Genomic DNA, 60948 nt, shown 5'->3' with positions numbered 1-60948 from the left:
AATATTAACAACATGGAAGGAGAAACTTCAGAAGTAATGTGTTGTAATATATTTGAGTAGTGCTGTAAATTAGATCTGGATACTTAAAAACTCCAAGGAGCTGTTAGAAAATAAAGAAAAACCCACAAAATGTTACAAAAATGAATAACATCAAAACGTACAACTTTTCAACATACAACCATTCCCCACGATATATTAAAGTCTAGGTTTTTTTAGTTCATAGACAGCTGCTTTTTCAATATAAATGGAACTCGTAAATTTATTTACCTTATAGTTGGTCCTTTGAAAAATTTTAGAAAACATTCTGTTTTACATACAAGTACTCTGAAGTTGACATTAAAAACATGCTTGAGTTTCTGATTGGCAATATCTTGGTAGTTTTTGGAGATCAAGTCCTCCAACACTCTATCGGAATTCCAATGGGTACATGTACCAATTGCACCCCGTTATCAATAGACCTTTTTTTGTATTCATATGAAGCAGAATTTATTCAAAAATGTATACATGATGAGAAGAATGAAACACTTGCTGTGACCTTCAACTCGACATTTAGATAATTATCAATTAGCAAATGGGTATTTCTATCCATATGTCGACCCTAAATATCTTAGTGAACTTGAAATAAAATATACTACAGAGTCTGACACATCTGTTTCATATTTGGATATTTTTTCTATCATAAACTTTCCTTTATTTATGCAGCAATACAATACCATAATCACCTATACATGGAGTTTCCCGGGTATGTCTCCCATATGATTCGATACGCAAGAGTATGCTCTAAGTACGAATAATTTCTAAAATGAGGCAAACTACTGAGAAACAAGCTGATGAAACAAGGATATAAACAGTCTAGTTTAAAGTCAACATTTCGCAATATTATATTATATGGTCGATACAATGACTTTTTTAGCAAATACTATCTATTAAATCGAATGCTGACTAACTTTTTTCATACTAATTGTTAGGCCATTATTTACACACAGAATTGTCGATGGATTTTTCTGTTGCCTGATCATTCAAGGAGCACAGGTCTGACCAGTCGACAGGGAATACTTACTCCTCAATGGCACCTGATCCCATCTCTGATGTTTTGACAGGTCTGTGTTTGATCAGCTCCCAATTTGTATTATTTCAATGGACTTTTGAGCCTGATTACCGTTTGTTATATCTATATTTCATTACAGTTATTAATTATCATAGGTTAATTCAATAACAAATAATACAAATTTCCCTACAAGATCAATATTCCTGCGTAGCACCAGAATCCTTGATCCAGTGTAAATACACCCTTTCTTATGACAGCTTTGTACTCTGTCTCCTAGATACCCAAAAGCAGAGAAGATGATTTTCAAAGAATTAATGTATTTTTTCTACATAATCACTGGAGGCCAACTTTAACACCAAAACACCTGTCCTAGGGGTTATTTCAAAATTTTTGAAGAGGCATCCTTGTCCTTATGACAATGCACTTACATGTAGTTTATCTACTAAATACCCATAAGCAGAGAATATTTTTCACAGAATTAATGCATATTCACTATATCATCAATTATACATATTGTCCTACATGTAACACTAGAGCCCCTGATTAAGGGGTCATGAATTAAACATTTTTTAATAGGCATCCCTGCTCATCATAACCATGTACTTAGTTTGTCTATTGAATATACAGAGGAACAGAAGAAACATTTTTCAAGAATTAATGCATTTTTATCATATGATCAATAAAGTCTCTCCCTAAGCCCAGAACCCCTCTGCCATGAATTTCACAATTTAGATAGACGGCGCAATGCTTATTACAATCATGCTAAGAGCTTGACTGCTTTATGTCCAGGACTAAAGAAGATTCAATGATTGCATTTATTTTCATGGTTTTAATCCCACCCCTCGCGTCTTTAGGTGGTAGGGGCCAACCAGCAATATTTTGCTTTATGCAAAAATTGGTTGAAATTGGTTCAGCTGTTCCAGAGAAGAAACTGAAAATATTCAAAAGTTTGTAATAGACAAACGACGACGAACAAAACAGGTAACAATAGATCCAAAAGGGATTCAGGTGACTTAAATGTCACAAAATTGACAAATTACAAGATATTTGTTTGGTTCGAGTGGGGAGAACAGCAAGAGAATGAGGAAAAAGATTTGTGCATCAAGCTTACCCGCCTTTGAGTAATCAGAAAATACATGAAGGTAAGTTGAATGTTAAAGGAAATAAATGATGATTTTATTGTATAAATATAACTCATATTTCTTAGCTCTCCTGCCAGAAAACAGACCCACGTAGAAATGAAAAATGTCATTTATTTCAATAAATGATGAAAAGTAGTAAAACATAGTTAACAATACAAAAATGGGTGAAAGCAAAGGGGGGGGGGGGGGGCTCAAACACAGATGAAATATAATTCAAGTTGAGATTTTGTATTAGATTTAATTCTGAGCTTTTAGAAATACATGTACGAGTAAATATAAACATTGTATATGTAAATATTTATTTTCGAGGAATGTAGCAACACAACATTAACATGTCTTTTTATTCGTACAGTGAGTAAAAGAAAAATTCATTTTGCATGACAAATAAGAGATATTTTGTGTGTGTGTGTGTGTTTTTGTTTTGATTGACCTCTCTTATAAATATATAAAATGTAAAGTTAAAAAATGATCACCTATTCATCATAAACAAATTCTCTTTATAGTTTTTATGTCATGATACACTAAGTCAGTCAAGTGCTAAATATTTCAACTGCTTTCAAAACTTTAACGACACAATACTGACGAAAATCATTGATATTAATTCGTTTCAATGTTTTAAGGAAGGATAATTTAGTGCATTATAATGCTTCGTAATTTTTTATATAAAATTTATCCACAAGAGGGTTTGGAACAAAAGATCTGATGATGACTAGAAGAATATTTTACAGGATAGTTTTCCATACTCATTTCAATATATAGTGATATTGATCGACTTCATGCAAACAATACAGCATATTAATTATTTTAGGTTAAGTTTACATTTTTTGTGTAAGGAAATTATGAGTCTCCGTCAAAGCAAGCGATATTAAAGTTTAAAAAAATCGATTTTAAGCTTTTGTTACTCTTGTCTGTGTTTTTTTTCTAGTTGGGCGACGCGGATTTTTAGTACCTGGTTCTTAATTTGTGTCACTGTGTCATTACTATATTAAGTAATAATATTTCATTGATCTCAGTGACAGCTTATCTCAATGAATCTATACTATAACTAAAACTGTATTCTCACTCTTATTCCTTTGGATTTATGTACTATAGTATTAAATGTAGAGCCTTTCACTTAAATCATGAACAAGCTCCTAATACATTAGTTCATTGATTACTGAATTAGGCATAATTCTTTGGTGTTTTTGAAACCTCTAATGTTCTCACACTTTGGTACACTAGTACAACAGGATAGAAAATGAATTATAATTTTTATTTAGATTTATGTTTGTTACTTCAATGTCATACAGCTTATGGAAATTATGATTTCCAGACACATTCAACGAATGTTTTGATCGTTGTTGGTCATTTCATATTTAAGATATAAAATAATATACCTCCAACCGAGACTGGTTATACAAAGATAACTTTTCATTCTGATCGTAAATACACGTGTAACTGAATTGTGTTTGCAAATGCACACAATTGGATAAAGATTCATACTATTTGAAGACCAAATAACATAACATAAAAATTGTTCACAAAGTTAAAAAAGAAATGTAAAGATAATTACTAGTCGTCTAGCGATAAGCAGAGATTTAAGTGTAAATCTTTTGAAAACTTTATACTCTTATTAATGGGATATTAGCATGACAAATTACACGCAACAAAGCTAATGTTTCTTTTAAACGAACATGGAAACATATAAAAAGACCTTTGACTGCAATATGACTGTCTCATTTACTTGACCAAGTATTGGCAATCATGTATATGTAAGTTTTAACAAATTGTATGCTATTAACTATAACAAAATCTTTTCTTATTCCTTTAAATATCGTAGCTTTTAAGACCAGGGTTCTTGCTTAGCTCCACTTTAATAGTGTTATTGATATGCCATATTTTATAATGCTATACTATGTACTGAGATAAAAGTACACAATCCGTATAAAGTGTTTTAGAACAATTAAAATCTGTTCTGGTGATTTCCCAAAAGTTGGATTTCCTTAGATATGAATAACTTTCAAGTTTTAAAATAGGTGAGCGCAATTCTGGTAAGGCTTATTATAGCTTTCAAAGCAAAACTATTCTTGGATTATGGAATCTTAAAATTTCTTGAAATTCTTTCATGAAAATATATTCCAGATTGAGTTGAGTTTGTTTAACTCATGATAATTTTTTTTCGTCTAAAAGGAAGATAATAAAACTATTCTTAAATATCAAATTATTTTTTTATCAAAGATGTACGATGAATTCTATATGTACTGGGTATCTGATTTCACATATCTAAAGTCATTGACGCTTTAATTATGTATGACATGCAGGCTATTGAAAAACAAGTTAATGATGAGTTGATGATGAATGGGTAAATAAAAGCATTTTTAAAGTAAACATTTTCATAATCTATAGTCGATATAATGACGTATTTGCAAATTAATTCTGTCATTAGGTGAATGTTGACTGATGTCTTTCAAATAAGTTGTTAGGCCATATTTTTTTTTTACTAAAATGACTACGGATTCCTCTTTTTATCGATCATGACAAAGGGCACACGGCGTATCTTTCAAGACGACAGGGAATGCATACTTCTCCATTGCACCTGATCCCATTTCTGTTTTCGGAGGCCTGTGTTTGCCTTGACAATTGGTGTCGTTTCATTCGACTTTTGTATACTGTTCCTTATATTCATATTGATCGCATTAGGATAAGAAAATATGGTTAATATTTTTCAACTTCTTTGAATAGGATTTTCCACCCCAAGGCGGCACTTCTTGTTGTAGCTTTACTTGCTGCTGTTCGTGCAAATGGAACAATAAACGGTATCAAAAACGAAAGCATATTGAATCAGCTGTTAGGGCGTGCCACAAGAAGCCTTTATGAAGGTATTGTATGTGTTCTGCTTTGTACTGTTACACAAGCTGAAACTATCAATATTTATTTCTTCAGCATTTATTTTCACAGAACATTATTTCGTGCATGCAAGGTCATATTTTCCTTGTGAAGGTATTGTATTTGTACTGCTTACTCCCGTTACGTGGGAAAACACGCTGAAGGTCTCCATAATCATTTCTTTCGCATTTATTTTTCACAGAACATAATTTTATGCAATTAAGTTCATAAATTTATGCAATTTAACTGCCATCCTCATTGAAACTTCTGAACGTATAAACAGTGTAAATAAATTCCATATCATTATACATTCAGAGATTCACGTTCTAATCATTTCACTTTGTTTAACAGGAATGGTAGCTTTTCAAGCAAAATTAACAAAAAATCAAAGGAGTCTCTCAGGCAATTCCATTATTATTTTTACAACAACAACTCTGAACGCAGGACACGCCTATAGTCCTCTCACAGGAATATTTACAGCACCTGAAGATGGTATCTACGTCTTCTCGTGGAACGTTCTCGCACATGCTGGGAACGTTTTTCACACAGAGATTGTTCTCAATGGTAATGCTGTTGCTCAAAACCATGCTGATGGCAGGAGTGGCAGTCCGCACTATGCATCCGGATCATCGACAGCTGTGATTGGGATGAGGACGAACGATCAAGTTTGGATTAGGGCCAAAGGACACGGAGAGTCTGCTGCTGGTGACTGGTCCTCATTCTCCGGCTTCAAATTGTAATTAATGAGCCATCTAAAAATGGATGACAATCTGGAAAAATAAATCAAATTGTTATGTCCACTTGTTTTTACTTATATGTTACTTACAAACAGACAACAGAGAGTCTGTCTCAACTGTTTCATATTTAAATGTTTAACTGAAAAGAGACGTTAATGGCAAACTAACAGCTAAACTATATGACAAACGGATGACTTCAGCTTTACCATCGTCTACTTGTGTGCTTTCTCCTTATAGGCATCTGACACTACCTCTAGTGTTTTCGGTTGTTTTTGGCCTGTTCATAATTTGTTTTCTATGCTAAATGAAAAAGGTGAAGATAACAAACAGTGATCGATCTAAAAAAAAATATTTATAAACAATATAAATCTGTGAAGAGGGCATAAAACACGGATAAAACATGGACCCTTGGAAATTCAAGAGGTGAGAACAGGTGCCAAGGACTAAGCATCCCCTGTTGACAGGTCTCACCATAAATGGAATGAAACTTCGCATATCAACATAATAAATATTTTTACATATAATAATGTGCTGATCTTGAATTTCTTAGCTATAATATAACAGAGATTGACAATGTCCTCCACCTTTTCGAAGAATTTTCATGGTTTGATAATTATTTACTTTATCCACTGAGCATTTGCCATCCTTATGCAAGAATTTGTAAAAGTGGTTAAAATATCAGAATGGTGGCCTACAGAAATATTTTTATACAACTTTATAGTTTTTATTTTCATTTTCATTGGCATAAAATTATTTGATGCCAACGTGCCTTTAATTTTGAATTTCGAATATTTCAAAACTCTGTTGTTTGGTTACGATTTAACTCTACAACGCAATACGCTTGACGCAAAGGAAAGTGGATTACTAAAAATATAAAGGATTCTTTTAAGAAAACTTTTATAAATCTGGAATTTTTTCCATCTGCAAGTGTCCGTTAATTATAATTGTAATACTTTATTATCATAAACAAATATTATTTTTGTGTCTCTGTCTTTAGCTTTTATACATGGAAGGCACATAAAGGCGATTTCTATTTCCAAGTCCTTATTGAAATTTTTCAATAAAATTTGTCAAAACACATATCCGTCTAACAATTAAATGTACAACTACCTGCTAATCCATTCAAAATCTTAATCTTAAAAGCTATTTAATATCAAATCAGAACTGAATGGATAGTCTATTACTTGAATTATTGAATTATCTAATATAACAGTACTTTTGGATCAACCCTTGTAAAAAACTTTTCTTTCCATTCCTTACATTGTAAAATACGTAATGTTTCATCTAGTAAGGTTGTGGGTTTAAAAGGGCTATAGAAAGACAAAGTTTTTGTAAAAGTGCAAAATTTATGCATTTCTTCTCTGGAACATTTAGGGTTGATGCTATCTGGTACCGCTTGCAGGGATGGCTGGCAGGAGTTATCTCTCCATAAGTGCGTACGAGTTATCTCGCATTACAACGGTGATAACCATGAATTTGTACCCTTATTAAAAAGTTCCACATCAATCGTTCTCTAGAAAGATTAATGTGTATTTAATATGTAAAACGTAATAATTAAGAGAGAGAGAGAGAAATTTATGTTTTCTAATTGCTGATCTTAAGATCTTGCGAAGTTGGGGGTGGTAAGGGGGAAGGGGTGGGTCGTCACAATAATTTTAACATTAATGATTATAAAATCGTCACAATAATTTTAACATTAATGATAATAAAATGGAAACAGATGTGTTTAACACAGCTGTGACCCCCCCCCCCCCCAAACATATGCATGACGAAGTTTATTTACTTAAATATTTAATTGTTGTATTTATTTATTTATTTACAATGTATTTAATTCATAAATTTTGGCTTCTAAAGGAATTTCTCTTTGGTTTTGCCTCCAAACTTTTTAATTAATATTGCCTAGAGAGCACAACCCTGGATCAATGGAGAGCCGCGATTCCCAGACCAATAAATATCTACCCCCCCCCCCCCCCCCTCACACACACACCTCCCTACACATACAGCGAGAGAGAGAGAAACCCGCCTAATGCAAGATATGCAATTTTATGAACGGGATGCGTCTTGATATAAACAGCATTACAAAAAATGCTCATAGTTTAATGGTATAATTCTCTGTATAATATTCTTATTTTAGAATTTATGGATTTTTGCTGCTGCAAGCAAAACACTTTTCATTCTAACTGCTTAATATTTTTCAGTGAATAATTCTTCATTTCATTTCTTTTTTTAATGCTTTGGCACCATTAAACAGTATCAAATGCATATAAAAAAAAACTAGAGACATTTAGACAAAAATATCGGTTTATTTCCTATCATTCGATATATTGGTGGTAAGGAGTGCTTGTGATTACACAGATTTAGCTCATGCTTCAACTATTATTAAAGTTTATCTAAATTTGGCACTCTGAGAAATGTGGCCAAACATGAGAGGATTGTTATAAGAAATTAGGACATAGCTGAGCAATCAACCCCTCATGCATTCTATTGAAATTAAAACAAAACATTAAGATTAAACAGAAAAAAAGAATCGAGAACTGGATTATTTTGAGGGTAATTTTATTCTAAATATGCAAAAAAAAAAAAACCCACAAAAAAAGGAGAAGACATTTACACCACATGATACAAAAATAAAGCACTCTACCTCTAACAGGTACCAGATAATGATGCTATCTACCTCTAACAGGTACCAGATTACAGGACAACCTACCTCTAACAGGTACCTGATTTCAAAGCTACCTACCTCTAACAGGTACCAGATAATGATGCTACCTACCTCTAACAGGTACCATATTACAGGACAACCTACCTCTAACAGGTACCGGATTTCAAAGCTACCTACCTCTAACAGGTACCAGATTTCAAAGCTACCTACCTCTAACAGGTACCAGATTTCAAAGCTACCTACCTCTAACAGGTACCAGATTTTAAAGCTACCTACCTCTAACAGGTACCAGATTACAGGACTACCTACCTCTAGCAGGTACCAGATTTCTAAGTTACCTACCTCTAACAGGTACCAGATATCAAAACTACCTACCTCTAACAGGTACCAGATTTCTAAGTTACCTACCTCTAACAGGTACCAGATATCAAAACTACCTACCTCTAACAGGTACCAGATTTCAAAGTTACCTACCTCTAACAGGTACCAGATTTCAAAGCTACCTACCTCTAACAGGTACAAAATTACAGGACAACCTACCTCCAACAGGTACCAGATTTCTAAGTTACCTACCTCTAACAGGTACCAGATTTCAAAGCTACCTACCTCTTACAGGTACCAGATTTTAAAGCTACCTACCTCTAACAGGTACCAGATTTTAAAGCTACCTACCTCTAATAGGTACCAGATTTCAAAGCTACCTACCTGTAACAGGTACCAGATTTTGAAGCTACCTACCTCTAACAGGTACCAGATTACAAGACTTCCTACCTCTAGCAGGTACCAGATTTCTAAGTTACATACCTTTAACAGGTACCAGATATCAATACTACCTACCTCTAACAGGTACCAGATTTCAAAGTTACCTACCTCTAACAGGTACCAGATTTCAAAGCTACCTACCTCTAACAGGTACAAAATTACAGGACAACCTACCTCCAACAGGTACCAGATTTCTAAGTGACCTACCTCTAACAGGTACCAGATTTCAAAGCTACCTACCTCTAACAGGTACCAGATTTTAAAGCTACCTACCTCTAACAGGTACCAGAGTTCAAAGCTACCTACCTCTTACAGGTACCAGATTTCAAAGCTACCTACCTCTAACAGGTACAAAATTACAGGACAACCTACCTCCAACAGGTACCAGATTTCTAAGTGACCTACCTCTAACAGGTACCAGATTTCAAAGCTACCTACCTGTAACAGGTACCAGATTTTAAAGCTACCTACCTCTGACAGGTACCAGATTACAAGACTACCTACCTCTAGCAGGTACCAGATTTCTAAGTGACCTACCTCTAACAGGTACCAGATATCAAAACTACCTACCTCTAACAGGTACTAGATTTCAAAGTTACCTACCTCTAACAGGTACCAGATTTCAAAGCTACTTACCTCTAACAGGTACAAAATTACAGGACAACCTACCTCTAAAAGGTACCAGATTTCAAAGCTACCTACCTCTAACAGGTACCAGATTTCAAATACCTACCTCTAACAGGTACCAGATTTCAAAGCTACCTACCTCTAACAGGTACCAGATTTCAAAGCTACCTACCTCTAACAGGTACCAGATTTCAAAGCTACCTACCTCTAACAGGTACCAGATTTCAAAGCTACCTACCTCTAACAGGTACCAGATTTTAAAGCTACCTACCTCTAACAGGTACCAGATTACAGAACTACCTACCTCTAGCAGGTACCAGATTTCTAAGTTACCTACCTCTAACAGGTACCAGATATCAAAACTACCTACCTCTAACAGGTACCAGATTTCAAAGTTACCTACCTCTAACAGGTACCAGATTTCAAAGCTACCTACCTCTAACAGGTACAAAATTACAGGACAACCTACCTCCAACAGGTACCAGATTTCTAAGTTACCTACCTCCAACAGGTACCAGATTTCAAAGCTACCTACCTCTAACAGGTACCAGATTTCAAAGCTACCTACCTCTTACAGGTACCAGATTTCAAAGCTACCTACCTCTAACAGGTACCAGATTTCAAAGCTACCTACCTCTAACAGGTACCAGATTTTAAAGCTACCTACCTCTAACAGGTACCAGATTACAAGACTGCTTACCTCTAGCAGGTACCAGATTTCTAAGTTACCTACCTCTAACAGGTACCAGATATCAAAACTACCTACCTTTAACAGGTACCAGATTATAATGTACATACTTCTATGCAGCACTTTATTATGAAGCTACCTGAAGTTATTTATCACATACAGGTACCAGATTATGAATCACCTACCTAAGATTTATTAAATTGTGAATTACTCTTCCTGTAACAAGTTCCAGAGTTTTACTTACATGTTACTATGCCAAGAGCCATAATACAGAAAAATTGAGATCACAGGAAAAATTCAATTTTTTGAAAAGATTGATCAAGATTATAGAGTGTAATTAAAATATATATCAGCGACAGATAAGGAAATCATTTGAATCTTGTACAGCAAGCAAAAATATGGTTTTCACAGTTATAATCCAGTTCCTTTACTTGTTGCTGTTATTTGAACGTTAAAGTCTCTAGTAAAACACAATTTTAATTGATTTTAATAATAATTAAACATAACAAAGCAATTTAATTGGATGATTTTTGGTATTACAATTTAGTTCCTGAATAATTTAATTTTTTCATACTTATTTCGTTTCGCTATTATTCTGTTAATTAGTGGCTCAGATTTGACTTGAAACAACTAAATTGAAATGACTCAATGGAATTTCTTGGATATTGCATCAATAGCGTAATTATTGGACACATTTTTATATATTGAAAAATATTAACGCACGCTATCTACAGTACATCTTTCAAAATGATGTGCGAGGTGCACTTGCCATTAATTGTGCTTTTTATCATTGTGAAAAAAAAGTTTACTAACAGGTCGCCAGTCTATGTTAGGAAAAACTATGCATGAAATAAACGTAAAATGTGAAATGTTTTGTTATAACAAGCTGTACATATCCGCCGTATAAATAGTCATCTACGTGGCCATGTCTATATTTAGAGATAACTCTTCATGCTCGTGGGTATTTAAGGAGGCTCTAAATACTGCTCACTGAAGAGTTCTAAATCTATGGTAGTGTTTTATGTAGTTAGAGTGATCTGCTCTTTGATGAGCAAAGGAATACGTGGAAATCTACAGTAAATGATACGAGGTAGATTATTGTATTCTTAACATTATATTAGACCAAGATAAAGTAATTAGAAACATTATTTCCATGTATTTTCCCAGTGTAAGTAGACAACAGTAATTTCTGTTCATTTGTCCTTTATTGTCTTTGAACATTTTTTCTGGAGAAATATGACAGGTACCCTATGTTGAAAATAAACTAGATAAACTCAGTATATAAACCTTTATATAAATAATATTTCTCAAAGTCAAAAAAACTTTTTCTTTTGTGTTTAGAGCTTCCTTAAATGTCTTTCTCGATTTAGGGAATAATCGAGAGTTTCTGCAACACCCTCTTTCATTAAAATTCTCCAAGCCATCTGTGAGAATATTCTCTACTCCTTGATATTTATAATACAAACTAAGTGCATAGTTATGATAAGCAAGGGTACCTCTTCCAAAATTGTGAAATATATGGCCTCTGGATCAGGGTTTCCGGTATTAAGGTTTGGGCTCTATTGATTATTTGGTGGCTCTGTTGATTATTTAGTGGCTCTATTGATTATACATGTATAGTAAATCTCTTTCTCTGCTCCTGTGCATCTAGGGTCAAACAAAGTGCAAAGTTGTATTGAGTAACGGTGTTTTGCAAAGATCTGTGAAATTCTTGGCCACTGGGTCAAGCGTTATATAGTGCTAGACAGGGCTGTGACGGTCAGGGACGTAGCATCGTTTTTAAAAGTGGGGGGGGGGAGGGAGCAGCCAAAGAAAAAAATTCAACCAACATGAAAAAGCTTGACAAGAAAAAAAAAAAGGAAATTGACAAAACTCGAAAATCCTATTGCGGAGGGGGGGGGGGGGGAGGGGGGAAGGTTCTTTCAGTACCAAATTTTATTCATACACTACTACATTACTCTTAATTGACTTAACTACAACAAAAAGTGGGGGGAGGCAACCAGCCTTTATATGAACATTTCAATAGTAAAACGTTATGCTCGGAAAAAAGTGGGGGCCAGGCCCCCTCTGCCCCTTCCTGTTGCTACGTGCCTGGTGACGTCACAACGTCATATTGTCATTCTGTACATATTGTCGTCGGTGACAACATGTACCTACCCTCACTGGACATATTGTCGACAATCGGTACATATATACTGAGGCGACAATATGTACCGAGCCTTTTTTTCATCCTGCATAATAGACGACAAAATGTACAGTCGCGCATCGGCACATATTGTCGTCGGCGACAATATGTACTAGCTGTGTTCATTTGCACATTTTGTGGCCGATATATTGTGTTGAAGAATATTTACTAAGGTTTTGAAGAGAGAGAGAGTGAGAGAGAGAGCACCCGCGTTTACCAACTTGTGGGGAACTCACACCTGACAAAGGACCTTTCTTATGGGGAAAGTTGAGAATTAAGGGGAAAATTCCTCATTCCCCACAAATATGGTCATGGGTATTTTTGGATTCTACGTAGTCTACTGATAAAATTTAATCGATTTGTTTTCATTTTCGAAAAATTCCCCATAAGTCGGCAAAATTAACCCACATTCTGTGTTCTCACTGCACCGTAAAACGAATGTCTGGGGATGCTGGGAAATGTTCATTCGGAATGCAGCGGGGTTTAAACTGGTCCCCCTAACATCGTAAACTTTCAAAGGCTAACAAGGAGCGGAAAACCAACTTATTGCGGGTAATGGCGGCTCCGAGGTGACAGTCATGTGGTAAGTAGTTAGATTTTTAATTATTGATTAGACTTACAACAACCTGCTAAGCTTTAGACACGTAAATCATGCATGAAGTAATGCAGATAGTAGTACATGAAGTTCGTAGTAGAAAAGTAACATTTAAAACCATGTAATGTAACGTTAAGCTTTGGTCCACTTCAGACAGTGTCAGAGTCGTCGATTTTATTTTATAATGGTAACTGTTAATCCTGTTAAAAAAAAAAGAATTTATATTCAATACTTTACCCCCGGGATCTGATAGGCGTTGGAAGATTGTTCCTTTTTTTTTTTTTTTTTGCAAATCATATGCCAATGTAGAAATATGTTTGATGGTGCGACCGTTAGCAGGTCCAGCACAATCAGTACATTTAGCTACGTAGCTAAAATTACCAACCGTAGCTTTATTTACCTACCTCAGGTAGCTTTATTCAGCTATTTCAAGGAAACTTTTCACAATTTTGCTTTTTATTTTAAAAAGACAAAAAACGGCAAGTAAATTTCTACTAATATTCATTCTAGGTATTATTTAAAAAGCAATGTAAAGCAGAGATAGCTTTAACATTGCTGCGTTTGAACACTTTTAAGAAGTATATTGAGTATATTGACCTGAATTAAGTGTGCATATTTTTTAAAGGAAAGTCTTTTCAGAATCTGCATTGCGGATTTGAAGTACATGGAAAGTTAAATGTGCTAAATTTGAAAGTATTCCAATTTTGATTTTGAAGTTATTTTTCCTCGAATTAATTTAATTAACAAGTGCTATTAAATTTACAGTTATGTCTACACTATCTTCAAACACTTTATTTTATCTAATGAAAGTTGTTTTCCAAGATTCCTTGATATGTACATAAATATCGTTTCTCTTTTACTTGGTTCAATTTGTTCCTGCTGGCCCTCAGATAATGACCTCGTTCTATCGGAAGCCATTTTAAATTGACTTCAAACTTTGATTTTTCAAAACAACTCTCAGGTAATTGTTTACACCTGCACTGATAATTCACTGGTACACGGCCTACTGAACATAGCCATCGGCATTGTTTACGTACTATATCCAAGCTTGGGTTGTAACTGGAAGTTAAAAATGCAACCTAATTTATGAACCAAATCTGGAAATCAGGAGATTTTCGGGTTGTTCGGCAAAAATCGGGTGAAAAGCATGACCCACCGTGTCATAAAAAATAATCGGGTTAAGGGTCGAAAAATTGGGTGTAACCCAACGAAATCGGGTGAGTTGGCACATTTCCAAGAGTCCGAAGGACCCGCAACTTTCACTTCAAAGTGCCAAGTGCATGGCAAAGGAACAGTTGCTACTCATTTTTTATCGACTTACGTCAGTCGTGGCTGAGATTCGAACTCACGACCTCCCGATCACGGAGCATGCACTCTACCAACTGAGCTACCTTGAACAGTCTAAAGCTAAGAGAAAATAAGCCTTTGGGAAATTTATTTCAAGAGATGACATACATTTCCTATTATAGAATTTTTGCTGTCTAATAATCATATTCTGGATGAAAGAATACCCAATTGAAAGATATTATTAATCACATATTACTTGAGATTCTGCCCAGAATATAACCTATAAAATCTAATTATTATCCAGATTCAATAAAAGGTGGTGCAATTGATATGATATATTCCATGAAAAAATATAAGTTTACCAGTACTAGTATTCAGGTGTGAAAAAAAATATTAGTCGATTGATAAATCTGTCTTTAATTTACTTGCTCTACCATGTCTACCAGTTGCAAAGTGTAGCAAGCTAAGTGGTAGAGCTTGTCAAAGCCACAAGCAGTTGGGGCATGGACCTCCTCCCCCCTTTTCCATTTTTTTTCTTGATAAATCTGGGTTGACATCTTTTTCATATTTTTGTATTCTAATATGTTATTGATAAATGTAACTCTTTTGTCTTAATAAGCTGTTTTTAAATATCTTGTTTTCTACTGATACATAAAAAGAAAGAAAAAATTTAATATTTACTTTTATTTACAGATTGTGCCCTCCATAACTTACATGTATCTATTTAAAGGTACAAGTTTATAAAATTTTCTTAGCTCTTGAAGATCCCTGTTTTCTATTTGTTGTTGGGAGTTTGTTGTTACTAATTTATAAAGGAAAAAAAGTTATCGGGAAACAGAGCAAAAAAAGTATTGATTTCTCAGAAAAATGTGGGGGGCAGCCCCCTTGCCCCCTTCCACTCACATCATGTGTTTATGTACAAATGTATAACTTTTACAAATAAGAACAAAATTTGATTATCAAGTTCAGGAAAATATACTCGAATGTATCATTCAAATTACTCTTTTGACATGTTCCCTTAAGTGTAAAGTCTGCAGTTCAAAGTCTGCATGTTGTCAGGTGTCTGAGATTCCGAAAATGTTCAAGAGTGGGAAAGGGCGCTATACCTCTTTGCATACTTCATAAAACAAGCGCCTATGAAAAGCACTACAGTAAAGCACAAACATGTTTAATGAATTGACGCTTACAATCCCAGTGACTTTAAATATATTATAAACTTAATACATATATGTAAAATAAATTATAACATTACGCATACTCATCTGTTTCTTACACTTCGATCAATATACATGTAAGCATGCTTCACTTTAGTTATAAATTTGCATCTAAAGAAGGTATTTCCCCTTCAGAACAAGTTATAAAAAAGCTTAAAGTCAGCATGATGATAAATCACTTATGGAACAATGATAAATAATTAAGGATTTAAGATATTTATTTTTTTTATATACATGTGTTAGTATGGTAGTGTATGATACACAGCTTCTTTAATACCGGCTTGGGCTAGTGGGTTAAACTTGTACGTCAATTGCAAGGACTAACCTAGGGGGCGACTGAGGCGAAATAGTCGCTTTTGAGCTCCAAACTTCGCCTGATTTCTGCTTTTTCCTAGCCATAGTGCTCAGGTGAGCGATGTGGCCCCTGGGCCTCTTGTTTTTAAAAAGTTTAATAATGATCAATGTGTGCCACGCGCGTCAAGAAGTCTCCCTAGAATTTAAAACTTCTCCCTTATACATTTCTCTGAGGGAGAAGTGAAGTCTCCCTAAATTTTGGGTCTAGGTTGGTCCCTGAATTGATAGAACACTGGACTGACATGCCAGAGATGGGTTCAAATTCAGTCATTCAAAGACACAAAATTATGTCTCTAGACTAGTAGTGTTATAATCTTATATATAAATATTGCTTTTTTAAAGGGTAGAGGTGGGATGATATACTGATAAACCAATACATACCAATATTTTCTGCTAAGATACGGTTTATGATATATGCATTGAAATATCAGTACGAAACAATACATGAACAACCTATCAAAAAATTGAAAATGGCCGCTTTTACCAAGTGAAGAGATGATATTGGTATTGTAAACGCTCTTTACAACGAATAAGTCATAGATAAGAGGGAAAACATTTTCATTCTTGAGCATCCTCGGAAGACGGTTAGGTACTGTACATAGAAAAGTTCAGTTTGTAAAGCATCAGAAAGTATCGTTTCCACAACAGTTAATATTATTAGTTAGTGTCCATCTGCACTAACAGCCAGTAACAAAGCATGGATTCTCAAATTTCATTAAAAAGAATTTGAAATTTTGAAACAAATTGGAAATTACCCTTACTGGAGAAATTGGGAAAATCAGCCGGGGTCTGGGGGCCACTGTCACTGGACAAGCCCTGCTGGGGGGCCCAATTTCAGCATTTTAATGACCAGTTAGAGTGCATAAAATAGCAAAGTAAACCATTTTTCACATAGTCTGAAAATTTTTATAAAAGAAAAAAAAATATTTGTGCTTTTCGTTATTGTAAGGGGAATTTTGTACTCATCAAAAGGGGAAAATGGGATATTAAGGGAAATTTTCTCTTGAGGAAAAATAAGTCCGAATATCGGTAGTAAATATCCCCTAGAATATTGTTTTGTAAATTTTTAGTCAATGAAATTGATGAACTTCAAGTATCAGTTTCAAAGCACATTTGATTTGGTTTGTTTATTGTTTAACGTCCTTCTGGAGAATTTTTCACTCATATGGAGACGCCACCACTTGCCGGTGGAGAGCTGCAAATTTTGACCTATGCTTGGCACTCATTGCCATTGAGCAGTGCGGGATCTTTTTCGTGCCAGCACCTACTGCGACACAGGACCTTGGTTTATACGGTCTCATCTGAAGGACCGGTTTCCACGTCCCACAGTGGGATTCGAACCTGCGAAGTAAGGATCAACTCCTTACTCCGCGACTCTAGAGCAAATGCTCTAACCACTGTGCCACGTGGGCGACCACATTTGGTTTAATATAGAGTGATATAGAATCTTGATTTATTGTCAAGTAGACAAATATTGAAATAAAATACTAAATTTTTGTGTCACCTGCAGAGCAGAGCGGCACTAAGAGATCACTTTACCAGGTGTCTGTCTGTCCGTCTGGCACACCCTATATCTCAAGATCTGTAAGAGGTATGGATTTGATATTTTGCACATATATTGCTTGGCACTATGGCTTTTGTAAATTACCATGGTTACCGACCTCTTTACCTTTGACTTACTTTTCAAAATTATAGTTCATAGGGCCGATTTACAGCATATTTTTGACATTTAAAAGGTATTTCTATGCCATTTAGCATGTGCACTGTTTGTTGTAACACAATATGAAAAATACCAGCATTACAATCCACTTGACCTTGACCTTTGACCTCCTTTACAAAAAATACCTTGGGAGTTTAGGTTAACTTATGACTTTTGAAATTGAGAGACAAGATTTTGATATTTAGCATTTATACATGTTTATGAGCTCATGATACTGTAATTTGAATCTGTACGATATTCAGTTACCACATAAACTTATATTTTAATAAAATACTATGCAAATACATCGGGACAAGGTATTCCACAATGGATCATGTTAAGACTGACAATTGCTGTAAAGATAGCTCATGATAAGTACTTTGAAACGTACTGTATGAAATTCAGTTAACTCACATGTAAATACAATGAAAATACATTGGGATCAGTATTCCACAATGGATTGTGTAGAGTGACAATTGCAGTAAGGACAGGCTGAAATCTGTTTTTGAGGATTAATTGTTGGAAATATGTATTAATAAAATGATAAAAAGATATTTCTAATAATTTCAAGTAAGTTATTCATTTGAGGCCAGGGTTAAAGAACCATATATTCTTTGATTGTCAGATTCTATCGGAGTCTTATACTATCTGTGGGTGCAGTTTTTCTTTGCAGGGAAATGCATGAACTATCATGCTAAAAGTAAATAAAAAACTGACCAATTTTAGATTTTTTTTTCACCTTTAAGGAAGCTACAGAGTAGGTGACACATGTTCCTTTAAACACTCTAGTTTTAATTTTATAGTTTTCATATATATTTATTATAATATCGAGATATTTATCATATCATGTTATATGTATTGAGATACGTATTGTATCACAAGATCTACCTGTTTTGTCCCACCCCTTTAAAAATGTTTGCTTTTGATGAACTTTATTGCTTTGACGATGATCATTCATCTTTTTTGTACTGTTTTCGCTTTTCACGTTTTTTTTAAAAATACATGACGTACTGGTATAATTTAAAGATTGTGACCCCTTGAACTTTTGAGATTTAAACCTTTTCTAAAAAAAAATTTGAAATATTGTTCATGTCAATAACAAATAAAGTTGCAGACTGGTGCAAATTTAAGTATCATGTACACCATGTACACAACAGGTCTTCCCGGTTCTTCTTTTCTTCTTCAATGAGTACCTGTATTATTCAATCCCAGATGTTGGACTTGATCTCACCCCTCCAGAAAAATCAAAATGTCTTTTAAAACTATCTAAATTGATGCAAAGATTACAAATTATATTTTATTTCGTAAGTGTGTCGAGACAGGGTTAGTTGTATTGAGAGCTCTGACAAATTATATTTGCTATTTGGGTCAAAAATCGGTGTTGAGTGATGTAGCTCATAGACTTTTCTTGTAATCATGGGTAAAAATATACACATATACTAATGAAAAACTATTATTGCAGATTTTGGAGTTTTCACAACAAGAGCAAACTTAAGGCAACTTTCTTCTTGAAAATGTTGGAGACTGAGACGCAGATGTTAACAGACAACTCTGCATGGAATTGGAGGATAAGAGTATATAACTGAATGCATTCTGTCTGGATTTCTGTATGGTGACAGAAGGCTTTGGTAAGTCAAGATAACTGTAAAAGATCATAAGTAAACAATTATCATTTTGAATCTATGCTTCCATTACCATAAAAAATATTCACTGACCTCATTTGCTGACCTCATGGTTATTCAGTCTTTGAAATGTACTTTTTTGTTTTCAATTGATCTTACTTGAAAGGAAACTCAAATTAACTTTGTGCTAATTTTAGCCCTTTTTTTTCAAATGAAACCCTAAGTCACTCAGATAAACTATTTGCTATCTGCTTTTGTCCATCCTTCTTCAACATTTGAATATTTTTAGCTTCTTCTCTGGAACCGATGAACCAATTTCAACCAATTTTAGCAAAGAATATCTAGTATGATGAAGGGGAACAAAAATTGTGAATTTCATTATCTCTGCCACCCCCTCCCTTTGGGCCTGAGGGATGGGGCTAAACCCATTAAAACTATTGCAATCTTTAAAAATCTTCTTTTTTTTACTCCTGGAAATCAAGCAGTTGAATACGTTCTATTTCCACTATGGAAGAGTTATACTTCTTAGTGCGCTCTTCTGTGAAAAAGTCGGAAAATGTACAAATCTCGCGGGATTTCAGGGACAAACGTAACGTAAACAATATGTTGAATGTCGATGAACAAATCCTAAGAAAATACAAATGAAATATTTTATTGTTGTGGACTTTATATACATCAAGAGTAGGAATGACAACGATATCAATTTATATCTATTGTTGATCGTATGTATCTATTTATCGTATGGTACATCTAAATACAATACACATGCCTCGAAAATGTCTTATTTTTTATTAATGGAAGATAAATTTAGGGTTCTCGCTCTCTTACATATGTCTTTTAGTTCTTCTATTCTTTAATTGGAATGACAAATACATTTAACATTAAAAATTGGAATGAGATTGGCATGTTTTGTATTATTCGCAACGCCATGCTGTCCCCGTCAGACGACCAAACGCGCCTCTAATTTTGAAGAGTTCACTAATGGAAATATAACGTATTGCTGCCATGGTTGAATAAGCATTAAGCCCTCTATCAAAATTTTGAAATTCATTGCCCCAAGGTCAGGGGTTCCGGTGTAAGGGTGGCACTCCATTGATTAAATATGGTGAAAATGCATTATTTCTTTGAAAATATTCTTCTCTGCTCCTGGATATGAAGCAGACAGACTAAGTACAAAGTTATGATGAGCACCTCTTCCAAAATTATTAATTTCATGACCCTTGGATAGAGGGTTCTAGTGTTAGGATGGGGCTTTAATGATAATTACATGTATAGTTAAAATGCATTAATTCTTTTGAAAATCTTCTTCTCTGTCTCTGATTATTAAGGGGAAAAAAACTAAGTGCAGGTTATAATGAGCAAGGGTGCTTCTTCAAAAATTGTGAATTTCATAGCCCCCAGGATGAGAGGTTGGAGGGTGTGGTCTATGGATAATACAGGTATAGATTTCTTTGAAAATTTCTTTTCTGCTCCTGAGTATTGAAAACAATACTAAGTTCATGGTTATGATGAATAAAGTCGCCTTTTCCATAATTTTGAATTTTATTCCCCAAGGGGTCAGTAGTTTTGGTGTTAGGGCAGGGCCCTATTGGTTATATAGTGAAAATGCATTATTTCTCTGAAAATCTTCCTTCTTTGATCATGTGCATCAGGTTACCAATCTTACTACATAGTTATGATGAGTAAGAGTGCCTCTTTTAAAATTGTGAATATCATGGCCACTTGTTCTGGTGCTAAGGCATGGTTCTATTGAATATACACTGAAAATGCATTAATTTTTTTGAAAATCTTTCTTGCTTCTGGGTATAAAGCAGATGAACTGAGCCCATGGTTATATTAATCAAGGGTACCTCTTCCAGATTTGTGAAATTTGGGTCAGCAGCTCTTATGTTTGAAGATGGGGTGGTCTATTGAATTTGTATAGTGAAAATTCTTTAATATTTTTGAAAATCTTTTCTTCTCCTGGGTATTAAATAGACAGACTATAAAATGGCAAAGTGCCTCTTCCTGAGTTCCAAAATTATGAATTTCATGGCCCCAGGGTCAGGTTTTTTTTCTTTCTCTTGCCCTTAGATTTAGTTTTGCTCAAATCATGACCCCTGGGGGCTGGGTAGGGCAGGACCACAATGGGAAATCAAAGTTTTACAGAGGAATATATTGCAAAAGATCTTTAAACATCTTCTTCTTGAGAACAGCAAAACCATGAGTAGTCATATTCATATGGGAGCATCCTCAGGTAGCACAGATTTAAGTTTGTTCAAATTGTGAAACCCTGAGGTAACAGTTGAGTGGGGCCACAATTTTGGATCAAAAATTTACATAGAAAAACATAGGAAAAACCTACAAATAAAAATGAGCTGTTCAAGAAAATAAAGCCTTGGTTAGTCATATTCATATGGTTGCATCTTCAGGTAGATTCAATTTTGTTTTTTTTTAATCATGATCCCTTGGGGTATAGAAATGGCATAAAAAACCTATGCAGAGTGTTTAAATGCCTTTTAAAATTAATTCTGATGTAGAATTTTTTTTTTATTTATCAATCAGACATTCAGCTGTATAATACACTGTAGTGTACATACTGATGCATCAGTAGAAAAAAGTCTTCTCTCAGTAAATTGTGAAAATAACTGACCAAGCCCCCTTCCAAGGGGAGATAATTAAGAGAAGACAAAAATAGGGTGGGCCATTAAAAAATCTTCTCAAGAACCACTGAACCAGAAAAAAACAAAACTTATGTGGAAGCATCCTTGGGTAGTGTAGATTCAAAATTGTTCAAATCATGACCCCCGGGGGTAGGGCGGGGCCACAATAGGGAATCCAGTTTTTACATTGAAATATGTAGAAAATATCTTTAAAAATCTTCTTCTCAAGAACCACTTTGCCAGAAAAGCTGAAACTTATGTGGAAGCATCCATGGGTAGTGTAGATTCTAAATTGTACAGATCATGACCCCCAGGGGTAGGGTGGGGCCACAAAAATGAATCCAAGTTTTACATTGAAATATGTAGAAAATTTCTTTAAAAATCTTCTTCTCAAGAACCACTTTGCCAGAAAAGCTGAAACTTATGTGGAAGCATCCATGGGTAGTGTAGATTCTAAATTGTACAGATCATGACCCCCAGGGGTAGGGTGGGGCCACAAAAATGAATCCAAGTTTTACATTGAAATATGTAGAAAATTTCTTTAAAAATCTTCTTTTCAAGAATCACTTGCACAGAAAAGTTGAAACATATGTGGAAGCATCCTGGAGTAGTGTAAATTCTAAATTGTTCAAATCATGACCCCCAGGGATAGAACGGGGCCACAAAAGGGAATCTAAGTTTTACATTGAAATATGTAGGAAATATCTTTAAAAATCTTATTTTGAAGAACCAATGGGCAAAAAAGCTGATTCTAAATTGTTCAAATCATGACCCCTTGGGGTAGGGCGGGGCCACAATAGGTATTACAAGGGGGAAAATCAGATGAAGAAAAGCAAGGCCAAAATTACTCAGGTCAGCGTTGTGGCCCATGGGCCTCTTATTAATTTTACCCTAAAAAATAAGCACTATTTATATGATGTTACCCATTGCACAATATGTTGTTAATGATGAGTATGATGAGGGTAACATTACTACTGACTTGTTAAATGCATTAATAAATTCCAAGGGTTTCATGATTCAGTCATTCAGAACAGATCACTTTAACCTCCGACTTACTTCAGCCAAAATTCTTTGTGAAGATATAACCATGTTGATAAATATTGAATTATCAGAAAATTTTACAATATGTACTAATAAATGATTGATTATAATTGAGAGTAATCAATTGGTTTAAGTTAAATCCATCAATGATTAAATTAACACCTATACCCCTATGATTTATAACTTTTACCTCTCTTTAATCTACTTTTCAGTCTTTTTTTTTTGTGCGAAAGACATCAGACCGTCGAACCTGACCGATGTGCAGTGCTTCTGGCCTGATGTGTCAATTTTTACACCGGACCGGAATGTCTGATGTCTCAGTGTCCGGTTTTGAGCTTAACTATTTCGACGCAGTCATTTCAATGTTTTTTTTTTATTAGTAAAAACTGTCGAAAATTCCAAATACGTAATTAAATGTCATTAAAACTGCATGGACTCTACAGAATTATGTGGGAGCGATCCCTGGTAAAAGAAAAGCTGTTAGGACTACTCAAGAGGTTTTTTGGTCTGACAAAATTTGGTTCAATCCTTTGTATTCATTGCATTAATTAAAAATTACACAGGACTGAATGTCCAGTGTGGTCCAAAAAACTTTCGCATAGACTGACTTTTAAGTTCTGAATTGAAAACAGTTTTATGCAAGAAAAAATAAAAATTTACAATAAATTCTAATTTAAATCTAGTTAAGGAAAACTCTCTATGCAGCATATCAAACATGTTCAATGTGCATTGATTTAGAGGACTTAATTATGAATATTATTTAGTTTCAGTACATTTATATTATGATTGATTCTTTAAATTTTAGATTTGGTAGATATTTATTGAAAAAAATAATTTTTATCTTTTATGTAAATCTATAGTAAAATAATGCATTGCTCCAAAAGCCAGTAGTGATAAATATTCCTAACAAGTCAAAAGTGATAAATATTCCCCACAAGTCAACAATGATAATAAATATTCCCCACAAGCCAACAATGATAAATATTCCCCACATGTCAACAATGATAAATAGTGATAAATATTCCCCATAAGTCAACAGTGATAAATATTCCCCACAAGTCAACAGTGATAAAAAGTGAAAAATATTCCCCACAAGTCAGCAGCACAGATACCAGATACTTATGGATAGGACCCCCCCCCCCCCTCCCTTATGTCTTGGACTTTTTTTCAGAAATTATATTTATTACACTTATTTATCATGTGTACCATTGGAATAAATCTGTAAAACCCTAGAATAATCATTCCACACAAAAAATACCCCACTATACATTATAAGAGAGAAAGGTATGCCTCTTTCTGTTTACATTGTTCCCCCTGCTGGTCTTTCTGGGTTTAAAAACATTTATTGGATGTATGGTGGTCGAAAGTGTTTAAGTAGCCCCCCCCCCCCCCCAATTTTTTTGGAGTTATTAAATTGTATGTTACAAAGCAAGCAAAGATGCAGTATTATTGGAGCTAGATTAGGTCACATTATGAGGTCACAATTTTTCATGGGGATAAAAAGTTTCTGAAGAACAGCAGAGCTTAAATGACTCAAGTGAGCACTGTTGTACATTTGACATCTTTTAGAGCATCTTTATATTTAAGATTAGACTTAAGTTTATAGGAAGCTATTGATCTTAGGTTGAGTTGACTTCTTTTTCTCTTTGAAGATAATCAAGACAATCAAGAATTGGAGTGGCTAAGAATCAGATGGAGACCAAATGTCAGTTCACATGGAATACCAGGGTTTGCAAAGGAGGACATTGGAACTGGCTTAAGTATTCAAATTTCTGATGGCAGTTGATGACAGAAGATGTCATACTTAGGGAAACATTAGATTAAATTACTTTGAATGGTAAGACTTGGTTATTATACCCTGTAAAGTTCAGTATATAAATAAGATATTCTGTAAACCAACTTTGACTTGCCTGCAAGAAAGATCTGCAATTTTCGCAACCTTCATTACTTCTCATTACAAACCAATCATAAGTTGTGACAGTGTATTATGGTAGAATGTTTCCTTCACTGCAAAAATTAATGCTTACTGTTGCAGATGGATTTCAAGGTAAAGAATCCTGAATAAAAATTGTCGGGAATAATAGTTGGTTTACAGAATACATGATTGTGCAGTTGAACATAGGTATTTTGAACACTGATATCTCGAATACAGTGGATATGTGTGTAATTTTTAAGTCTCAATCACTTATTATATTTATTAAGTATTTAAACCCTTAACATCTTGAATCCTCCCGATATCTCCAAGTTTTTCCACAGTTCCAATGATAGTTCGAGATAACAGGGTTTGAGTATCAGGGTTTGACATTTATTTTAACAAGTACTAGACATGTCAGGCTACCTTCCTTAATTTTTACTAACCATAAAATCACTTGCCCTGACCAAACTTCTTTTAATTGCTTATTTTAATTGGTAACTTTTGAAACTATCTCTTATGTGTGTCAGGGATGGGGTAATTGAAAAAAGTAATTGTAATTGACTGTAATTAATTACATTTTTTGAAGTAATTGGAAGTAATTTGTAATTGAACATTTTTTCAATTACTTGTAATTGTAATTTAATTAATTACACTGAAAAAAATACCATGTAATTTCAATTACTTTTTCAATTACATTCAATTACTTTATATAATACACATTCATGATATATTCATGATATATCGTCACCACTATCTCCTCATTTTACTGGTTTTTATTTTATTGTTAAACATATCCTCAATCCTTCAATCTTAGGTTAATGCTTACAAAAAAATAATTAAATGATTGGCTTGATAATAATAAATTAGTTTCTTTCTAATCATTATGTACATTTTGAATTTTTTATCTATGTTTATAAATATGAATTTTGAACCACCCTTCTTAGGTCTATTCAGCTATGAAACACACATTTATTATATTTCAATCTTTGTTGTTTGATCAATAATAAAGAAAAAGAAGGTGTGTGTCATTAATTAAGTTCTCTCTTACTGGGAAGAGATAATTGTCCTTCAGATCACAGCTTTAAATTGCAATCAAAACAAATCAACTCCTCTAAAGAGATATTCATTCCATGATTTAGAAGACAAAGCCAATGGAGATAATTATTTCAATTTAAAATGCTCCGCTAGCTTTAGAAAAGAAAAACTTTCAATTTGATAATTATTTAAACATCTAAACAGATTTTTATGAATGAATTTTCTATCTGTATAATTCTGATTTATGAAGTAAAATTGTACAACATAAATAGCAATTTTGGATGTTCAGGTTACCTTCAAAGGAAATATTTAATTTGAGGGGTTACAGTTGCGACTCATTTCACTCTATTAAAATACTCACTTTTAATCAAATATCATAAGCCATGCAATTTGTGTAGATGTAAGTTTTGTGTGGTGGAAACTGCATCAAACTGATCTCGGATAGTTCTTTAAGAGTTTCTTTAATGTTTTGTAAATAAATGTTATAAATTAAACCAGAATGATACACAATGCCTATAGCATATTATTTCTTGTATTGTTTGTGCAGAGGGTGAGCTTATATACAAATAAATGATGTTTTGTATATTCATTGACAAGGATTATGAAAATTTTCCAAAAAATTAAAAATGTAATTTGTAATTTAATTAATTACTTTTGCAAAGAAATTGTAATTTAATTAATTACATGTCTTAAAAAGCCTGTAATTTAATTGTAATTTAATTGAAGAAAAAGTTAAAGTAATTGTAATTTAATTAATTACTTTATAAAGTAATTGACCCCCCCCCCCCTTGTGTATTGTGTGTCAAGAATCTGACAGCCATTTTGAGTCTGGTTCATTAATTGGGACATGAAAATTATGAGCCTTGAAGACATTCAACAAACTTTACTAAAATTATTATCCTAAATATTATTAAATATAGAAAGTGTTATTTGGTAAGTATTTATACCATATCAATACGTTTCAGCCCAGACTTGTCTACTACAGCGAAAAAAAATACAGTGCTACCTCGGTATATTGCCCTCCATCATATTGCCACCCTCGCTTATTGCCAGGAAATCTTGAAGAACAGGACTGGGTTGCTCAAAACCTTGGTTAGCGCTAACCGCTGGTTAAATCTCTTATCCAGCGGTTAATTTTTAACCATTGGTTAAATTCTGTTGCTCAGAATTTATCCACTGGTTAACTTTGCAATCCAGTTGTTAAATATTGGCCAAAGCTAGCCATTCCACAGAGGTGGGTTAAGTCTCTTATCCAGTGGATAATCATGGCTACCTTTTTATTGTTTTTTTTTATAAATTTTGGAGGATAACAAAAGAAACAAAAGCTTATATGCATTGTATTCATGAATTTAGTGTTGATGAGTACTAACAAAGACACAGTCATTTATAAGTCAAGTAGAAATGGCTTTGCAGCAATATGGAAGAGGGGATAACAATAATATCAGAGATATGATAGGATTTCATGTCTTCAGCATCAGCAAGAATTTTCAAATGGGTTCTTTCAAGGCTAAAATTGTTGGCATTGCAAAGGATTTCATCAAGTGGCCCTCCCCTACCTGCTGATAAAAAAAATATGATATTCAATATATGTATAAATAAATGAATAAAATTGTTTGTCATTTGTATATAGGCTTAATAACGGATACACATAAATTGATATATTAGTTTGGTAGCCAAACATAAATTATCAAAATACATTAAAATAAATTGGAAATCTACCCCCCCCCCCCCCTTCTCTTCAAATGTCTTGCTTTTAAATTATTTAATCACTTTTTACAATATTAATTATCATTCGCTTGACAATGATTTTTTATTGGCCCTATTTTGTTAAGCGATGCTTCTTGCCTGATGCATTAAATAAAGAGTGTATCCCCTATTTCCTCTGATTTTACATTCATTTTGACTAGGTCCCACTGTGATTATAAATAAATAAAAATTAATTATAGAAAATGATTTGCACATTTGATATTTATAGATATCTATATATAGTCCTTTATTTTCTCTAAATATTGATAGTTATTAAAAGGTGTGATATTTGTGTAAAAAACTTTGGATAATGCATTAATGCAGTTTAGTTACACAGTGTATGGGTACGGAGCGAAATGCCTTGGTGATTAACTCACTTTATCTATGTATTTGACCATGACATTTCTGTTATTTACAGAAGTGCAAATAGTAGTGACTACCAACTATCGGTGTTATTAAGACAGATATAAATGTGAAGAAAGTTTTTTTTCTTTATAAGTGTTTGACTTAAAACGTTGAAATGAGTTCCTCCTGGCAAGGCATTTAAAGCGAGAATGTAACCAGTGCGAATTTCCTCGGAAACATAGCAGACGACGTTTACATGGTGATAATAGGTAAAAGTGTTCAATAACTTATTATTATAGTATGAGACGATGCAAATTGATGTACTTACCTTTTAAGCATAGCCAAGTATTGAATAGGAATAATTCCGAAGAGATATATGGCGAGTCACTATGCATTATCTTCGACACTAGATTTAATGAGGGCTATGATGCCCAACATCGGTCTTTACACAGCCAACTATCCACCTTGGCCGAAGTGGTGCTAATTTTCCTATTAATACCGCCTTATGTTCTTATTGATCCTCCACTTGAATATATGTAGCATTTTTAGCCAAACCTGTGCTTTCATGACTTTTTGTGACTTAAACCATTTGTTTAGTGTTGATAACTGTTACATCTATAGGACACTGTTTCTCCGCTTCTTCAATACAGTTGTAACATTATAACTTCTCGCTTTTTACTCGTATTGTATTTACCATGGTAGCCATTTTTTTGGTTGACAAGTGGACAAATGTAATGCATTGTGGGATACTAACCACTGGTTAAATCATTTAACCAGTGGTTAGCTAACCAGAGGCTAATTTTATTTTGAGCAACAAATATTTGACCAGTGGTTAGTTGACCAGTGGATATAGAATTTAACCACTGGCTAACTTAACCAGTGGTCAAAATTAACCAGTGTTTCGAGCAACCCAGTCCAGATTTCCCCCTGTATTAATACACCCGTTATAATGCCACCCCTGCTTATTGCCATCTGCCACTGGTTTTGGGAAACAAAAGGTCAAATTATGTAAGAAAAAATCCTTGGTAACAATGCCAATTATCTAGCATGTGTCGGTAATTTGGACACCACACCCATGCTTTGACAGTGGTTGCAGTGAAGCGACTTGCTGGACTAGGAATTCAGCTAGATTAAAGATAATTGTTGCATAAAACTCAAAATTAGCAATGTCTTTGGAGTGTGTTTATAAGATAGAAGAATTATTTCATCACAGTAATGGAAACGTAAAGCGAAAGAAAGCGTACAAATTTAGATTACAAAAAAAAGGATTGATCAACATTCGACCTATTTGATTGTATATCACCAATTATTGCTTATCATGGATAATGCACAAAACCATAATAAATGCAAAAAATCATTTGCGTCCCCTTAGATTAAGAAGCCATTCAATCAATCAAAAAGGAAACCCCATATCTTTTTTTAGACTACTATAATTCCGCACATGAAAATATTAGGGGTATCGTTAGCCTATCATGGATAATGCACAAAACCATAATAAATGCAAAAAATCATTTGCGTCCCTTTAGATTAAGAAGCCATTCTATCAATCAAAAAGGAAACCCCATATCTTTTTTTAGACTACAGTAACTATAATTCCGCACATGAAAATATTAGGGATATCGTTAGCCCTGAAATTTCCTTTATTTGTCGGGCATATATTGGTTTGATTGATAAATATCAAAACAGAATCGGAAGAGAAGTACACAGGTATTAGCAAACATGAGCATACATGTCTAATTTAACGGGTTGACGTGTTCTGACATGTGACTTACCATTTGTCAGTCATGATGCTTTATCAACTGAACATTTTAACCGATTCAGAAATTCTTGAGACGGTGAAATAATCTACTTTTGATTCAGATGACATTAATGATAATTCTCAAAAACTTTTTTTTATACCAAGAGGCTATAACGGCCACTGACATCTTTGTCATCGGGTTATTAAATTCTTATTCAACATGTGCATGACGAAAGGAAATTGATGTGTTCAATATTCTGATATTTTTATTGCTTTTCATTCAAAATATTGTAAACAAAAAGAAAAAAAAATAATAATGACTTTTTTTTCAAAAAGAAATGAGAGCTGCCCTTATATCATGTGACAGAAATAGATTGTAACGGAAATAAATTACGTAATCTACATGTATTTATTTTGTTTTGATTACCCATTGAATTGTAATTTATGGCAGAATATGTTATATTGCCACCCTGGCTTTAATGCCAAAATCTGTCTTGGACAAAAGTTGGCAATATACTGAGGTAGCACTGTATTATAAAAAAATTTTATGGCTAAAAATAACAATTGTGTTATGAAGGGAATTTCAACTTACAGAGCAATGGTTGTGTTTACATTTGTACAAATAAGATATTTTTTTTTTTTACAATTTTGAATATATTTATTCAAAAGACTGAAATGGAATTAACAGTTATCAACCTGACCAAAAGGTCTAGTTCACATACATTGCACACAACCATACCATTCATTTAACCAAGTTGGTCTGATGTGCCTTAGTGTTAAACCCTGACTGTATTATTTATAGATGGCAAAGTTCTTCATTTCAGATTACTGGTTAGCCATTTTTGGGAGACCTGTATCAGTACTATAAAGACATTTATAGATAGGTCTATAAATACAATGCATCAGAATACATTTTTATGACATGAATATGGTCAGGACATATAGAGTTTGTCATGTCCGTCTTCCGTCTTTCTGTCCTTCCATTATGCTTTGCATTTAGCACAGTTTAAAGCTCAGTTTCAAAGAAACTATGACAGGATCTTTTTATCAAACTTCATTTGCTGATACATTTGGAGGAGAATTATTCAACTGCATCAACATTTCATGATCATGACCTTTCTTTTGACCTTGACTTACTTTTCTTAAATTAGTGTTTAGCTCAGTTTTAAAGAAACTCTTCAAGATATTTTTTATCAAACTTCATATGCTGATACATAATGAAGTAAGCTATTGAACTGCATCAACCATTTTTTACTTAGACCTTGCCAATTGCCAAAAAATTGCCAATGACCTGCTTGGAAACATTGATATTTTTTGTTAATTCAGATTTTTCTGCCCCCGCCATAAAATGGCCAGGGGAATATAGTGTTACTCTCTTCTGTCATTCCATCATTATTCACTTCCCGTTCATTATCTCTGCAATAGTTGGACACATTCAACTCAAATTTGACATATGGATATGTCATTTGAAAATGCAGGTCAAGGTCGAATTTGGTTATGGTCCGATGATTTTTGACAGAGTTGTTTGTCTTGAACTTAGAAAAAAATAAAAAATAAGAAATGTTCAGTTTCCACTCTCTTACTTTTGTAGGGATGTATGTATAAGGTTGAAATTGCATGTGCAGGTATTTTTACCAAAAAATACAGGTCAAGTTCAAATTTGGTCATGGTCCAATGATTTTTGACAGAGTTATCTCTCTTGAATTTAGAAAAAAATTAATAAATTTTCAGTTTCTGCTCTCTAACTTTTGTAGGGATGTATGTATAAGGATGAAATTTTTTTACCAGAAAATACATGTCAAGTTTGAATTTAGTTATGTCCCCTGAACTTAGAAAAAAAATCTTTTGTGCAAACAAATTTAAAACTGAATTTGGCATTTGAAACTTATTTAACTGCCTGCAGAGTCATTTGTGGCATTCGACACATCTAGTTCATACAATATATACAATTCAGGACATTTCAAGAAATGTTAAAAATATGACATTTAAGGGGGGGGGGGGGGAGGATTTATATAGCTCTTTTCATGTTGCATTACTAATATACCCTCGGCTGGGCTTTCATGTCCTATGGACATCTTTCTTGTCTTTTCATTCTGTGAGATTTCTAATATTTAAGTTTTTAATATGCTTATCATTTGAATGCCTTCCAAGTTCATGATTTTGTAGTTGGTATTTCACAAATACTCTGTGCCATTTGACAAACTTAGAATACTGCCAAATGCATTTTACATCTCAGGGGGTGAGGGTGTGCAATTACAAAAATTGGCAACTAGTTGTATTTTTTGTTGATATTTCCTACATTGCTTTAAATGCTCATGACAGATGCTTTCTTTTCAGATATAAAAACATCAAACGACGGGAAAAAAGAGGACTGCCTATTTCTGATATATCGATCTCTTCACATAGCAACACCCAAAGCACTACCATCGAAAAATTAAAATCAATATTTAGGAAGAAAAAATGAAGACATTGATCATAAAGAAAAGAAGTAGGAAGAGTTTTGAATATTATGTCAAGTTGTCAACAACACCACAGATCTGGAAATGGATTTTCTTGCCTCATAATTTATATTAAGTGCATGTTCATGCATGACTTTTGATATAACTGTGTTGTCTGTATCACAATTCCTCCATTATGTATACATGTAGAGCAAGGGCAATGTTGCAGCCATCACATCTTGTGTAACACAGCAAAACAACTTTTTATTGTTTGGATTTTAAATGCTTATGATTATACTTAAAATCGCAAGAAAAAGGACTGTACCTGTGTAAAGTACAATGCAGCAATATACAAAAAAGATTGTCAAACAATATTTTTGTCTTTGTCATTTGTGTCATACTGGTATACACTTATGTATTGGAGCATGAGAAATCAAAAAAAAAAAATAAATAAATAAATAAAAATAAATAAATAAAATATTTCTTGATTTAAAGATGAAGAAAGTTTTGGGAAGTCTTGGAAATAGTGTTTGAAAGGTATATATTAACTATGTTGTGTATAAATCTGTACTTTTGTTAAATCAGAGTGCATATTTCTTTAGATAAGGCCAAACAAAAAAATATGTGTGGTTCCGGTTACACTTCCAAAAAAAATTAGGGTAGGTAGGTAGGGATTTTTTTTTTTAACAAAATGATTTTCTTAATTTTTTCTAAATAATACCTATCACTGCTTTGCAAATGGCATTTAGATGTGGTGTGATAATATACTAGTCAATATTGGTAGGGGACACCTACATGCTAGCTTGCTTTGGATTTAACACTATTAAACACTTGCACTATGTTTTGCAAGGAGGCCGTCATTGCTGAAACTAAAACTTAAACTGGAGCCATTGACGGAAATCGGGGGAAATTCTGGAAAAAATATGAAAATTGCCAAAAAAAAAGTTTAGGGTCGGGGGTATAAAATAGGGAAGGTCGGGTAACCGGAACCATACATATTTTTTTATTTGGCCTAACTAAAAGAAGTTAATAGAGCAATTTATCAGGTAATCATCCAATAAGTAATGCATTCATTTCATCTATATTTTGAGAATTTAAAGAATTTTTAAATCGGTGGAAATAATTCCTTATCTTTATACAGTCATGTATGTACAAATGCTTTCATGATGAAATGACTATGCAAAGAATGGAATAAAACAGGTCACTGTCTTGAATTGTTTACTTTATGCATTCATATCCAAGTTGGCCTGTGTGGAAGGAGAAGGGTTCATGAAATAGTATCCTTAAGGAGTATATACAGTACTTTAAAATGTTGAGCAAAATTTCTTTACTTGCATGTTGCCAGACATGATTAATTTATTATGAGTGTGAGGTTACAAGCCGTATATATAATTCTTTTATATGAAAATAATTTTAACTACTAACTTCAATTGTATGGTCATGTTACCATGACAGTTGTAATTGCCATGATCCCAGCAAGCACTTTGGTGTGCTGAAATGTATCAATAATAAAGAAAAATGGTGGGAAATTTGTCTTGGAAAAAAAGGAACATATTACAAGGATTATTAAGAAAAAATAATATGAAAGAAAGCAAAGGTCATCACTATTATTATGTGAATTAATAATCTTAGCTCTCTGATTGGCTGAGTTCCAACATGATAGAAAAAATACAACATGAGCATTAAGTTCACCTGCACGTGACTTTCCAGGTGAAAATATTATACTTATTGCTGTTTTTGATGTCAATACGATGATTTAGACACCCGAGGAGTACATTATTCACTGAGCCCGAAGGGCGAGGTGAATATTGAAGGGCGAGGTGAACATTGTACTTCGAAGGTGTCTAAATCATCGTATTGACCTCAAAAACAGCAATAACTGTTTTATTATATGATTATCTATTTTTGGTCCAATGTAGAATAAATAATTCCTTATATTGACCTGGAAATAATTCCTTATATTGACCTGGAAGGTCACGTGCAGGTCAATATAACGTAGTATTTTTCTAACATTGTTGGATCTCGGCCAATCAGAGAGATGGGAATTATTCAATCATATAATAAGAATTTTTAGCTGCAATAATGTAGCCCTCTCCAATATTTTTCATCTGATTTAAAAAAAATATCGAAGAGGGCTACATTGTTGGAGTTAATGAATTTTGTCTACATTGGACTAAAAAATAAATTGAGAACTTCCTAATTGATAAAATTAGAACTGAAAAGTTATTTCACCCGTAGAGGGAGGGGGGGGGGACTTTTTTCTGAACGATGTCTACTATCGGTTAAGTATAAAATGTTCGTGGAAAGGCTTTTTGCTCTCCCCTCTCCCTTTTTGATACAGTATGATATTGTCACAGGCGACATTATGTACCTCCCATAACTCCACATATTGTCATCTGTCGGTATATCTTATTGCAGGCGACAACAAAATTTGCGTACCCTGAATGCACATATTAAGATAATGCTGGTGATACATGTAAAGATGATGATACTGATGAAGAAAGTTAAGAAGGCTTGGTAGCAGACAGGTTGTACATACATGTACATATCTCTTTAATTTGAAATATCTATCTAAATTGCATCCTACTATTAATTTAACTTTTTAATATTACACTGATATCCAATGCTTTTGAAGATTTAATCAATATCACATACATGTAGCTTCAGGTTTATTGAGAAGACTTTTAATCAAAAGGGTCATGGACCACAAGGCTTACTGAGAAACTTTTGGCCTGTTGTTCTACATTAAGATCCCCCCCCCCAATATACACTGTACATGTATTCGGATGTAAATTTCTGATCGCCTTTTGTGACCCAACCCAATATACAGCGGACGTGATTTGAAAAAAAAAAAAATGAATATTTCTAGTCTCTACCATTGAATTTTTCCTCTTTAGTACGGTTCCTTATGGCTTTGCTGTTCTTTTAAAATCTACACCAAGTAAGGAAGCTTCCACACAAGTTTCAGCTTTTTTTTTTGGTCTTGTGGTTCTTTTTGTTTTGTTTGTTGTTTAACGTCCCTCTCGAGAAGTTTTCACTCATATGGAGACGCCACCACTTGCCGGTGGAGAGCTGCAAATTTTGTCCTATACTCGGCACTTACGGCCATTGAGCAGTGAGGGATCTTTTTCGTGCCAGCACCTACTGCGACTCGGGACCACGTTTTATACGGTCTCATCCGAAGGACCGGTCTCCACGTCCCACAGTGGGATTCGAACCCGCGACGTAAGGATCAACTCCTTACTTCGCGACTCTAGAGCAGACGTTCTAACCATGTCTTGTGGTTCTTGAAAAGATTTTAATGACCCTACCATATCTTTTGGCTTTTCTTGATTATTTTCCACAAAGAGTGATTTAAAAAGTCACTTGAGCATCCAGCTCAGTTGAGCCAAAATTTGGACCCCCCCCCCCCCCGACCACCACCATAGTTATATTGGCACATGTATAAGAATAACAAAAAATACTATCTAGATACATATTACTACTGAACTCAAAAACTATATATAATGACAACTGACAAAAGAGAATATTCAGGAATTCTGAAATCTTTGTAAATCATAGTCGTGTACACCGATCCTTGACAAAAAATTTTTACCACAAAATTTTCTCTTTTCTTTTTTGCGAGTAATTCTACTGTCTGTCTGTCTGTCTGTCTGTCCGTCTGTCTCCCTCCGTGCGTGTTTGTGTGTGTCTTCTTGTCAATCTCTTCACGGCCCCAGTAAATATTCGCTATTATTACACGATTGAATAATTCCTATCTCCCTGATTGGCTGAGATTCAACAATGTAGAAAAAAAATGCTACGTTATATTAACATGCATTTGACCTTCCAGGTGAATATAAGGATTTATTTTCTCTACATTGGTCAAAATATACATGTAGATCGGGAAATTGATACCAATAGTTTTGGAAAGCTATGTCACGTACTACCGACTTCCACTCAGGTGAACATATCATTAGGGAATATATAATTTGGGGTGGGAATGGTTTTGGGGTGGAAGGGACCCCCCCCCCCCCAACACTTTTTTGTGAACGTAAATTTTTACTTTTAATTTAATTAGAATAAAAACGTTCATTGAAAGGCTGGTCCCCAACTAATGGTTCTTAATACCCCACCCCTAACCCCACCAAACCCCAAATAAAATTTGAAGTAAATAGAATTCTATTTTCGTGGGGGCTAATCAAAGATTTTCCCTGATAATGCCCCTATTGTCCCCCCCCCCCTTCCCCCGCCAAAATCGATCCTATCAAAGAGCCTGACATTATTTCTTTTATTATCATTGCAACTAAAGTTGATTTCAAAAAATCCAATTTAATACGACCGGTAACATTTATTTAATTCTGCTTCTCTCATTGCAATTGGCTAGTAACAAATAAGATGGCATGAACTGCTTAAAGATTTTATATCATTTCATCATTGAATTATATATTAAAACAATTATTGCTGTTTTTGAGATCAATGCGATGATTTAGCCACCTTAGATGTACAATATTCATCTCGCCCTTCGGGTTCAGTGAATATTGTACTCCTCAGGTGGCTAAATCAAAAACAGCAATAATAATTGAACGAAATAATTTATCGGCGACAAAATGTGCAAATGTTCAAAGTACATATTGTCGCCGACGACAGTATGTGCCGATGCTTGACTGACATACGTTTAATTTATCGTACATTATGCAGAAGGAAAATAAGGAATTGTCGCCGGCGACAAGATGTACCGATGGACGACAATATGTGCAATGGGGGTAGGTACATATTGTCGCCGACGACAATACGAACAGAACGACAATATGTACAGTCACATTCCTTCACAAGAAATAAAATTTGGAATTTGGAAAATTTTTTTACCCCCACCCCCCTCCCCCGAGGTTTCAAAATCGATGCAACGTGCCTGATATTTTTTTTTTTCAATTGTATTAAAAATACAGAGTCAGAAATTCCAAATTAATACAACTATATAATTATTTTTATTTTATCTTCAGCAATTGTAAACAAGAAAGGTTGCATGTTAGCTTAACAAGTTTGTATTTATTTATTCAATCATTGAATCAAATAATAAACAATTATACAGTTAAACTAATAGGTATCTCGAACACTGATATCTCTAATACCATGGATATGTCGAGGTGAGATGAGAGTCCCCAATTCTTTTTTCTATGCATTTTAACCCTAATATCTCGAATCCTCCGATGTCTCGAGGTTTTTTTCTTGGTCCCATGGAGGTCGAGATAGCAAAGTTTGACTGTAATGTTGTTTTTCCAAGTCAGTACGATGATTTATACACACATACAAGTTATACCCCCGCTCCGAATGAGAAGGAGGGGTATACTGTTTTACCCTTGTGTGCCTGTATGTCTGTCTTTTTGTCTATCTGTCGGTAACAAATTTTTGTCGCAGTTTTCTCAGCAACTACTCACCGCATATGCTTAAAATTTTAACACACTCTTTCTTTAGGCATGTCATATGTTGGGATTCATTTTTGTACGAATCTGATGTCATGTTCTTGTTTATTCGTGCGTCTGTCTGTATCAAAGTTCCGTTGCAGTTTTCTCAACAATTACTCTTTGCAGTTCACATGAGAGCGTATATTCACATCAGATTACTAATGAGCAACGCCTCACAGACTTCTTGTTTAATATGTGTGCAGAGCTAGAAAATTAAATACCCCTTCACAGTGTACAGCAACGAAATTTAAGATCCTACCAGCTAGGGTATTGAACGCAGGCACGTTATATCTATACTTCTATGAAAATGTAAGCAAAGTAGGTCAATCGTTCTCGTTGAAGAATGCATACGTAATTTTCTAGAACTATACTGACTGCTTAACTTATCGTAATGTTCAGGATAAAGACTAAATTTTTTTTAAAACCAAAAGCAAAACAATCATGGACAAAAGATTGATATCACTGGCATCGGAAGCGGGCGGAAATGAAAAGATACACATAGGGAAGGGGCCCCTTGTTTCTTGAACGTGTTTGTTAATAGCTTGCCTCGTTTTAGATATTGTTCATACGTAGAGCATACTCTTGCGTATCGAATCAACTGAGAAACATAAATTCCATATGCAGGTGATTAGGGTATCATTGCTACATAAGTAAAAGAAGTTGACGATTGAAAAGTTGTAGTCATTACATTTATCATAAAGCTTTGTTGTTAGGTAACTCTAGTGTCGCGCCAGGTCTGATCTGTAAATTAGTAAAATTGTTTAAACGGCAAATATTACAGGTACTTTCAGTGGCACAAGGAGAATAAAAAAAGAATTGAGGCTCAGAAAATTGAAGATGAAAATGTTGCGGTCATTTGCAAGAATATTAATAATTATTTTTTTGCACTACATTATATCAAATTGCACAACTCCCCCCCCCCCCCCCCCCCCCCCCGCCTCACTCTTTTCTCAGTATATTATTTTGCTATATTAAAATTTCCACTGACAATTTCCAGGATTTGGACAGTAAATTACCTCTTTTTTTTTGCTTGTCTGATTTTTTGGGAAGTTGCCTCCCCCCCCCCCCCACACACTTTTGAAACCGTTGCTACGGGCCTGTATATAGTGAACACCTCTTATTGTATCCTTAACGCGACTTGTAAGGTACATGTATTTTCTTATTTGCTGTGCCTTTTTTTTTGCTCTGAAAGTGTACTAAACCAACCAGAAGACGTGTATATGGTATTGTAGTATACATGTTTAAATAATGCATGTAGTTAAATACATCACATTGAAAATTTTCACCCCAAGAAAACGATTGTCAACCTAGGCGCAGCCGAGGTTGAAAATGGTTTTCGAGGAGGTGACAATTTGTAATATAGATAAACAGGCGGATAAAGGGTGAAGATTCGAGCTAACCCATTCCCTCAATAGAACCCCTTGTTTATATGTGCAAATATTTGTTACCCCCTCCCCATAAAAATATAGGATTGTATATCCCCTTATGTTTGGGCTCTCTGTGGGTCTGCGTACTGAAGATTTTTTTAAGCTGATGCTAAAAGATATTAGCTGTTTCAGGGAGTATAGTGCAAACTGCGAAAATTCGAGATATATTATAATAGTGCATGCGTCCAAAACACCGAAATAGGAATTTGAACGTTGCTGGTTGTTGAATGATCTAAAAACAAAGTATGAAAAATTCTCTTCATTATTACTAATAATTTAGATAGCATACGATTTGCAAAGCATTTCCACCATGAATTCCATAGTATACAGATACACATTACTGATGGGCCATTAAATAAAATAATTGCACAGATTCAAGTTAAAAATAATCTTAAGAAAATCATGCTGTATGAACATGATATTATGGTGACATATTTCTGCCACTACTTGTCAGATATTTATGTCAACTTGTTGAATAATTATTGTCGACTTGTCAGATAATAATCATCAGGACCAGGAACTCGGTATCTTGTTATTAAAGTATGTTAAAGCCACTAACTGATATTTACTTGTCATCAAAATATCTGTCAACATAATATTCTGACAAGTCGACATAATTATCTGACAAGTCGACTTGTTAGATGTTATGTCGACTTGTCAGATACTGATGTCGACTTGTAATATATTATGTCGACTTGTCAAAAAAATTATGTTGACTTGTTAGATAATACGAGGGTCATTCAAAAAATTCGTAGATATCCGTTCTGGTCGCTGCATGACTTTAGGCCACAAGCGTGTAGTTTCTTGTTTCTCATGTATCGCTTTAGTTGTAGTCAACTGCGTGTTCATATGACCCTACCTCGTTATTTACAGATACATCCTTTGTATGAGGGTCCTTACTTGATGCCTGGGTAATGGCAACGGGACATAAAACCTTAACTGACCTTACCACTTTCTTTTCTAATCAGTAAACCTTCCTCCTGCATTTTTGGCATAAAATGTCGCCAATGCACATAATTTTCCCGAGGAATGAACTGCATCTACTCTGTATAGCGCAGTATCTCTCCCACTGGCACAACAGTACTATTACGTAGAGATGTTCTTGAAAGACAAACGCAGCAATTTTTGCTCGGCATGATTTTTTTTTTCGTGACACCTGCAGTATCGAGTAACACAAAGTGAATGATTCGTGTCCTCGAACAAAGTGTGCTTACATTAGGGTATAGTTCCGGTTGATTGCGTTTAGCTAAAGAGAATTTATGATCTTCATTTCCATAAATGTCTTTTATATCAACAGCAAACATATATTTAAATGAAGAAAATAGAAGTAAAATGCAAAAGCCTGTATAAAAAAGAAATTAAATTCGTGTTTATACAGGTGAAAATTTGAAAAAAATAAAAGTATGCCAACAGGTGGATTCGAACCAGGACCCTAAAAATGTTCATGCTGAGAGTCTGCAGTCTATCTTTCTGAGCTATACTGACTATTTTGACCAAAATCATAGATATAAACCACTATGATAGAAATCGGTTTTCGCATTTTTTGTATTTTTTTTTTTTTTACGAATTTCGACCCTAGGCAGGTGTGCCCCTAAAAAAATCTTGTTTTAAGGACATACACAACGTAGTTTGAACTTTATTGTCTTTTTCCCTGGAATTGAAGAGTTCCAATACTTAAAGGAATTGTGTGCTACATTTGTATGTCTATATGTCTGCTGTTGTACACTTCTTCTATAACAAGTTTGGATAAACAAAACATCTAGAATATGTGTTTAGTAATTTTTGTGTATTTTTCTTTGAATTATACAAGAATTTTCATCATATTGATATATTTTCAAAACCCCTGGTAATGCATGCAGTTTTTTGTCTACGAACATCTGATGGCACTATAATCTTAAATTAAGAATATCTTGAAAAATTATCAGTAGGTAAGGTACGTTGCGTATGTCCTTAAGTTTGAAATCAAATATGTTTGGATGGAAATTACAGTGGCGCCGCGTTTATCCGGACGCTTCACCTTCAGGACGATATTTTTTGGGAACCAGTTTTTTCTACGTTTTTCTGTCTCATTATTCCGGAAATTCGCGTTCCGTATCCGGACGGTCGATTTCTACTACAAAACGTAATATTTCATTGAAAAATGACTTGTTTATCCGGACGGTAATTTTGACTTTTTCACACTTATCTTGCTCTAGTGGTTATTGTTGTAAAAACATTGGCCATGCAGTCAGTTTGAAGGCGGTTACCTGTGACCTACAAACAATAGCGTCTATACTTAACGTGTGTTTACTCTCACACGTCTATTATGAAGCTCGAAGAATTTAGCTTACACTGTTCATTAATCAAATAATAATCCATTCAAAATCATATTGTTTACCGTATGTACATCGGTAAATTCACGAGAATTTTGGAGAGCTGTAAATAAACAATACTGAACAATAAATTACGAGCGATTTTATAATGGTTTTGATCATGTTGATTGAGTTGGTTAAAATACGATTTCCCATTTCTAAAAACGTAAATGTATTTGAAACGTTTATTCCCCACAAGACAGTTTAAGAGGTACACAATCAATTGAAAAAATATCTTTATATTTAATGTACTACCGTCTATAAAAGTACATTATACTATAAAAAGAAATATATAAAACTGGTGTTAGGTATAGAAGTGGATTACGTTTTTCAAGGTATTTTTTTATGATCGAAATTAAAACTCAGGGTGTAGAAAAAAATATTGATAATCATTAAGATTGCTTGACAAGTATTTACATTGAATGTTTACAATACTTTCAGAGTTTGCGCGTGTTTGAGTTAGCTTGCAGTGTTCAGTTATTATAGTAGTCCTGTGTAATGAATATACGGGGAATATAATAATTATAAAATATGGCAAAATAAAATAACAGTAGATCATAATTTGCACAGCCCAAGAAGTCACATGCCAAGGAGAGGGCGAATAAAAGCCCCTGTACATGTTAAAAATGGAGGTCTCGGCATAAAATTGTCTATCCAATTATTTTTATTGTGTGGATTACATTTTAACATACTTTTTCTTTAATAAATTACTTCTTTTAAAACTATAAAATATAAACCAAAACATTAGAGTTTTTTCTTTATCTTCAAATTTGACACCAGTAAATGTATATATACATGCTTGGAGAGGGTTTTTGAGAAGTGATTCACTTATCCGGACGATTCATTTATCCGGACGATATCGTTGGGGTCGGAGGCGTCCGGATAAACGAGGCGCCACTGTATAAGACATATTTTGAAAATGTGATTTGAAATAGATTCTTTTAAAATTCCTTTTCCACCTACTTGTTTAACATTAAATTGCCGGAGAGGTACCCAGCTAAAATTCCGGAAATGAAAAAAAAAATCTCGGAAATGAAAATAAAAATTGTCGGAAATGAAATTTAAAAATGTCGGGAATTCCCTGCAAAATTCCGGAAATGAAATGCAGCGTATCATAGTTCTGGGTTTTTGTTTGTTTGCTGTTATTTTTTAAATTAATTTACCGTTTAGATAAATTTTGTACGAAAAATTTTCCGTGATGTGCAGTCATGATTATACATGTACATTTATTGACTGGGTTTAACTGGGCAACATGCAATTTGTTGGACCTATGACAAGGCCTATTGCCTGAGGCCGTTAGGCCGATGGCAAACCGAGAATCGTTTACTTTATATTATGATGATTTTTGCTCCCTTCCACGTTTGCGACAATAATGATATCGGGTCAATGCTGAAACTATCAGGCATCTACTACTTGGTTAACCCATATGATGTTGACGTTAAAAAACGTCAAAGCGGTCCAATATCTAATCGGCCGGTCCAACATCTCATCAAGCGGTGCTTAATGAAAAATTTGGGACCACACGGCGAAACTTACGAAATGTTAAGACTTTTAAGATATAGCTAGATTTATAAAGGGAGCGATTTTAAGGATTTAAAATTAACAACAATAATGTCTATGTTATCCATGCAAGGTCCTCATGCGCGATGTAAGTGTGATTACCTACAGAAAATGAATTAGTAAAATATCCCCACTGTGAACGATACCGATAATCAAACAAATATTGATTATTTCTCGTTTGTTGTAGTTAAACAAATATATACATATGTATTTGCATTACATGCATTGATTAACTAACTCTACCCGTTATTCTTTCAAAATTAATTTCTTTCCACCCTCAAAAATAAAACAAAATACAACACCCCCCCCCCCCCCCCACCACCATCCCATTAAATCACGAAGCATATCGTAACTTGGTAAGATGCATGTAATATGCAGGAAAGGCGAGTTGTCCATGAGAAGACACCCCCCCCCCCCTTTGCGAACGAATTACTGATTTTTTTTGTTTGCGCATTATCTTATGTATTAAGAAGCTGGAGTTGAGCTGGATTCTTTGAATGTGAGTATAAACCCTTCCCCACCCCTACCTCCCGAAAAATTCTCCTATTGATTCTATTGGATGATAGTAATTGTATAAGAGTAACACCGTTGATACTGTATATCAGAGAAAGTGTTATGAATATATCAAAACACTATGTCAAAGAAGATGGGCGTGTTTGGCGTGTGATCTTGCTGGTACATTTAAAATGTCTACGATTTGGTCGGCTGACCACAGCTGGACATAGTTTACAAAGTTACGCACATGGGAAAATGTTAGATTGAGTTTGAAATGATTTGTCAGATTTAATACATCAGTCCGCTTATCTTAATAATTACTACATATACATGTATAACTTAGTAACGCTTCATATAAATAATGAACACCTACATATAGGGTATATTTAGATGCAATTACAAGTACATGTGTATGTTAAAGTATCAGTGGGTTGGAAGAATTGCTTTCGCTTTCGGTACAACAGAACCAGAATTTATTTTAAAATAAATCATTACATAAAATTAAACTGACTAAAGAATTGATTGTTTGTACCAAAAAAATATTAACGCTCCAAGCGAGGATCGAACCAAAAATATTTCTTTTTCATTGCACTGGACGGATAATGCATACTACTGAGCTACATTATGTATCAGCGTTACACATATTATTTGGTATTTAAAACGACAATGAAGCACCGCATATACACATTAGAATTTTTCTCAAATCTTTTTAAATTTTTTTATCGTCTATGGGTCTTATCTCCATTTTTTTTTTTTAATACAAATGTTTGTTAGTTTCTTTGAATTAAAATGTTAAAATGCACACAAATAACGTTTCAAAATCATGGAGAGATGACCAAGAGATAGTAAATTTTTAGAAAAACGTGTTTTAAAATGTAACATTTTGTTCCAAATGACTAATCTAGCCAATTTTCAAGTTCTTTTATAGCAAATCAAAATACAATATCGGAAAAAAATATTTCTCTTTCCTATTTCACAGGAACCCGATATATCAAAAGAAGGCTAAAATTTCATGTGACAGATCAATGAAATTTTCGCTTTTCAAGTGCGCACAGAGTCCTGCCGAATGCCAATCAATTGCGTCCTCGTCCTTTATGTAAATCACCAAAATGTCTCATTTACCAACACCTTGTTGATAATTTTACCCCCCCCCCCCATCTTATTTATGTAAACTGATACATTTAAAATATAGAGTACTAATAACAAGATTAAGACTCTCTGCACATAAGTTAATGATTGAACAAGGAAGATATAACAGAATTTCGAGAAATGATAGAATATACCATCTTTGTGAATAAGGGGACATAGAATTTGTTTTAAAATGTCCACATTATAGTACATTAAGACAAAATTCCATAAGAAAGCTTCTACTCCCGAAGACCAAGCGTCTTCAACTTAGTACAATTACTTAGTACACAGAATATTAAAGAATTGTGTAATTTGGGAATTTATGTCCAGTATGCATAAAAGATAAACATGGTGTTAATATACCCCTTGTACCAATATTTTGGTTTGGGTTAATAAATTGTACTTGAAACGAAGCCTGTTTCGTTAATGCACGAGCATTTTAACTCTCTGATAGCCAATCAACATGTTTTATGAAAAGTGAAAATCCCACGCGTGGACTGAAAACAAGCATGTCATTTCATGGCCGTAGGAACCGGAAAGGGGGGGGGGCACAATAATTTTGCCGATATATAGATATATAGATTACTAAAGTAAACATAGATACTATATGCTTGTGCCCTCTAAATTTAATAAAACCTAGTTTAAAAACAATTACCGGTAAGTCAAAATGGGGCACCTAAAGCCGATCGCGAGTTATAGTTGATGCAATATAAACTGTTTTTTTTTTCACTGTAAACTTGTAATTTGCTATTTCAATGTAATTATTAAAGAGAAAAAAAAATCAATATTTTGGCATTTTATAATTGCGATGGGAAAAAAATTGATTAAGGCATAATTACATCGTACAAAATTGAAATCACAGATTTTTTTTTCTGGTAATATTTCAATCTTATTAGTCATTAAGGGAATTACGTTCTTCAAAAAAACTTTAAGCAACATTGCGTAACTAAGATAACATCTAGGTGCAAACATGTTTTTAATGGATAACCATGATAACGTTTAAAAATATAAATATCAAAGAACAAAATCAATTATCAATACGTTGAATCGGGCTCGATGTTCGACGTAACGATGTGCATATGCTGTGACGTCATATCGAAGGTCGAGAGAATGACTCAATGAGGTTGACATGTATGCAGTGTACATTCAATATTATAGGCTATTAAATGGCGATAAATCGAAATGTTTTATGTGTATATTAAATTGTAACCATGAATTAGCGGAAGGTGTAGAGAAAAATACAGTCACGTAAAAATTAAGAGTGATATTGTTTTAAGTACAGTTCTTTGTAAAAATCATGCAAAATAGGCATGCAGGTGATATATGAGTGTTCTCGGAATTCGATGATTTTCCACACATAGTTTTCTTTTGCCCTATGAACCATGTATGCAAAAGGAAAAATGTTTTGATTCACGGTTACCATGGAAACATGGGTAAAGAATTTTCCCTAGCAACCAGCCGATTTTCAGCTTTGATGGACTAAAAAATCTCTTATCTTTCAGGCTCAAATTAAATGTAAATACTAAAAGAATTTCTTTTTCATTGCTGTTATTCTCAAGATAATGATCTTAACAGTCTTCACAATCAAAATATAGAAATAAGATTTAAAGATATATCTGTGATAGATGTGTGAATATATGCATGTTTTTCCTTTTTTGCTGACTCAGCATTTTCCTTGATTTTGGAATTATTCAATGCCTAATTACTCCAGTGATGGACCTCATACAGACATCCTATGTATATAACATAAAAGCAGAGGATTCTGTCTTTTAGAATTTGAATTCAGAAGCGTATAATTTTTAAACATTCCTATCCGTTGCCTAGCAACAAAAATGGATGTTTTGATGAATAAAAAGAGAAAAAATGTAGAATGCTAAAGTCATAAATCACATAACTTGTTATCTTTGAATACTCAAAACAAATTTTACAATAAATTGAAATTTTTGAGACCTCTCTGCAAGCTATGGAATGTTTTACAATTTGTAATCTCCATGGTAACAGCAATTTCCCCTTAGCAACACATCATAGAATAATAATTTTAGCATGTTCATGTACCTGTTGTTAAGGATTCTTCAAAGCATGCTGTAAAATTGTGATTAGGCAAATTTTACAATGTAATTAGCATCTTATAAAATTTTATTTTTCACTTGATTTTCCCATGGCAACGATTCTGAGCACATAGCAACCAATGTAACCTATGTAGAGTTAAGAGATTCTCTGTAGGAATTTCAACTGCTTTGATACTCAGAATCAAGATTACAGGACATGTTTATGTAAAATCATTGCTGGTACAAAATATACATAAATATATACATTTGCAATCAAGATTTAAAAATTCAAACTAAGAATGTTACCATGGTAACGGGTATAAACATTTTTAGTTCACCTGAGCCAAAGGCTCAAGTGAGCTTTTCTGATCGAAATTTGTCCATTGTTTGTCGTCGTTGTCGTCGTCATTGTCGTTGTAAACTTTTCACAATTTCATCTTCTTCTCCAGAACTCCTCGACCAATTTCAACCAAACTTGGCACAGAGTATCCTTGGATAAAGGGAATTCAAGTTTGTTCAAATGAAGGGCCATGCTCTCTTCCAAGGGGAGATAATTACAAATTAATGAAAAATTAATGGCATCTTTTAAAAATCTACTTCTCAAGAACCACTGAGCCAGGAAATATGAAACTCGTGTGGAATCATTCTCAGGTAGTGTAGATTCAATTTTGTTAAAATCATGACCCCCGGGAGTAGGTTGGGGCAGCAATGGATGATCAAAGTTTTACATAGGAATATATAGGAAAAATCTTTTAACATCTTCTCAAGAGCAGCGAAACCATAATTGGTCATATTTATATAGAAGCATCCTCAGGTGGTGTAGATTCAAGTTTGTTCAAATCATGACCCCCGGGGGTAGGTTGGGGCCACAATGGACGATCAAAGTTTTATATAGAAATATATATAGGAAAAATCTTCTCAAGAACAACAAAGTCATGATTGGTTATTAACTATTAGGAAGTATCCAAGGTAGTGTAGATTCATATTTGATAAAAATCATGACCCACTGGTATATATAAATATCTCCTGGGATATGTAGTGGTCACAATTGATTATTAAAGTTATGCATAGGAATACATAGGACATTTTTTTTCAAATCTTGTTCTCAAGAAGAGCAAAGCTATGATTAGTCATATTTATATGGAAGCATCCTCAAATAGTGTAGATTCAGATTTGTTCAAATCATGACCCCAGGGGATAGGGTAGGATCATAATGAAAGTTCAAACTTGTAGTGAAAAAAGTCACAATTAGTCAAAGAAATATGAAAGCGTGTTTAGTTAGTGTAGATTCAATTTTGTTCAAATCATACCCCCCCCCCCTCTTTTTTAGGGGTAGGTTGGGACCACGTATGCATTAAAGCTCTTCAATACTGAACTGATTTTTGCTTTTTTCCAAGCCACAGTGCTCAGGTGAGTGATGTGGCCCATGGGCCTCATGTTGTTTTTATCATTTTAGTTTTATTTCTGCATTTTCATTCAGGGTTCATTGATCTTTCTAAATTAAAAAAAAAGAAATATACAAGCACGGGTTTTCAAGTTTTGACAAAAAAATTAATGCACTTTGTTAATTATTATTTCATGAAAGAAATAAATTCATTTTTTTAATTAATATACAATTATTGCTGCTTTTTGAGGTCAATACGATGATTAAGACACCCGAGGAGTACAATATTCACCGAGCCCGAAGGGCAAGGTGAATACTGTACTTCGAAGGTGTCTAAATCATCGTATTGACCTAAAAAAACCCAGCAATAACTGTTTTATTATACGATTATCTATTTTTGGTCCAATGTAGAATAAATAATTCCCTATATTGACCTGGAAATAATTCCTTATATTGACCTGGAGGGTCACGTGCAGGTCAATATAACGTAGTGTTTTTCTAACATTGTTGGATCTCAGCCAATCAGAGAAATTGGGAATTATTCAATCATACAATAAAGTATTTTATAAAATGAATGTTTGCATTTTGGCATAGTAATTTTTCCTTACTTTTTCCCATGCTTGTGCCTGAAAATGAATCTGATGTGGGATTTCCGTAGGGGGGAGGATCCTACTCTAGAGTCTATTTTCTGGGGGGGGGGAATCCTACTCTTGAGTCAGTTTTCTGGGGGAAAAAGATTTTAGAGGGGAAATCCTACTCTACAACACCGGTAGATAATGAGCTGATTTATGGTATGTCTCTTGATATTGTACAAATCAGGTTTCGAGTTTCTTTGGTCCATTTTTTGCTCACCAGAGCAGATGGCTCAAGCATCTTTTTATCGTTCAAAAATCATAACACTTAGGGATTGTGTGGAGCAACAACAATGATCAAAGTTATACAAAGGAATACAGAAAAACATGCTTATAGATAAGGAGCTTATATATGAAATGACGCTTACAGCTAAGAGATCTGTGGGTTAAGAAAATATTTGGTACTGTACTTTATCAAATGAGTTGAAATGGTGTATATTCCCGATGTTTTCCGAGCGAATATACACAATTTAAACGACGTGGATAAAGCGAATACCACTTCACACAATTATAGATGTTTTATTATTTGCACAATTATATATATTTTAGTTATCTCATAAGATTTTCTTTTTTCACAAAAAATTAAGATAATCCCTGTAAAATGATGTTAATTGCTTTCTATCCAAATCGACAACGCGTAAATTGATGACGTCGCACTGTTAACGTTGAAATGCTGAAAGTTTTTTGTAAATCTATACAAAATATTAAATCTTGGAATGATATTTGCTGCGTCTTTTAAAATATATGTGACAGTTTGTTGATTTATTTTTATACAAACGTTTGATTTTGAAGTTCTACACGTTGTAAAGACCGAGGAATCATTAAATGTAATCCTATTCTGAAATCATTCTGTGTATGGTGACAGTGCTAAGCCAGCTATTTGTAGAATCATAGTAAGTTATATAGTATAATGTAAGAAAGTATTGATGAAAGTGGCCAGATCACTTTCCTGAATGGTAAAATGATCATGAAACACCAACTTCACTAATAGGCCTAATGTTTCCTGTGAGAACGTGTTGGGGGTGTGGAGAGTGGGGTTAACATTCATATTTACAGTGGTCAGTTAAAAAAAATGTAATTTCGTTGAGATAAAACGAGAGCTTTCTTGTTTTTAACAAAATGTTTGCTCATTATCATTTATGTTAAAACGCAAGAACTTTCAAAAATAAAAGTTTCGAAAATTTTACGTCTTGAAGCATCGGATTGTGTCAAAACCGGAAGTGCTATTTATAAATCATACGGAAGGATAAAACATTACTTTATCTTATGGATAGTATCCACCACAAGCATGGGATTAAACTAATTAGTTTAATCTCACACGTGTGGTGGATACTACCTATAAGATAAACTTATAATAAATTAAAATTGTCTATCCCTGGTACTTCAATTCGATATAAGCATGTTTTACTATATATAGAAAAGTTTAAAAACAGCAAAGCCATGATTAGTCATTTTAATTCAGAAGCATCCTAAGTGCAAATTTTAAGTTTGTTGCTGACTGACCAACTTTTATGAAAGTACTTCTATTAGTGCCTTAAATGTAAAAAAAAAAAAATCCTTTTTATTCACTGCTCAGTTCAATAATAAAAATTTCAAATCTTTTTTTTCTGCTATGCCTGCAGATAATTAGCTGAAGTTTCTTTATATCAATGACCAAGATTAGGTTTGACAATCATGATTAAGATAGAAATGTACAGCCATCAGACTTAAGAAATTCACAGATGGTCGTTTGTTTGTCTCTTCATATTTCATTTTCTAGTTTCGCATTGATTGAACCATTTCAATAAGTTCACCTGTACAGAAGTTTCAATGTAAAAGGTGAAGATAACGAACAGTGATCGATCTCATAAAATCTATAAACATTACAAATATGTGAAGAGGGCATAAAACACGGACCCCTTGAAATTCCAGAGGTTGGACCAGGTGCCTAGGAGGAGTAAGCATCCCCTGTTGACCGGTCAAACCCGCCGTGAGCCCTATGTAATTATGAGGATGACGGAACTTTCCATAGTCAATTCAGTATAAAAACAAAGGCTTAACAATTGGTATGAAACAAGTCATCCAAATACTACCCAATGATAGGTTATATATATTTGCTAACAAGGTCATTATAACGACCATAAAATTTACGAAATACCAACTTTAATCGAGGTTGTTGAAATCCCTGTAACATCAACTTATCAGTGAGTAGCATGCCTCACTTTAAAAATTGATCGTACTCAGAGCAAGCTCTTGAGTACCGAATAAACAACATAAACAAGTGATACTGGAACATTAAAAATAAGGAAAGGTGAAAGTGAGCTTTTCTGATCACCTATCTTCTGTCTATCTGTCCGTCTGTCCATTGTTCATTTCTTATTTTTTCAACTTTTTTCTACAAAACCTGTTGGTCAAATTCAACCAAACTGTCGCAAACTAGTGTATTCTAACAAAACCTATATATCTAAGGGAGAGGAGAATATAATCGAAAATGATTCCTCATCATCACAATTAAGGTTAAAATGCATAATTTTTTAATAGCAACGTCTAGATGATTGATAGATTTTTCGATATTGGTCATATTGTACGAATGCAACATAGGTTTTATGATTTAAGAATAAAATTGCGCATTACAGGAAAAAGTTATATATGCAAAAATATTAACACAAGTTTCCTTTTTAGTTTTGGTTTTAGGACTTGATTGCAGAATGTATAACATTTATATATATTTTCTACCAGTAATCATTTTAATTGTCAATGTTCCGTAATCTTGATTCTGTGTAACAAAACTGTTGAAGTGCTTAAGGAGGGATTCTTTTCTGGTTTCTGACTAGATGAAATATTCAAAGTACATTTGCTTGTATGTCTTGTATATTACATGTAAGTGATTTAAAAAAAATCATAGTTTTCTTTCCTCATCAAAGTTGTACAACTTTAAATAGAAATGGTAAACTGAGTTCGAAATCTAACAGGGACTATATTTTTGGCGCAATGATGGCGTATGAAAAAATCTCCTTTTCTGCTTCTCAACATTACTATAGAATAATGAATTTACTTAAAATTTTCAAACAAAACAAGACTTTTTAAACAAGAGGCCCAAGGGCCTTAACGGTCACCTGAGTATGATACAACAATTTAAAGGATGCATAGAGTATACTATGAACTGAAAGGTGAAACTTTGTTGCCAAAAAGCAAGAAAAATAGGGTGATCATGATCAACAAAATAATTGGTCTTAATATTCATTAACAGTTTATAAATTATGTTCTATAAATCTGATCCCCATTTATCACTATCACCATACAGTATATTAACAAATTATCAATGCTTCTGTACTATTTTAATCCTTTGTTGAAATTTCTTACATTGGCCTCTCTTGGTCCTTGATGAACATTTAATAAGACAAGTTATTTTTGTCTCATTTTTATTTATCTACTACTTACAAGTCTATCTGATCATTAAAACTATGAAAGTACTTTCTGTATTATACAATAAAAGTTTTTGCATAATTATCTTATTCTATTTACCTTTCAAGTACATTATTTACAGTGATAAATTATCAAAAGTAAATGGCAAAGGGGAATAACTCCTCTCAGTATAATACAAAATAATAGAGCCCTGGCCAGGACCAGAACACTTGACCAAATGGTCCAGATGTTCAAAAATCTGGTAAAAATAATCTTCCTTATTAAAACTTTTACTCTTTTTACCTCTGATATGCCCAGGTGCAGAGAAGATTTTTAAAGAAATAATGCATTTTTACTACAGATTCACTATATTATCAATAGAGCCCCCCCCCCCCCCAACACCAGAGCTTCTGACCCTGGGACCATAAGTTTGCTCATCATAACTAATCACTTTGTTTATCTGCTAAACACCAAGGAGCAAACAGGATTATTTAATAGAATTAATGCATTTTTACCATATTATCAAGAGCCCCACCCTCACACCAGCACATCTGACCCAGCAAATAAATTTTGCTTTTTCACTTTATAATCAATAGAAGCCCCCCCCCCCTCCCCCACCACCAGAACCCTTAAATCTGGGGTCATAAAATTCACAATTTTGGAAGAGGCATCCTTGCCTATCATAACAATGTACTTAGTTTGTTTAAACAATACCCAGGGGCAGAGAAGAAGATTTTCAAAGAAATAATTCACCTTCACTACAGGATCTATATAGCCCCACCCTAGCACCAGAACTCCTGTCCCCGGGGCCATGAATTTCACAATTTTGGAAGAGGCATCATTGCTTATTATAACAATGTACTTAGTTTGTTTGAATAATACCCAGGGGCAGAGAAAAAGATTTTTAAAGAATTAAAACATTTTCACATTAAATCAATAGAGCCCGCGGCGCTCTAACACCAGAACCCCTGATCCAGGAGCCACGAATTTCAGAATTTTGGAAGAGGCATCCTTGCTTATCAAAACTATGTATTTAATTTGTTTCAATAATACCCAGGAGCAGAGAAGTAGATTTTCAAAGAATTAAGGCATTTTCACTATATAGTCAATAGAGCCCCGCCCTAACACCAGAACCCCTGCCCCTGGGGCCATGAAATTCATAATTTTGAAAGAGGCATTCTTGCTCATCATAACTATGTACTTAGTTACTTTATTTAATACCCAGGAGCAGAGAAGAAGATTTTCAAAGAAGTAATGCATTTTCACTATATAATCAATAGAGCCCCGCCCTAACACCAGAACCCCTGCCCCTGGGGCCATGAAATTCACAATTTTGAAAGAGGCACTCTTGCTCATCATAACTGTGTACTTAGTTACTGTATTTAATACCCAGGAGCAGAGAAGAAGATTTTCAAAGAAGTAATGCATTTTCACTATATAATCAATAGAGCCCCGCCCTAACACCAGAACCCCTGACCCTGGGGCCATGAATTTCACAATTTTGGAAGAGGCACTCTTACTCATCATAACTATATACTTAGTTAGTTTATTTAATACCCAGGAGCAGAGAAGAAGATTTTCAAAGAAATAATGCACTTTCACTATATAATCTATATAGCCCCTCCCTAGCACCAGAACCCCTGACCCTGGGGCCATGAATTTCTCAATTTTGGTAGAGGGGTCAATGCTTATTACAATCATGCCAACAGTTTGACTGCTTGATGTCCAGGAGTAAAGAAGATTTTTGAAGATTGCATTAATTTTGGTGGTTTTAGCCCCACCCCTCAGGCCCCAGGGGGGCAGGGATCATGAAATTCATAATTTTTGTTCCCCTTCACCCATAGATGCTATATGCCAAATTTGGTTGAAATTGGTTGAGCGATTTCAGAGAAGAAGCTAAAAATGTTCAAATGTTAACGCACATCGCACGACGACGGACAAAAACGGATAGCAATAGGTCACCTGAGTGACTCAGGTGACCTAAAAATTCAAATGTAATTAAAATTAATAATAACGGATTGAAGTTTTAAAATATATCAAATAAATATGATTTTACAAACAAACTACAATTTTCTTAGCTTTTAAAAGCTTTCAATCTAAGTAAAGATTTGAGCAAAAAATATTTAAAAAGTGTTTTTCTCTCTTAGTAAACCATCAAAACTTGTTGTTTTTGTGTCAATTTGTATCTTTATATGACTGCTTCATCGTTTGTAAAAATAAGAAAAATTTAAATTTACGAAGCATATATTTACATTTCCAATGTCTTTGTCCGAGATAAAATTACAAATTGTAAAAATACTTTATTTCTACATAAATCTACTGTAGGTGCGGTTTAAAAAATCACGTGCGGGGCGGGACAAATAGAGACAGAAGCGGGGTTATTAGCACGGGAATTTTCAGAATCAGCAGCATATAAATATAAGGAATAACTGTCAGATTTTTTGGATTCATGACGATGATCAATCAATTGGCTTGCATGATAATTTTATGCATAAACGCCTTCGGCGTTTATGCAAATTATCACGCAAGCCACTCGATTGATCACATCATGAATCCAAAAAATTAGACAGTTATTCCTTAAATAAAAATGACTAAAATATCCTAACAATTTAAGAAAAATTGAGGAAATTCGGGTTAGCCAATATCTACATGTACTTTAGTTGAATTATGCATGTTGATTCGGTGGTATCAACTGAAAGACCCTATATGGTAGTATCTTTTTACGCAGAAAGAAAAACATTTTAACTTTTGAAATAGAAGAAGGCATCACATGATTGGAAACAGTGTTTCTTTATTGTTAAAGTGAAGGAAAAAAATATGACCTTGACCTGACCTTTGTTCTAAAATTTAATCTTACTGATACCATCACTTAGTGATTATGTCTTCTTGATTCTATGAAAATTTCGTCAATTTTTAGATACAAGAAATATGATAAGAAACCCTCCTTAAGAATATGACTCTCAATTCTTCATAGATTACATTGGTTGTTATGTTCACATAACAAAAAAACTTTGATAAGATGCTAATTGCATTGTAAAATTTGCCTAATCACAATTTTACAGCATGCTTTGAAAAATCCTTAATAAAATCTTTACCCCCGGAAAACTGGCTCTAGAGTAGGATTCTCCGGAAAATAACTCTAGAGTAGGATTTGCCCTACAGAAATTCCACATAAGATTCAATTTTCTGTTACAACATAGCAAAATAGTTTGAAAAATTAACTATGCCAAAATGCGAACATTCATTTTATAAAATACTTGAATAAAAAAAATGAATTTATTTCATTCATGAAAAAGTAATTAAAGAAGTGCATTAATATTTTTTTTTCAAAACATGAAATCCTGTGCTTGTATATTTTTTTTTTTGAATTTAAAAAGCTATGAATGAAAATGAAGAAATAAAGCTGAAATGATATAAACAAAGATGTTTATACCCGTTACCATGGTAACATTCTTAGTTTGAATTTTTAAATCTTGATTGCAAATGTATGTATTTATGTATATTTTGTACCAGCAATGATTTTACATAAACATGTCCTGTAATCTTGATTCTGAGTATCAAAGCAGTTGAAATTCCTACAGAGAATCTCTTAACTCTACATAGGTTACATTGGTTGCTATGTGCTCAGAATCGTTGCCATGGGAAAATCAAGTGAAAAATAAAATTTTATAAGATGCTAATTACATTGTAAAATTTGCCTAATCACAATTTTACAGCATGCTTTGAAGAATCCTTAACAACAGGTACATGAACATGCTAAAATTATTATTCTATGATGTGTTGCTAAGGGGAAATTGCTGTTACCATGGAGATTACAAATTGTAAAACATTCCATAGCTTGCAGAGAGGTCTCAAAAATTTCAATTTATTGTAAAATTTGTTTTGAATATTCAAAGATAACAAGTTATGTGTTTTATGACTTTAGCATTTTACATTTTTTCTCTTTTTATTCATCAAAACATCCATTTTTTGTTGCTAGGCAACGGATAGGAATGTTTAAAAATTATACGCTTCTGAATTCAAATTCTAAAAGACAAAATCCTCTGCTTTTATGTTATATACACAGGATATCTGTATGAGGTCCATCACTGGAGTAATTAGGCATTGAATAATTCCAAAATCAAGGAAAATGCTGAGTCAGCAAAAAAGGAAAACCATGCATATATTCCCACATATATCACAGATATATCTTTAAATCTTATTTCTATATTTTTGATTGTGAAAACTGTTAAGATCATTATCTTGAGAATAACAGCAATGAAAAAGAAATTCTTTTAGTATTTACATTTAATTTGAGCCTGAAAGATAAGAGATTTTTTAGTCCATCAAAGCTGAAAATCGGCTGGTTGCTAGGGAAAATTCTTTACCCATGTTTCCATGGTAACCGTGAATCAAAACATTTTTCCTTTTGCATACATGGTTCATAGGGCAAAAGAAAACTATGTGTGGAAAATCATCGAATTCTGAGAACCTTCATATATCACCCTTTGCATGATTTTTACACAGAACTGTACTTAATTTAATAGTAAATCCAGAGGAGTTCTGATGACGTTCCCCATAAAAATGAATGATAAAAAACATTCCCCATAATTTTCGAATACATACTGAAACGACAGATAGGTTATTTTTAAGATAAGAAAGGAGAGAAAGCAACAAAACAGGTATTTTCTATAATAATTGTCCATTATTGAAATAAAAACATATTAGGAAAACACTTTCCCCACAACATATTCCAGGCGTCCAATTCCTCACAAGTCGGTTATGATGGGTAAGAGAGAGATAGATTAACACACACAAACACACACAGACATACAGACAGAAGGACAGACAAAGTGTACGCCATTTAAATAAGTTAACAATTTTCATAACTTGCAATACAGCAGGGAGAAAATGTTTTGTTCAGAAAAATTCGGTTCAGGATTGGTGTACACTATGTACATCACTATGATATGCCAAGATACTGTAATTCTTGAGATATTTGATATCTGATAAACCAGCCTATTCTTTTTTTTTTTTTGTAATATGTACTTGGAAATTGAAATAAAGTTTTTGTTCAATAGTAATGTTTATCCGGAAATTATTTTTTGCTTTATTCTTATACATATACTGAAGTTATTGATGTTTGGGGTCGACAATTTTTATATATCAGTGAGACGAAAGTGATGATAGTTCTTTTTTGACAGAAAGTGGGTATTGGATTGAAGTTTCAGAGAGAGAGAGAGAGAGAGATATTCCTGCATAGTCTTTTTTGATGAATTTATATAATATCATGTTATTTGCACTCGTCACATTAGTACAAGTAGTTTGTGTCGCCGGCGACAATATGGACAGGACGACAATATGTAACTTGACAATCGCGCTGCATAAAATAGGATTTGACAGATATGCTTGTGTGATTTACACGGCAATTACATTAAAAAAAACTACAAAAACATAAAGCAACCCTAGCTGTGACGCGACAATATGTACGAGAAGGGAAAGCTCATTATGTCGACAAAAATGCATATAATATACATATATATATATATATATATATATATATATATATATATATATATATATATATATATATATATATATATATATATATATATATATATATATATATACATGTATAATTTTTTCAGTCGACAAAAATATCTGTCGATTGACGACACTATGTGCAATGAGGATACTTGCATATTGTCACTGACGATATGTACAAAACGACTATATGAACTTTACAACCATGACATTTAATTTTTCATGTATTGTAGCAAGACTAAGGCTCATTATTTGTTTTATGTATGTGTAATTGTTGGCATAATATATAACATGAGAAAAGAGATGAAGCTATTAATCAAAAGCAGAACAAAATCTTTTACCTGTTCGAGGCAATAGTTTAATAATCTTATACCTAATAGAGATACGTTATTTATGATGTGTTTGTTTTGTTGTTTAACGTCCCTTTCGAGAATTTGTCACTCATATGGAGACGCCACCACCTTCCGGTGGAGAGCTACAAATTTTGACCTATACTCGGCACTCAGGGCCATTGAGCAATGAGGGATCTCTTTCGTGCCAGCACCTACTGCGATCTGAAGAACCGGTCTCTACGTCCCACAGTGGGATTCGAACCCGCGACGTAAGGGTCAACTCCTTACTCCGCGACTCTAGGGCAGACGCTCTTACCACTGCGCTACGCAGGCGACTATTTATAATTAAAAACACGGTACCTAATTCAGGTTGGATAGCTTCAAAATCTGAAACTTGCTAGAGGTTGGCACCTTCATAATCTGATATATGTAACAGGAAGGTGGATTCATCATCTGGTACTCCTTACAGGTAGGTAGATTTATAATCTGGTACTTGTTAGAGGTAGGTAACTTCATAATCCGGTACCTCTAACAGGTAGGTAGCTTCATAATTTAGTGCCTGTTACAGGTAGGTACATGTAGCTTCATAATATGGTGCCTGTCAGAAGTAAGTTACTTCATATTTTGGAACCTCTGACAGGTAGGTAGCTTCATAATCTGGTACATCATGCAGAAAGGAAACTTTATAATACTGTACCCCTTACAGTAAGGAAGTTTTATATTTTGGTACCTGTAAGAGGTAGGCAGCTTCTGTATATGGTATTTGTAGGAAGTATTTAGATTCGTAATCTGGTACCTCTTACAGGTAGGAAACTTCATAATCTGGTACGTCATGCTGGTAGGTAGTTTTATAACCCGTTGCCTGTTAGAGGTGAGTAGCTTTATAATCTGGTACCTCCTAGTACTTACTTAGTGAAGTAAGAAGCTTCGTAATCTGATGTTAGAGGTAGGTAGATTCATTATCTGGTACATAATAGAGATTCTTAGCCGTAGTAATAGAACAACATAGTTTTGCAATCTGGTACCTGTGAGAGGTAGGTTGTCCTGTAATCTGCAGGTACCTGTTAGAGGTAGGTAACTTTGAAATCTGGTACCTGTTAGAGGTAGGTAGCTTTAAAATCTGGTACCTGTTGGAGGTTGGTGGTCCTGTAACCTGGTACCTGTTAGAGGTAAGAAGCTTTAAAATCTGGTACCTGTTAGAGGTAGGTAGCTTTAAAATCTGGTACCTGTTAGAGGTAGGTGGTCCTGTAATCTGGTACCTGTTAGAGGTAGGTAGCTTTGAAATCTGGTACCTGTTAGAGGTAGGTAGCTTTGAAATCTGGTACCTGTTAGAGGTAGGTAGCTTAGAAATCTGGTACCCGTTTGAGGTAGGTGGTCCTGTAATCTGGTACCTGTTAGAGGTAGGTAGCTTTGAAATCTGGTTCCTGTTAGAGGTAGGTAACTTTAAAATCTGGTACCTGTTGCAGGTTGGTGGTGCTGTAATCTGGTACCTGTTAGAGGTAGGAAGCTTTAAAATTTGGTACCTGTTAGAGGTAGGTAGCTTTGTAATCTGGTACCAGTTAGAGGTAGGTAGCTTTAAAATCTGGTACTTGTTAGAGGTAGGAAACTTTGAACTCTGGTACCTTTTAGAGGTAGGTAGCTTTGAAATCTGCGTGGTACCTATTAGAGGTAGGTTGTCCTGTAATCTGGTACCTGTAAGAGGTAGGTTGTCCTGTAATCTGGTACCTGTTAGAGGTAGGCTGTCCTGTTATCTGATACTTGTTAGAGGTAGGAAGTATCATATCTCGATATCTGTAATTATTTTACAGTTACAGGCTACGTAATGTAGTACCTGTTAGAGGTGGGCAGTTTCATTTTCTGGGGGTCGTAACATAAAGGGTACTTAAATCTAAGACTTTGCTTAAGAAGGACTGAAGAATGTACAGTGTCAAACAATACCGTAACTAAAAGCATGCTAAGATTTGACAATCTTAGCAAAACTTAGATAGAGGTGACTTTAGTATGTCTAAACTTTTATACACATATTTAGAACTATTAAATGTTGATTCTCGGAGTTAAAACATTCCCCTTTTCATATTTTGCACTAAAGAAAATAAATATCACTATTAAATACTTGTTTAAGAATTTTTAGTTTTTTCATCGGGAGTGGGGGGAGGGCATACATATAGATGCCGAATTATATTTTTGGGATAGTTTTGAAATACTAGTTGGACCTATGTTATAAACGCTATCATTATTAGTAAATTGTACAAGGTTATCATGGCATTGTTATGTTCACTGTCTAAATATGGGATGAAATATATTAAAGGAAAAAAAAAAAACAGAAAATTTTTCGGTGAATTAGAAGATGATGACCAGAAAGCTAAAAAAGAGTGTCTGAAATTTAGAATAAATGTAGAACACAGCAAGCACGGATTGAGTCAGGGGTTCACTACCGTCAGAGAGAGAGAGAGAGAGAGAGAAAGAGAGAGAGAGAGAGACAGACAGACAGACAGACAGACAGAGACAGAGAGAACTGTTAATAACTTGGAGACATTCAAAAACACTTCCTTTCGACCCTTGATTAGATTGTAAATAAGTATATAATAAAAGGTCTTTGTAGAGTCTTTGCATACCGGCATTCGCTGATACATGGAGTGGGATTCAAAATTCCCTAATTTGTTTTAATTTAATTTATAAGAGTTTCAATTTCAAGAAGAAAGACGTTCGGTTATCGTGCCATATGTCTGCGAGAATGACAAAGCGAGTGAACATTGTCAAAAGAAAAGAATAACAACAAAAGGTAACTGAAAACATCGTAGTCTCGAGTGATACTAGTAAACAAAAGGTATGTATTTACAAAAATAAATAAAT

General features: G+C 33.9%; 1 protein-coding gene and 1 long non-coding RNA gene across 3 annotated transcripts; both read left to right on the top strand.

The window, feature by feature from the left end:
- Positions 1 to 4903: 4903 nt before the first annotated feature.
- On the top strand, positions 4904 to 5795 carry LOC133185742 (complement C1q-like protein 4). The gene is made up of 2 exons (XM_061321042.1): positions 4904 to 5048; positions 5407 to 5795. Exon 2 carries the CDS (start codon positions 5409 to 5411, stop codon positions 5793 to 5795), a length of 387 nt encoding a protein of 128 aa, XP_061177026.1. The 5' UTR covers positions 4904 to 5048; positions 5407 to 5408.
- Positions 5796 to 13099: 7304 nt separating this feature from the next.
- LOC133185853 (uncharacterized) lies at positions 13100 to 32318 on the top strand. 2 transcript variants are annotated; one of them, XR_009720964.1, is made up of 4 exons: positions 13100 to 13299; positions 19328 to 19493; positions 24823 to 25007; positions 32287 to 32318. It is a non-coding gene; the product is annotated as an uncharacterized LOC133185853 (long non-coding RNA). The 2 variants fall into 2 exon arrangements; XR_009720965.1 differs by lacking the exon at positions 13100 to 13299 and adding an exon at positions 16681 to 16755.
- The last annotated feature ends 28630 nt before the right edge of the window (positions 32319 to 60948 follow it).

Source organism: Saccostrea echinata, unplaced genomic scaffold (genome assembly GCF_033153115.1).
Source record: "Saccostrea echinata isolate AGI-Se365-2 ecotype Australia unplaced genomic scaffold, CSIRO_AGI_Sech_v1 ptg000012l, whole genome shotgun sequence".
NCBI lineage: Eukaryota > Metazoa > Mollusca > Bivalvia > Ostreida > Ostreidae > Saccostrea > Saccostrea echinata.
The sequence above is the reverse complement of the archived record's forward strand: the minus strand, read 5'-3'. Positions and strand labels throughout refer to the sequence as shown.

Excerpts from the sequence above, each read along its gene's own strand:
- LOC133185742 (XM_061321042.1), top strand. The coding sequence starts at position 5,409 with ATGGTAGCTTTTCAAGCAAAATTAACAAAAAATCAAAGGAGTCTCTCA.